The sequence below is a fragment of the Enoplosus armatus genome, chromosome 1 (assembly GCF_043641665.1).
Source record: "Enoplosus armatus isolate fEnoArm2 chromosome 1, fEnoArm2.hap1, whole genome shotgun sequence".
NCBI lineage: Eukaryota > Metazoa > Chordata > Actinopteri > Centrarchiformes > Enoplosidae > Enoplosus > Enoplosus armatus.
The window spans coordinates 5,413,142-5,473,378 of record NC_092180.1 but is presented as its reverse complement, the minus strand read 5'-3'; the positions used below and the strand labels follow the sequence as shown (position 1 = coordinate 5,473,378).

At 41.1% G+C, this 60,237-nt stretch overlaps 4 protein-coding genes across 4 annotated transcripts; 2 read left to right on the top strand and 2 right to left on the bottom strand.

Moving 5' to 3' along the window:
- Nucleotides 1-1,206: 1,206 nt before the first annotated feature.
- On the bottom strand, nt 1,207-1,857 carry cdkn1ca (cyclin dependent kinase inhibitor 1Ca). The gene is made up of 2 exons (XM_070905299.1): nt 1,434-1,857; nt 1,207-1,307 (listed from the first exon to the last, which is right to left on the bottom strand). Exons 1-2 carry the CDS (start codon nt 1,855-1,857, stop codon nt 1,207-1,209), a joined length of 525 nt encoding a protein of 174 aa, XP_070761400.1.
- A 1,522-nt stretch (nt 1,858-3,379) lies between these two features.
- Nucleotides 3,380-22,261, top strand: trpm5 (transient receptor potential cation channel, subfamily M, member 5). The gene is made up of 26 exons (XM_070922222.1): nt 3,380-3,406; nt 5,154-5,221; nt 6,133-6,289; nt 6,394-6,574; nt 6,951-7,117; nt 7,225-7,402; nt 9,967-10,031; nt 10,462-10,647; nt 10,973-11,072; nt 11,240-11,358; nt 11,935-12,282; nt 13,436-13,579; nt 15,127-15,250; nt 15,453-15,598; nt 16,415-16,527; nt 16,620-16,721; nt 16,968-17,226; nt 19,638-19,756; nt 19,969-20,101; nt 20,223-20,397; nt 20,604-20,772; nt 20,918-21,096; nt 21,327-21,459; nt 21,681-21,753; nt 21,900-21,990; nt 22,116-22,261. The coding sequence occupies exons 1-26, from the start codon at nt 3,380-3,382 to the stop codon at nt 22,259-22,261; spliced, it is 3,702 nt and encodes a 1,233-aa protein (XP_070778323.1).
- Nucleotides 22,262-24,455: 2,194 nt separating this feature from the next.
- On the bottom strand, nt 24,456-28,711 carry traf6 (TNF receptor-associated factor 6). The gene is made up of 7 exons (XM_070902865.1): nt 28,386-28,711; nt 28,078-28,228; nt 27,158-27,316; nt 26,962-27,033; nt 26,503-26,580; nt 26,069-26,392; nt 24,456-25,230 (listed from the first exon to the last, which is right to left on the bottom strand). The coding sequence occupies exons 1-7, from the start codon at nt 28,709-28,711 to the stop codon at nt 24,625-24,627; spliced, it is 1,716 nt and encodes a 571-aa protein (XP_070758966.1). The 3' UTR covers nt 24,456-24,624.
- Nucleotides 28,712-30,111: 1,400 nt separating this feature from the next.
- ttc17 (tetratricopeptide repeat domain 17) lies at nt 30,112-46,538 on the top strand. The gene is made up of 25 exons (XM_070903014.1): nt 30,112-30,282; nt 30,893-30,982; nt 31,263-31,432; nt 31,622-31,733; nt 33,199-33,330; nt 33,700-33,809; nt 33,914-34,061; nt 34,708-34,847; nt 35,249-35,409; nt 35,824-35,936; nt 36,184-36,336; nt 36,808-36,923; nt 37,114-37,270; nt 37,486-37,557; nt 38,772-38,996; nt 39,924-40,143; nt 42,203-42,322; nt 42,690-42,985; nt 43,128-43,281; nt 43,401-43,521; nt 43,755-43,914; nt 44,349-44,432; nt 44,857-44,976; nt 45,100-45,243; nt 45,419-46,538. Exons 1-25 carry the CDS (start codon nt 30,112-30,114, stop codon nt 45,548-45,550), a joined length of 3,621 nt encoding a protein of 1,206 aa, XP_070759115.1. The 3' UTR covers nt 45,551-46,538.
- The last annotated feature ends 13,699 nt before the right edge of the window (nt 46,539-60,237 follow it).

Genomic DNA, 60,237 nt, shown 5'->3' with positions numbered 1-60,237 from the left:
ACCAAATATGTGCTTTCTCATAAAACTGCAGTCATATTGAAAATCTAATCATTTTAAATTCTGTTCACAAATGGCTGCAATTACAGAGTTTTTTTATGCCAGTAAGTTAACACCGCAGCTCTTAGAGAAAGTGTTAGTCACTCTCATGATGAGGGCAGTTTTTTAGTGCTTTTAATACCTGAACTTGCAGTTGCCACTATGGACATTTTAGGAAAAAAAACAGTTTCAGTGTTGAACATATAAAGGCAAGGCTGACACGATGTTTGACAGAGTGGGATTAGAAAGCTTAAACTCTGTTCAGTGAAAGGATTTCTTCCAAAGATGTTTGCTTCAGGCAAACTGTGACAATGCAAAAGAGCCATGTTGTCGCACATAAACGTCGATTATTTTGTGTATTACAAAATCAGGGTTTTTGCATCCTCATGTCTACAGCATGTGCTGCAGGGCCCAGTTTACCCAGTTTAGATTTAGACAAGTATTGACTATAGATTTCTGAGGCATTGTTTGGAGAACTGATGACGTTTTACTCAGGGAACATAATTAAGATGATATGAATGTTCTACAGGACTAAATAAACCAGTTTTATGTGGTGGAAGCAAAATCATTTCATTAGCATCAACAAATTAATTTGGACGATGGATTATTGTGTATTTCAATGTGCTATATGTCAAAAGGAAAGATTCATAATCACCCAATCAGAATTACAATCAGTTTCAGTGATAAAATAGTTTATTAAAATTGCAATATTTGTAGGCATTTACAAGCGTTTTATCTGCATCTCAGTTCATTTATGCAAACATGACGACAACAAAATAGTGCTTTTCTATCAAGTTAACAGAAGCAGCTCATTTTACAGAAATACACCAACAAGATTGACAAAGAGATGAAACATACAGAAACAAAAATGCCATTCAGTTGTTTAAATGTTCTTGCTCAATGCTACAATAATACTGACGGAAACGAGAAAAGGCATCTCTAAACAAACATATTTGTGACATATTGCGACAAAAAATGCAAAGAAATTAAATAAAAGTCCATAAATAGAATAAATAAGGCAAAGTGGTAGAATTTCACCAATACTACAATTGACAATAAAATAAAATAAAATAAGATAGAATACAATAAAATCCTTTGGTGCAGAGAATAGGCCTTGGTCCAGTCATAAAAATATGTAGAAATATAAATAGTCCATTTTTAGCAGCACGTTCATCTTATGGTTTTGCAGGGAGCTGCTTCACTGGAACTTGTGTGCAAAGGATTCAGGATGCTCTTTGTTTCTGTGCTCCTCCTTCTCTTTGCGAAAAAATCTGCCAAGGAAAGCAAGAAGAAAGAAGACGTTAACTCACTTAATATTCTGTCATTATAGGTGAATAAGCGCGGGTTACAGGGCGAACAAACACACTCGTTATTTATCTGCGGAACTTGTTCCTCACCTGTGATTCGTGCGTTGTTTCTGGGCTTGGCAGCCGGTTTTGAGAGCGTCCTCTTCCTCCGGACGGGCGTCACTTCAGCGGGACACTTGTGCGTGTTGGAGATGCTGGAGCAGTTCTCCTGGTCGGTCCCTGCGCTTTCTTCCCGGTCGCTCAGCCTGACACCCTCCTCGGTGTCTGACGCACAGACAGCGTCCTTCGGCTGTGCGGACTCCTGGTAGAGAGCAGCGGCGCAGTCTGCGGGTATTTCCTCCCACTGAAACCTGCCTGGCAGCGGCGTCTCCGTCTGGAAGTTAAAGTTCCAGCGGCGGCCGTCCTGCTCTGTGATCTCCTTCAGCTTCAGCTTCAGGTCCCGGCGCAGCTGCTCGTGGTCCACCGGGCCAAACAGACTCCTGCAAACCGACTCTCTGCGCCTGATGGGATCCATCCTTCAAATGTTTCTGGTGGAGTTTTGTTGGGAAAAGTCTTCGTGTAGTTTAAGGGGAAGCTCAGGTTGCTGTCTCCCTCTGGTCTGCTCTGGTCAGCTCAACCCTGCAGGGCGATTTAAAGGCTGCAGGGCGCACGATGTTCTGTTTGTACACAATGAGCAGAGGCTGCTGATTGGCTGCAGCTCTCTGAATTGGCGGATAAGAGGAGGGGTCGGAATTCATTCTTTGTGTGATGAAGACCACCGAGACCATCAATAAACGTCTCCGGTTCCATTTGGGATGCTTTGTATAATAACAAGTAATGATGAATGACTTTAATTAACCATAACAATGATGATTTCTTCTGTCTGACAGCATTCTTGGTACACATGTCCCACTGTACACATTCTGAGGACAAACCTTGTCATTGTGAGTTCATTATTTGTTCATTTTCTGTTTATGTACTTCATGTTTTTCCAAATGAAAGGGCACCGAAGTGCAGCAGTGCAGTTCAGCCTTCAGAAAGCCCTGCAGTGGCTGCTAATCACTGGGGAACAGTGATTTCTGCCTATAGAGGCCAAAGTCTTCTTGCCAAAATGAGATTGAAAGTAAGTTTGTGGTCCAAAACGAAAAGTAGTTCAAACCAGGAGATGAGTTTTAATTTAAGTTACATATAGGTCAGGACTACAGTAATTAAACATTGCTGTCACTGCTTTAATTGCTTTTTTTTTACCCATTGATAGAAAAGGTTGTAGAAAGGTTCTAATTTTTGCATTTGCTGTAGAAACCCAAATCACTGCCAGTAAAACCACAGTCTCATTTGCTGGCCACTGAGCAGCTCCTCTTGAGAAGCTGGGGGTGAAGGGCCTTACACAAGGGCACCTTACTGGAGGTAATGAGGGATGGGCCGTTTACTCTCTCTACATAGATTCTGCTGATCAATCTGGTGACCTTCAAGGCCAATTCTCTCAGCTTTAGGCTACCACTGGCAGCGCTCACACCTTCACAGGGCCCTTTAATGCTAGAAATGCTACTAGTGTGAATACATGGTTGGCATGCTCATCCACAACCCTGACAAACTACTGCTTCTTCTGTGTATTTTGCGATATACGAGTAAAGAATGTGAGCATAACACTTACATAGAGCCACTTACTGTAAACCAACATGTTATGATGGAGCACAGTGCCGATCTGAAAGTCATCGGACAATCATTTTGATGTATATTACATGTTTGTCTCAACTCATATTAAGAATTGCAAAAGGTGTCACACTGACAGAGTGATGATCAATGCTGAAGCTAACAGGGAAAATGATTTCATTAGGCAGCAGCAGTGTGTGGTCCTGATGAGAGCAATGTGCAGTGGCTGACCAACATGCAAAGTCATGGAGCCCAGCTGTGTCTGTGATTGGCCGGAGAGAGAGCCCCACCCCTGTACCACTTCCTGATGGCCCAGGTAGTTCACCTGAGGGCTGGGAAGAGAAAGCCCTCAGCCCTTACAGGTGTGGTTCAGCAGGAGGAGGAGAGGAGCATTCATTTGAGCCATGCAGGAGAGACAAGACACACCTCTGGTGAGTATGTGCAGTGTAGCAGCTGTCTTTTTGTCTGTTTATCACTGTGGGGTCCAAAGATGCTTTCTGGTGAGTTAAAAAGTGTATTGTACACGTTGACCAATGTTTTCACGTAAAGCAGTGAGTCTGGTGATAATTCAGGTTCACTTCTACATTGTGTGTCAAGGGTGAAGTGAAGTAATATGGGGAAATCATCCTATGGTTTTTATGTTGTTGGAGGAAAAAGAGTTTGACTTGAAGATGAAGCCATAAAAACCTAAAGAGATGTACTCACTCTACTCCTACAGTATTACAACATCCTACTAGTATTACAACAGTAGAAACATACTTCATACATTTATTCTCTAAACTAATTCAGCAATCCCTATATGAACCAATTGCCTACTTATATTAGTAACCAACACTTTTCATGTGCAAGATCTTACCTCTCTTGGTTTATAGAAAAGTTTTTCTCTGTGATAAAATGATCAGGGACCCATGAGGCGATTATGCTGAAATTTGAAACCCCAGTTTCTGCAGTATTGGTTTCTTATTATGTGCTTTCATAGGAGGTCTTAGACAGAGTTTCTAGGATTTTCGAGTCTTGTGAAATTCAAAAACAAATATTGATTTTGAAGCCTTATATTGTTATTTTCTCACACATACATCTTTTAGATTTAAAGGAGGTTTCTATATGTACCTAAAGGGGGTCGCTGGGCCCTACAGTTTTAGACATACTCTATATACTGTAGCTGAGTGTTTGCTGTCTGCTAATGTTCACAAATAGATGAAGACATTCCAGATCATCATCTCTTCTGCTTGAAAAAAAGTTCATTATGTTCATTATGCCAGACTTCAATCAAGATGTAAAGTGTGTGGGCGTGTAAGGGTGTCTGTGTCCGGGAAACACACACACACACACACACACATACACACACACAGCTGGGTGTCCTGTCCTCTACCTTTGCATGTAAATCGTCCAGTTTGCATGTCCAATAGTCTTTTCCCTCCCAGACCCAGACCTGTAGTCAAATAAAGGCTTCCACAACAAGCTGCTCACTTACATTAAAACAGATGGCTGAACACAAATTGACCCAGTCTGTGTGTTTACTATTGCACCACATTTCTATTTAAGTACTTTCCTTGATTAAAGGTACCCAGGGCAGCTACTGCTTTTTGTCAAAGAAATGTGCACTGGTGCTGCATTTTTGCTATAATCATCTCTCACAAGCAGCTAAGTGCCCATGTAAATAAGGCTGGCTGATAAAAGTCTGTGTTTACTCAGGCAAGTGGGTAATTTGATCAATAATGAATGAGTTTTCTTTCTGAACTCAGTGTCATTTGTTTCTATGAAAATAATCATTCAGAGACGAACAGACTGTTTTCATTGTAGAACAATAACTACATACAAACCAAGTCATAACGCTGAACGCACATTCCAGACAGCTTAATAAAACTTATATTTATTATTGTCATTTCAAATAATATCAAAGGGGTTTTATGTTCAGAGGTTCTGGTGGGAGCCCCCTTAATTGTACCCCAGTTTTCTTGGTTTTATGTATACGAGTGACCATGTTTTGTGTATTTCCAGTTCAAACATCAGGAAGGAAGCGCTTTGCATATGAAGCGAGGATGAAAATTCTGCTAACTTTGCATTGACCACAAGTACTTCTAAGAACCTTCCCCTGTGTGAAAAGAGTGGTGAGGGAGTCATATAATAGATTTAGAGGAAAATGCACCTAATATCTGTGTATTTGTTTGTTTACAGGGGACACTGCAGCCACAGACACGATGTCTGCGGTGTGGGGACACACTGCAGTGGTCAGAGGAGCACAGGTGTGTGTGTGTAGAGGTCAAAGAGAATACGAACAGATGGGCCTATTCCCTCCCACATGAAGTGATATATACTGTACACTCATGACAACTGAACAAATTACATTGTGGTTTAGTATTCATCAAAGAAATCACCATCAGATCAACTGAAAATCCACATTTGCAGGCAATCAGATCAGCCCAGTGATTAGCAGGCCACAAGTGGAAGAGGTGCCACAGAAAGCAAACATTTGTACTGGACTAACAAGCCTTAACTAATTCCAAGTGCAGTTTTCTATTTAAATTATTCATGAGAGCTGGTCATAATTTCCAAGCTGTAGAATGGATTGCTTTCTCCAGCGTTAAATACTAAGAAAGCAAAGTGCTACAGCCTTGATACAGCAGATTATGGCCAAAATCATCTTTTAATGATAGAGCATGTGATTAGATTTTGAATCTACCTCTGCATCTGGATCTGCTTCAACATAATATGCATCGTGATACTGGAGAAAGCTTCGACCTTGTCTGAAAATATCAGGACTTTGGCCAATTAAGGATGAACGTGAGGGATTTGTGAGTTATGTCCAAATATGTGTCAAATGTATGAATCGTGGTTAAATAAACTTATTTCAGTAGTTTAATTAAGCCCTGAGCTGGGACAGATTATACCTTTGTATTTAGAGAAACTAGAGACTAAAAAGTTGTACATTTTAAGAGGTGAGCCTTTGAAGAGGGCCGGGGATTCCACAGTCCTATCCAGGGGCTTGCTACACTACGGGAGGGCAGGAAGTGAGAATAGTCTTTGTGCATGTTTATGAGGACCTCAGTGAGAGGGATGTTCCAGGTAGATCAGAGATCATGCTACAGCAGAGGTTTTCTTTTACTGTTGGATGTTGGTAGAAAGGACATATCCATTTAATGTGTGTTTCTCTCAGTGTCCTGCTGGGCTGTTCCTGCTGTTCTACCGTGGATGAGACCCTGGAGAACGTAGCCAGAGGCCTGGCCAGCAGAATGCGGAGGGAGAAGAGTCACTGGGCAGCTGGAAGAGTGGGCGACATTGACTTCGTTAGCTCTACTAAGACAAGAGGAAAGGTGAAACTAGATAACAAATACTGAAGGTTATATAACTGCATACGAAGGGTTTGTAGAAATGTTTCAAGCAGAATACTGACATCAACTCGTCTCTTTATATCCAGTTTATGAGGGTGCGCAGCAACACAGACCCAGTGCTCATCTACCAGATGCTGACAGAAGAGTGGGGCCTTGCTCCTCCACACCTGGTGGTGGCGCTGGTGGGAGGAGATGAGGTGGCTCAGATGAAGCCCTGGCTCAGAGACACTCTGAGAAAAGGACTTGTGAAGGCTGCACAGAGCACAGGTTATAATAAAGCTTTTGAAATCAATAGTCAATGATAGAGAATGGGTTCTCTGCCGCCGTCTATTAGCTGGTGCCAGAATTACTAGAAACACATCACCAAGATGAAAGCCTGTCTTTGATTTAGATATAGAATATGAGCCATAAATTATTTATCTTTTCTTCATGGGTTTTTTAATTGCATGATTAGTAAAATCTTTTCAGGAATTTTGATGCATGTAGGGAGGACCACATGAGGCAATAGTCTAATTAGCACGCTCAATAGACCAGCTGTTTATATGGAATCAAGGACACAACCTTCTGGTTATCATACATACACATAGTAGAAACTTTCTATATCACATACACACACATATGCAACTGCTCCTCTGTTCTCTAGGGGCATGGATTTTGACTAATGGCCTTCGCTTTGGCATCACCAAGCACTTGGGCCAGGCGGTGAGAGATCACTCCTTGGCCAGCACCTCCTCTAAAGTTCGTGTAGTGGCCATTGGCATCGCACCCTGGAACATGATCCACAACCGAGAGGCACTACTCACTGCCAAGGTTTCTGAACATACACAGACAACATAGAGCTAATAAAAACAGCAGCCACATCTATGAGCAAATATTTGCATCTTTCACATTATTGTGTTCACGCTGTCCTTCTCAAGGTGGATGAGCCTGCAGTATACAAGCCACAGGACTTGCCTCATGGGTCGGTGTATTCCCTGGACAGCCACCACTCTCACTTTGTGCTGGTGGAGGAGGATCCCAACAGACCAGGAGCCACCAGCGAAATGAGGGTGAAGCTGCTCAAACACATCTCTCTTCAGCGCACTGGTTATGGAGGTAAAGCCCTTTAGGTCACTGCTGGGAACCAGTAATGGGAGGGTTAGGGTTAGGGTTAAACACCAGAATTTAAAATACTTAATTAAATGTTCAAGTCCTGCATTTATTTTTACTGATTTAAAATGTACACCTAAACAGTAAAATGTACTTAAATATTCAAAGTAGGACAAATGGTCCCTTTTGTGGTGTTAAATTATAGATGCATTACGACGCATTAAGCATTATTTCGCTATGGCGCTGTTCGCAGTACAGGTGGCTGCTTTCATATAGCTTTAAAAAAGCCCTGCTTCATATTTTATTACCTTTTTATATGGCTTTCTGTAACATCATATGCCTCAAAATTGTACACAAGTGCCATTATCGAGTATTTGCACATATGCTCAGAACTCTGTTGCAATGGGTGTGGACTCTTCACTGCCCATGGGAAGTAAAATATATACATATAGTTTAAAGATTGAAATACAAACTTTCTCCTAAAAAACAGCAAGTCATCAGACTCACCAGAGTTAGGTGTTTTCTCACTCTCCCTTTAGTATTCTTTGGTTTTAAATCATTAACTAGCTAAGATAGATAACTGGTGCTTCTTTACAACATTTCTGAGCAATCAGACGTACCCTGTGGATTTTCTCTTCTTTGAGGTCCTTGAGGTCTAACAAATGTGTTTAGTGCATTTCCTTCTTCATAAAAAATTTACAAAGCCAATTTTTTGAATAATATAAATAATAAATATATAGCAATGTAAATTGTGCCTTGTTCACATCCATATCGGCTTGCTTGCGTCTTCTTCCTCTCTGCCTTTGTAGGGGCATTGCAATGCTTCTTTGTGCATTACCGTCAGTCAGTAGAGTAGCCTAAAACGAGTGTCAGGAATATATATTGCATCGCACACATGCTCATAAGTGCAATACAAACGAAACAAGGCCAGGTTCCAGCATGCTAAACCTGTCAATTCAATGTTGCCATTCAAGGCCACCGTTGTGCAAAGTTGTATAAGCTTAAATATTTCTTGGAAACCCGAGCACATAGTATGTACCTGCTAATGTACTGGTTCCCAACTTAGGAGTCGGGACCTCCCAAGGGGTCACAAGATAAATATAAAGAGTTTTGAGATGACTAACGGGAAACAATAATAATGTTTAAGATACACTATATTGCCGAAAGTATTGGCTCACCTGCCTTGACTCACATATGAACTTAAGTGACATCCCATTCTTAATCCATAGGGTTTAATATGATGTCGGTCCACCCTTTGCAGCTATAACAGCTTCAACTCTTCTGGGAAGGCTTTCCACAAGGTTTAGGAGTGTGTTTATGGGAATTTGTGACCATTCTTCCAGAAGCGCATTTGTGAGGTCACACACTGATGTTGGACGAGAAGGCCTGGCTCTCAGTCTCCGCTCTAATTCATCCCAAAGGTGTTCTATCGGGTTGAGGTCAGGACTCTGTGCAGGCCAGTCAAATTCATCCACACCAAACTCTCTCATCCATGTCTTTATGGACCTTGCTTTGTGCACTGGTGCACAGTCATGTTGAAACAGGAAGGGGCCATCCCCAAACTGTCCCCACAAAGTTGGGAGCATGGAATTGTCCAAAATCTCTTGGTATGCTGAAGCATTCAGAGTTCCTTTCACTGGAACTAAGGGGCCAGATGGTGAAGCACGATTCGTCACTCCAGAGAACGCGTCTCCGCTGCTCTAGAGTCCAGTGGCGGCGTGCTTTACACCACTGCATCCGACGCTTTGCATTGCACTTAGTGATGTATGGCTTGGATGCAGCTGCTCGGCCATGGAAACCCATTCCATGAAGCTCTCTACGCACTGTTCTTGAGCTAACCTGAAGGCCACATGAAGTTTGGAGGTCTGTAGCGATTGACTCTGCAGAAAGTTGGCGACCTCTGCGCACTATGCGCCTCAGCATCCGCTGACCCCGCTCCGTCTTTTTACGTGGCCTACCACTTCGTGGCTGAGTTGCAGTCGTTCCCAATCGCTTCCACTTTCTTATAATACCACTGACAGTTGACTGTGGAATATTTAGGGGCGAGGAAATTTCATGACTGGACTTGTTGCCCAGGTGCCATCCTATCACAGTCCCACGCTGGAATTCACTGAGCTCCTGAGAGCGACCCATTCTTTCACAAATATTTGTAGAAACAGTCTGCATGCCTTGGTGCATGATTTTATACGCCTGTGGCCATGGAAGTGATTGGAACACCTGATTTCAATTATTTGGATGGGTGAGTGAATATTTTTGGCAATATAGTGTATAAGATAATAAGAAATCATGTTCATTTCCTGATTTTTCTCTACACCATTTTGCTTAATTGTTGAGCTCTGGATAGTTTTAGCTCTTCGCGCCTCCAAAACTGATTTAACATGAGAAAGGAACATCACTCCATGAACCTGTGAAAAAGGTATTTGTGGTAATATGTACGAAAAACACTCAGAGAATGGTTGTTTTGCAGTAGTTCACACAATAGAGGGATGTAATACCAGAGTGGTAATCATTTGAGACAATGAGATATTGAGCAAAAGATATCATATGGACGTCATTTTTGGTGCTTGCAGGCACAGGCAGTTTTGAGATCCCTGTTCTGTGTCTCTTGGTCCATGGGGAACCACGGATTCTAAAGGTAGGTTTCATTTCATTATACTGTGTTACTTACTCAATAACTTAAAAGATGTGACCGCAAAGAGACCTTTTGAAAGTTAGACGTCTGTCTTGTCATATGAATGTGCACAATCTGACTTTGAACAGTAGCTCAGGCTGGAGTCTTAGGCTTCAAATCAAATTTTGGTTGTGCCACCTCCTGAAGTAGAGAGCCAAAGCCAGACTGAGAAACTAATTCTTTCTGTTTTCACAAAACTAAACTCTTTGGCTGGAAAGCCTGTCAAAGCCACCAATTTATTTGCATAAACAGAGCCATAACAAAGATTATGAAATATTGCTAACACTGATCAATATAAATCTCTGTTTATGTTTAGTTGAGAAGTTATTTAGTGAAAATGAGGACATTTGTGAGTTTGCCCGCAAGTCTGAACACTGTATCCCTGTCGCTGCAGAGGATGTGCAAAGGCATTGGCAATTCGACACCATGGCTGATCCTGGCAGGCTCAGGAGGCGTGGCTGACATCCTCGTCACGCTGATGAATAAGGGCTGCTGGGATACGGACAGTGTTCATGAGCTGCTGCTGGACACCTTTCCAAATGCCCACCACAGCACAGACATCAGTAACTGGGTCAAGCTGGTGAGAGCGATGTGCACAGCATGGAGGCAGGCGCATACACAGATATGCACATCACAAGACTTGAGTGTTGCCAGAAAAATGGGGCACACAGGAAAAGATTGTGAGGGAAGCTAATGTGGGATTTTCATGCTTATCTTGAAAATGTGTATGTGTTGACCTAATTGAGGATATGAAGGAGGAGGGAAAGATAAACATATTTTTTCAAGCTGACATACACAGTGAAGGGATTGTAATTTTAGAAAACAATGCATTAGCGATAAAAAATTGCACATTACTTCATTCAAATGAGGTGTTCGTAATAACTGACTGTCAACCTGCCAATCAGATCCAGAAGATACTTGATCATGGGCATCTCCTTACTGTTCACGACCCTGAACAGGAGAGCTCCGAGCTGGATACAGTCATCCTCAAAGCTCTTGTCAAGGGTAAAGTACCTTGTGAACATATGTTATCAAGAAACTTGCAATTTTCTGGTTTTGTGACTTGACATATGCATGGAGAGAGCGCCCTTGACATTTTGAGCACTTCATAGGTTGTGAACCTGTTGACATCTTGTGTGTCGTGTGCACGTTTGTTCCTGTGTGTGTGTCAGCCTGTAAGAGCCAAAGTCAGGAAGCTCAAGATTTCCTGGATGAACTGAAGCTGGCTGTGGCCTGGAACAGGGTGGACATTGCCAAGAGTGACATTTTCAATGGAGATGTGGAGTGGAAGGTGAGACGAATACATAGTAATTTAATTAGAGCTGTGTCACACTCTATAACTGTAAAGTTAAATCTACAATCAAGACAAAGTTTAGCATTTTTAACAGATTAAATTAAAACAAGATGTCTAACACTATACTAGCCATTCATGTTCACTATCTTAGTGTAGCGTGTTAGTCTGCTAACATCTGCTAATTAACCATCAAATAGTTGTTGGGCATTTTACTGAAAACCACAAATGTCAACCTGATGGTGGCACTAGAGGAAAAGTCAGGGGATCACCAAAGTCAGTAGGATTCATCCTTAGGGGACCATAAATCTGTACAAAATTGGCAATCCATCCAATAGTTTTTGAGATATTTCAGTCTGAACCAAAGTGGTGGACCAATGAACCAAGCCAAATGTCTGTCATTTGTAATCTTACTTGTTTACATTTGTATTCCATCAACGTCAGGAGGGATAACAAGAGTCGCAAGCCAGTGTACATTCTGGTGAAGAACCTGACAATTACACAAACCTTTTCACAGGAGGAAGAGAAGCCAGCCGCTTTATGAGCCATTGTAACAAAGACACATGATCTTTACAGGCCTGCGACCTTGAAGAGGTGATGATGGATGCACTGATCAACGACAAACCTGACTTTGTGCGCCTCTTTGTTGACAACGGTGTGAACCTGGGCGAGTTCCTTACCTACGGTCGTCTACAAGAGCTTTACTGGTCTGTGTCGGAAAAGAGCCTCCTTCACAACCTGCTCCTCAAAAAGTACGAGGAGAAGCAGCTTCTGCTCGGAGCTGCCAGGACACCTGGTCCACCTGGGCACCATCCGCCTGAGCAAGGGGACCGGAAACCCCGCTTCACCCTCTACGAGGTCGCCAAAGTGCTGAAAGACTTTCTTCATGACTCCTGCAAAGGCTTTTACCAAAAGATTCCCACAGTGAGTGATATACTCTCAAACGTTCCAGCAAATCATGCCATAAGAAATCCCTTTAACTGATGAATTCCATTGTACCTTATACTGCTTCTTGCAGTGGTTCTCATTCTTTTTTTTGCGCGTGACACCATGAAATGAAGCAATGTCTATATGTGAGACCTTGTCACAGTTTGCATTGAGTGGAGAGTGATTCTTCCTTCTAACCCTCTCAGACTGTTTCATTTGAAATTGTTAAAGGCTTGAAAGGCGCATTGAAATAGACAATATACAGACTTCATGGTAAACTGACTTCCTGGAAAACAGTGAATCTTCAATGGCAACCTCATCCTGCACTAGTACGAATAAAGCCATCCTGATTTTTAGGAAATCCTGCCCTTCTGTCCCTCCTATCAAGTCAGCCTTTCTCTCCTAAACTGTTAATCCATTGGTTTACACTTTGGAAGGATGTCCATCATTATGTCTTACCCCAAGATCCAATTTCAACGGAAACTACATCATGTTAAGTAATTAAAAAGGCGATTTCATGATGCCTTTAAGAAGCAAAACTACACCCCCTTGAAGACTTTGTAGTTTTCTATCCTGTTAGTCAACATGTGACCCCTCAGGTTTTTCTTGTGACCCACTGGAAAGGCCCTGGCCCCCAAATTGAGAACCACTGGGCAGAGGCCTTAAATTTCACCATAATTGCAGAAAGGAAGAGATGGATCGTCATCGCAAACCAAACGTGCTGTTACACCCTAAGAAATCTTGTCTAATTATACCCTCTAGATCTGCAATGTAATTACCCCTCTCTATGTTGTGTAATGTATGTTGTTTATATCATGCTGTACAGCTAAAAAAAGGTGATAATCTCAGGAAATGATTTAGCTATTAGCTAAATAAGCTTATGACCAAAATCAAATTGTTTCTAGGCTGAAGGTCTGTCTGTTCAGCGTATTTCAAAGAAATCATTTCATGCATTTGTGAAATACCTACTTATCCTGTTGACGGACGGACAGACTACGAGGCAAAAATAATCTCCTTGGCAGATAACGACCACAGATTCTGCCATAGATTGCATGAATCATGTAATAATTACATGTTCTGTAAAGTGTGTGCAGCTATCCTGTTTACGATAAATATTTGACACATGTCGTGTGCTGTCTGTGTGCTCCAGGAGAAGCCTGCGAAGGGTCGACTGTTCCACAGCCAGAAGAACCTGGCCGAGTTAGCGGAGCGCTGCGAACACCCTTGGAGGGATCTCTTCCTCTGGGCTGTCCTTCAGAACCGACAGCAGATGGCTAACTACTTTTGGGCCATGGTCAGTCTTGTCAGCTTCTTTAGTCAGCTCAGCTCCAGCTCGTACTATCTCAGCGCTGTGTGGTTCAATCACCAAAAGTCTGAATGTGCCTGGAATTGGCAAAAACTACTCAAACCAAACTGAAGTGAGCTGAATTATACTGTGCTAGTTTGTATTCTGGATTCAGTGTGAACAAGAGTGATGTGGGCCAGCACAGTGCAGGTGCAGGTCAGTCCTGCCATATGAAAATGTCACTCTAGATAAAAGAGCCTAGCGAACAGCATATTTATCAAGAACTGAGGTGAACTAAAAAGCTATCTTATCTCCAAGAACATTATTCAAATGAAGGTCATGCCGCTTCATGGGGCAGTATATGCAACGAGCGGTGAGGTAGTGCAGGCGTTTCTAAAGTCCTGATGAAGTTAATGAGAAATATATCCTCACATGATGCCCCATGAATAGTTTAAATGACACCAATCAATGGTAATAACTCTTTGTTTTCAACATCTTTTCAGGGCACCTTTCATTTTTTTTATTGCCCTTTCCCAAACTAAGGGAAGCAATTATTGTAATCTCACAAGCGGTCACCCTGATGTGCTCCTTTCCTGCATCTTATTTCAAACATTATCTGAAATTATGGTAATTACATTCAGCGTGTGTACATCCCCCACTGCAAATTGTTTTACCACTCAGACTCTGGCCGTGATATCTGCATTCATAATTTGATTGTTTGAAGTATCTCTCATGTTGAAGGCCTCATCACAATTATCCTTGCAGACTGGCTTATGCTAGCAAAATATCTCATATTCAATATGTACATATATATGAACCCAGGAGTAATATCATGCTGCGTAGGAGGTCCACAACACTGAGTGTAACTTCAAATGGAGAGCCCTCTGTTAGTATGTTGCTCTGCATTTACACATTTGTCCTATAATCCTAGAAACGTACAGGGCCATTAAAGGTTGCTATTACCTGTTGATTATAGAAAATGACAATATACAAAATACAATACAACATATACTATAATCCAATAACAGACAATGCCAATCTCTTAAAAGAAATAGGTTTCATAAATAAGTTTAACAGATCCTACTGGAAGGGAATAACATGGAAATCTGAATGTGCAAATTCTTCAAACATAAAAACACCACTTGTCATGTCCGAGGTTTGGATCTTCGATTGTAATAAACTGCAACACCAAAATTCAAAACATGGGGTTGGAACCTCACACCTAAACTGATGTGACAGGTGTTTTAGTAGACAGGCCATGACAACAATTATATCTAAGATATTAATGTTTTCTGATGCTATTAAAGGATTGTTCACGTCAGTACATCACAACACATGTGAGTATAACTTATTTACATGGTCACAAAAATCAGACTGGGGGCCTGTAGAAACAGTAGGTGGACTTGAAGGTAGAAGTGTGTCTGTTGCAGTCTAATGCACACAGTAACGTCCCATTTGGAAGCAAAAAGACGCCGCTCTCTAAAATTCTAAACTAGATTTCTCAGATCCCTCTCTCAGACCCATTTCTTGGATCCAGCTTTCTTTTAATCCTTCAGGGCCCTGAGGCGGTTGCGGCAGCGCTGGCGGGTTGTAAGATTCTGAAAGAGATGGCACGTCTGGAATCTGAGGCTGAGTCTGCACGCAGTATGAAGGAAGCCAAGTATGAGCAGTTTGCCCTTGGTGAGTACATAAACTGTTCAATGACAGCAGCTGGCGGAGTGATGTGAAAAGGGAAAGGTCAAACATAGCAAGAGGTGCATTCACTGATCGCAACAACACAATGAAACAAAGGGATCGCACGGGGAGAAAAATGTGAATCTGAATGTGTGAATTCTTCAGATGAAGCTGATCAGTTGACACCATATTCTTGTTATTGTGGCAGATGTCTTTGGAGAGTGCTACTCCAACAGTGAAGACAGGGCTTACGCTTTGTTGGTGAGAAGAACACACTGCTGGAGCAAATCTACGGTCCTTAACTTGGCAACTGAGGCAGATGCCAAATCCTTCTTTGCCCATGATGGAGTTCAGGTAACAAGGAGACGCATCCATATGCTCATTTGGCTCGAATTTAACTGACTCTTTCAGAGATTGTAAAACATTTAACTTTCATCCAACAGTATTTTGCATTTCATTAAGATAGTTAGGTAATCTATTTAGCTGGCTTCTGTATTCAAATACCGTGTTGCCCTGTAGTTATTAAAAACTTTTCCAGGGCATTTCATGCCATTAGATATTTATTTCAAAGTCATATCTTGCTGCTCACTGGACTTCATTCAGGGCACAATTTTGCCTAAATATCCCTCCAACAGACGTCCTTGTCATTACAAAGTCATCAGTGAGAGTTAATTGGTATTCAATGTCAGCAGGGAAAGGTAACACTCTTGACAGTGAAGTAATATTTTATTTAAAGCACATAGTCGGAGTAATATATCCTTTATAAATGGGAATCTGTTGATTATAATTCAGTACATGTGTTATGTTTCAAGAGAATGTGGATTTTACTGGTCTGTTACAAAGGGAGGACACACCCATGACAAAGCATCAGGTTTCATTTCGTATAAGTGCCATATCATCCCATACTGCAACTAGACAGCTCTGGAGAAGGAAATGATTCACACCTCTTATTGAATATTATTACGTACATACATATTTTCTCTGTTAATCTGCTGGGGTAACTCCCTGCATGATGCTTCCACGCACTGTATGTAGTCACAAGACTGTAAGGCAGAAATATTCTAAGGCCTGTGGTGCCCTCTTGTGGTGAACTTCATCCAGCTGTTAGTTTGTCCCTGTTATGAAATCTGATTTTAACATAAATTATACAAAACTAAACTTTTACTGCAGGCTCTTCTCACAAAGATTTGGTGGGGGGCGATGACGACAGACACAGCCATCTCCAAACTTGTGGTGTCTTTCTTCTGTCCACCACTCATCTGGACAAACCTCATAAAATTCAGGTGACCCTGTTATGCTGCCCCACCATTTGCCACGTGGATGTAATGTTTGTGTTTTTGTGGTGTGCACTGACACTCTCAGATGTGTTTCTCAGTGATGAGGAACTTGATAATCGTAATGGCAACGAGCAGTTTGTGGAGCTGGACAGTCTGGATACAGAAAAGGCCTTACTGCTAACTGACGATGATGACCCTTTGTGAGTATGCAATCAAATAATAGTCAAATTGCTATTAAATTATATGAAAATTATCTTTGTCAAATATGTAAAACCATAAAAAATGTTTTACTGCTATTTTTTATTTCACATACTTACGATCATATAATAAAAATGAGTGAAACACATGCTAAAGCCCACCATACGAGCTCACATAAAAAAAATCAGTGATGGCATAACATAAAACCTGTACATAAAAGAGTGTCTTTACCACTCTTTGTTTTCCAGGGACTCTTCACCTGGAGGTCCAGCAGCTCAGAGCTGTGCCTCTGTCTGGTGGCGTTTCTTACTCCGTCGCTGGCGTCGCTTCTGGAGCGCTCCTGTCACTGTGTTCCTCGGTAATGTCATCATGTACTTCGCCTTCCTCTTCCTCTTCACCTACGTGCTCCTGCTAGACTTCCGCCCGCCGCCGCCCTTTGGCCCTGGAGCCCCAGAGATAATGCTCTACTTCTGGGTCTTCACCTTGGTGCTGGAGGAACTTCGACAGGTGACCGTCAAAGCGTCCAATCTCACTGATTGCTTTATAATCCCATTTCATGTTTTCAAATACATTTTAAGTTCTCAGATCGTTATTTAGTGGATTGCTTTCTGAAGGATCCACATCTATCTATCTATGAAGCACTTATTCATTCTTATTAGATGTGTTTGCAGGACAGGCCTGGCAAGTCACACATATCTGAGTAGGAGGTGATCTGAATCACTACAATGACCTCAATCTCTCGGGGGTTTTAAGGATTCATGAGCCTTTCACCCCTCTGCTCAACTCCCTCCCAGTGAGCCAGGTTAGACAAGCATGATCCCTTATTGCACTGATCCCGTTGAGCCTTCCTCCCTTGGGCACAAAAGCCCCAGATGAGACAGGCCTTCACCGCTGTTCCCTCTGCTCACTTTGCATGCATCTCAGAAGCTGAGCTGAACAGAACTATGGCACAGGTTTCCAAAAAAAGAACCACTCTGCTACAGGCAGCCCTGGCATGCTACCAAGCCCAGGGGTGCATGCCTCAAGACAATGCTACATTTTGTATGTCAGTCTAGGAGAGATTTTAGATAATGAGGGCTGTTTTATTGTTATTCATACAGAATGTATCACTGTCTTGTATTAAGCCAACACCAATACATCTGTGGTTTGTGTGAGGTATTTGATGGGTTTACGCTCAGTCTCTAACTCGACACCTTATGTGTAGTTTACAGAAACTTCCAGCTTTATTTACAAATCATTTAGGCTCTGAAAAGGTCAGACACCATCAGTAGCACGCTGTAAATAAATAGCCAAGGAAGAACAGACTCCCATCCTGCTTTTAATTTTGTCTCTTAAACACACTGAAAGTTGATTGAGCGTTTGTGATATTGCTGATTAAGACAACTACATCTTGCATACTTGAGTACTTTGAGAGGGATATGTGATCTCAAATGGAGGCTGCATGATTTGCATCCTCATCAGTCCACCCTCCTCCCCATTTTTTTGATACTATAGCTGCCATTAGTTAGTTAGTTAGTTAGTTATAGTTTAAAGTATTTGGTCATGATGGCCTTTGTGGTCTGAAACTCAGGGCTTACACACCAGTCTATCACTTCATGAAAGCAGCACACTGCCCTCAGCTTGTTCTCAAAGCAATTGTGCCATCGAGGGACCAAACTCTGGTTCTTGATGCACTTATAGGTTCCCTGTTCAAACCACTGGAGACAACTCAACAATCTCTTACGCTCCAAGTGTGAGAGACATTTTACAGGAATGAGAATGTGGGACACTGCAGGTGCCTGCTAACTCCCTTTTGGCCCTGCAGGTGTGTCTGGCTCCAGTGCGTGACCCAATGCAGAGGGCACATTAACATGAGAACATTTTAACATTTTTGAGAACAAAAACTTGTTTTAGACAAAAAACGCATGGTTTAAAAAAGTTGAACAAGTTTAGTAAAGCTAGAACTATTCAGTGTGTGAATACATATGAAATGACTAATGGCTTTATAATAACACACAGCATAAAGAAAACTGATTTTATATGCTCATGATGTCATTTATATTTCATTCTTTGAGCTAACAGCACAAAAGAGTTCACATATTTTCATATCAAATACAGTACATTTTCATTTCTGTCATAACAAAGCAAAACAGTTACACATATGACTCGCACAACATGTGCCGGACTATGCTGAGGATGTTCTATGAGTCTGTGGTGGCCAGTGCTATCCTCTATGCTGTTTCATGCTGGGGGCAGCAGGCTGAGGGTGGCGGACTCCAACAGACTCAACAAACTGATCCACAAGGCCAGTGACGTTGTTGGGGTGGAGCTGGACTCTCTGACGGTGGTGTCAGAGAGGAGGATGCTGTCCAAGCTGCGGGTCATCTTGGACAACGTCTCACATCCTCTCCATGACGTACTGGTCAGGCACAAGAGCAGCTTCAGTCGGAGACTCATTCCTCCCAAATGCACAACTGAGCGCCACAGGAAATCATTCCTGCCTGTGGCCATCAAACTGTTCAACTCCTCCCTCTGAGTGTCAGACAATAAACAGACTGAACCTGGACCTACTTCACCTGCCATATACCACCTCATTATTTATTCTTTAAACAGTGCAATACATACATATATATATATACACACACATACATATACATTGTTATTGTATATATTTCTTATTTTTCACTTTTTTGTAAATGTGTATATTTTTTATTTCTTATTTTTTTATATCTTATTTTTGTACACACTCTTATTTCTAAATGTATGCTACTTTCTACTCTGAATGGGAGCACCGGTACTGTATAATTTGCCCCCGGGGATCAATAAAGTATTTCTGATTCTGAATATGCTAACAAAACCATGTTTGCAATTACAAATGAAAGTAAAGTTAGATATAATTATGTCTTATAGTAATGCATTAACTATCTTTTATGAGACAGAGCTTCTTCACGGATGAAGAGATGAACATCCTGAAGAAGTTCAAACTCTATGTAGAGGACAATTGGAACAAGTGCGACATGGTTGCCATCTCACTCTTTGTTGTTGGGGTTTCATGCAGGTAATTAACATCACATGACATTGATGACAGTGAAAAAATCTAACATAACACAACAGTGTGGAGGCTCTAGATTTGTTGCGATGATGGTCTAAGCTAGAACACTAAAATAAAGGAGTGAATTAAGTGAATGGATGGATGTAATACTAATTGGGAAGAAGAGCTAGAATTGAGTAAACTGCACAGTAAGTAATATCCGTTTTCTTTGATTGCAGGATGGTGAACGACACCTATGAGGCAGGAAGGACAGTTCTGGCAATAGACTTCATGGTATTCACTCTACGTCTGATCCACATCTTTGCCATTCATAAGCAGCTGGGCCCCAAGATCATCATTGTGGAAAGAATGGTGACCAACACAAACCACTAAACATTCTCATTATGAACATTTTAAGTGTTCAGGGTCTTAGATGAAAGCCTTGTACAGCCCATTAAAAAGAGGAAAACGTGGGTCTGTTTCTCCTTTACAGATGAAGGACGTTTTCTTCTTCCTCTTTTTCCTGAGTGTGTGGCTGATTGCGTACGGCGTTGCCACCCAGGCTCTTCTCCACCCAAACGACCCAAGGATTGACTGGGTGTTTCGCAGAGCCTTGTACCGCCCCTACCTGCACATCTTTGGCCAGATCCCCTTGGAGGAAATAGATGGTAAATTAGAGAGGATGCAGATTTCTACATTTATTCAGTGTAAAGAAATTGAAAGTCCATGAAAAATGTGCAGTGTGACAGTTTATTGATATTTTTAATGTTCTATTTTGATCATTTATGCAGTCAGGGATGGATCTCTGTTTGCCTGAATGTTGTCTTCTAATCTAATTTTCTTGTTCTTTCATTACCGGATTAACGGAGCACAGCTGCTCGCATGCCTGAAATTAACTGCACCAATGACTCAGAGGAGATTATCATGGGCCTACGGCCACCATGTCCCAATATCTATGCCAACTGGCTGGTCATCCTGCTGCTAGTTATATTCCTTCTCGTCACCAATGTCCTGCTGCTCAACCTGCTCATTGCCATGTTCAGGTAAGGGGCAGGGAATCCAGAAAATCAATGTTTGCCTGTCTGATGAAATGAGTTGAGCTAGTGGCTTCTTTGTACATTGTAAAATAAAAAAAACAAAAACACAATTGATTATATTGGCTTTTTGTTCTTTTTTCCCCATTTGCAGCTACACATTCCAGGTAGTGCAGGGCAACACAGACATCTTCTGGAAGTTCCAGAGATACAACCTGATTGTGGAATACCACAGCCGTCCAGCACTGGCCCCACCCTTCATCATCATCAGCCACCTCTCTCAGCTCCTCCTCAGTCTGGTCAAGCAGCCTGAGTCCAAGCAGGAGCATCTTGGTATGAAGATTATACATGCATATTTCCATTAGGAACTACTAAGCCACTGTCCTTTATTTCAAGCAGATATTGAAATACATTCTTGTGGCTTATCTGGCGAAATTAAAATTAAATTAGATACTAGAAAACATACTGTGTGCTTATCTCACTCCTTCACCTGCTCTATCCATGGAAATTGCCTGTTGGTTAATTGCTTATTGGACTGCCTCCTTGTGTGTGTGTTTTGCCAGAGAGGGAGCTGCCCGCAGGGCTAGACCAGAGGCTGATAACATGGGAGACTGTGCAGAAAGAGAACTACCTGGCCAAACAGGAGCGCCAGCATTGGGAGAGCAGTGAGGAGAGACTCAAGAGCACCTCCTCGAAGTAATTATAAATAGTTATTTGTAAAAATTGGTAAACTGTCATATAGTCTGATCATGAGTGGACATAATCTTTTTTGCAAAAAAGCTCAGATAAATCCACTGGACACTGCCTGCACAGCACCAAACTGTAGCTTGTTTTAATGCTCTTCTGCCCCCTAGTGGTAAAACATGGATTATTGCAGCGTTAAATATGGTTTTAACTGATTTCTGTTTGTGACCAAGGGTTCAGAGCTTGCTCAGGATTGTTGGTGGTTTCAAGGACCAAGAGAAACGGCTGGTATCCATGGAGGCTCAGGTAAACCTGGAAAAGTGACCTCAACCGCACAATTTGACACATGATGAGGTTGCATTTTCCTAAGCCTACTTCACATAAAACTCTTTCTCGTAAGTAATCCGACAGACAGTTTGCATAACCCTCAGTCATGTCTGGCTTGTCTCTAGGTCAGATATTGTGGAGAAGTGTTGTCCTGGATGGCAGAGTGCTTTGCTCAAAGCACACTCAAGTGTGGGGAAGAAGCTCCAAGAGCTCCAAGTGAGTCAAAGATCAGGAACAGGAAAGACTATACACACTATTCTATTCAAACACAGTATTGTGATTATACTCTTGCACTAATGTATTTTGATCTAATTTAATATTAATACTGGATGAAATTTCAGCATCTCTAACAGGCTACAAGGCAAGCAGCAGCAAGGACTCACCTCAAAGTCAACCAGAGAGAGAAGCCAAACAAGAAGGGGACCAAGCCAGACCAGGTCACCCAGGATACGGAGCCAACAAAAAATTTCCTTACATTGATGAATAAAAGTGATAATGGTAACTGGTAGCATGCATACAGCTAATTATGATACTATATGTACAATTTTTAGAATATTTTGATGATGGTGTCATTGGGGGGTACGTGGACACTGATTTGGTTTGGACTTAAATTAATAAAAATGATGTTGGATGGATTTACAAACGTCTCGCTGGTTTTTGAGAGGGCAGGAAAGTTTGTTGTATTTATTAAGAAACAAATTCACTAAATTTCTCTCATTCTTTATGTAAATTAAGCTTTCGGGTTATAAAAGATTTACTAAATCAAAACCATCTGAAAAAATGAATAGCTTCTGCATTTCAGGACACATTAATACTTACATAGCTTCTTGTTGTTGTAAGACATACTAAACATGTTTTTTAAGACTACTGTACATATAGGAAATATTTTAAGGTTCCTTCAGTGCAGCAAAAGGTGGCGTACATTGTGAAATCAGTCACTTATGGATGGCATAACATTTTGGTTCCTTGGTTTAAATGAGAAAAATATATACATAAATAAGAAAAAACAAATTCCCTCATAATGTATTAATGTATGGTCCAAGTAAATAGAAGACATTAAATGTTAGACACTACAGTGGCTGTTAGTTTAAGTAAGCTTAGCTTTAATTTAAGGCTATTTTCATCAGTATTGAATCATGGTAAAATTCATGGCAAACAACAACCCATCCAGTTATTAAGAGCAATCAGTCTAATCACTTTGAATGGCATCATAATTCATTGTTTCAGATGGAGAAACAAGAATAAAACACAACATACAATATATTAATTACATCATGTAAAGGCTTAACAGGCAGCAGAATGTTTTAAAGTAAAGACACTGACCCATGATGTTGGATTTCTGTGATTTTGAAACATTTTTCTCGGTCACATTAGGTAGGAACATGTGTGAAAGGCACCATAAACCCTGCCAAAAGAAAAATGAGCAACTTAAACATAAACATAAACTTCTCCATGCTGAAAAAGGTTGTCACTTTTTGCTGATTATGTCACAGTGATGCCCTAAGAACAGTGCAGTCAAAGGTAGTGAAATGCTGAATTTGGAAAGCACATGACTGTGAGTTTTGCTATTCCTATTCCTTATAATGACCTAACTTCAAAAGGTACCCTGTGGAGTTTTGGTGTACACAGTTTACAGTCAGTGTTTCTCATCAAAATACACTCTATGTATCCTTGAGGTCCAACAAATGTGTTGAAAACATTTCCTGCCTCATAAAACATTTGCAAAGAAACTTGCAGTGTGTCCAAACATCCATACATACATCAACAAGTAGTCTTCGTCTTCACCTTTTGCTGGAACATTACCAAGTTGCTTGCCATGTTGCCGCCACCAAATATCCAGTGTAATACCATGAAACCATGTCATATATCTCTCCTTTTGTTTGATGGACATGGCCAGACTGGTTTCTTTGCTCTGACTGCTGCTTCACCTTCTCCAGTTGGCAAAATACCAAGATAGCATCCCATTCATAACAATGAAAGTTGCCCCCATATTTTGGGATCAATTGCACTTGCACATTAGGATCCTTGTCTGGCTGAGTCGGCTGACCGTGCACACATGAATGGCATGAGTGCAATAATAATTTGTGTTTGTAGCACAGCTATTTCTTTTATATGACTTGGTATGGGAAAATGTCAAACTCAAGCAAGTCACAATTCCGTGGCCACACAGCGCAGCACTGTTCCTGGGGGCTTAGTTTTACTGGTTTGTCTTTTCTTCATTTTTTCATGGCTTGTATGCACTACTCATTTTCGCTAGCTCCTTCTGCAGTAGTTGAGAATGTGGATCACGTCACCCACATGCCCTCGTGCATACATGTGGATCCTTGTGTGTGTACTAGTAGAGGCTGAGGTAAAAACTACAATGGGAATCTGCTTGTCAAAACATTGCTCCATAGCGCTACTCCATAGGGTATCTTTAACATTCAGTGCTGTCTCCAACAACCAAAATAAGCCAGCAAACTTGTGTAGTAATATTCAGTCTACACATGTGTGCACATCTTAAACTGGTGACGTTTAGCTGATTAAACATTATTGACTATTTACACAATTTGAACTTATGAAGCTTTCTGAATGCTGGTACAATGTGGGTGAGTAGATACATTGCAAAATTAATTAAAATGATTGTACTGTATATATTTATTAAAACACAAGTCACATTGACATTTAAAAATTGGTGAACAAATAAATACTACCATACTTGTGGTGGCCAAATTTTAAATGGGTGTGAACAGCAATTTTCCTCCTCCTGATGTCCATCAATTGAAATGAACTGAGCAGTATTTGAACACTGGGAGATGTACTGTACTGACATCTCGGCATGGTGATGATCCCATAGAAATGAGTTTGACTTTAGTCCCTTGAAACTGAGGCCTCAGGTCCTCTAGGCTGCACTGTTGGTCCCTCACGATGAGGCATATTGTCAAAACGTGGTGTCACCTCACAGCGAATAAGCAGAGTATCATCTTTAACAAAGGCTCTCTGACTCAGTTGCTGCAGGTGCAGAAAGGTGACGTAGCCGAATCCTTTGGGGTTGCGCTGGATAGTGGGCTTCTGGAAGGCTTGCAGGTCTGGTTTAGTTTCCATCACCTCCATGTGGTGCTGACACTCGGTGCCCTGGTCTAGTATGGTAAGGCGGATGGTGCCCTGGAACGGCCAGGTCAGCTGCCCATCAAAAATGCCTTGCATGGTGTGGACAAAGAGGGAGATATAGTTGGAGCAGCGCGGGGCATTGGGGGTCTGCAGGTGGAGGCGCAAGCACAGCTTGTAGCCTGGACGACCCGTGTAGAAGCCGGGGCTGTGCTCAACCACTGGCTGGCCTGCTTCTTGGTTCCGCAGGAGGGCCGAGAAACCTTTGAGGCGCCAGATGAAGATACCGTGACACTGCTGGGCCTCCAGCTCCTTCACTGAGTCCTCCAGCATTGACACTCTACGCTTGAGTTCTGCAAGCTGGCCACCCTGTGGAAGAGATGGGACAATAGGCTTACAACGTATCTACACAGGGGGTGTAGCGTGAGCAGCAGCTTCACTGCTCCATCTAAGTTTACACAGGATGTGTTCAGGCATAGCATTGAGTGTAGGTCACCTACGTTTTTAGCAGCGTTCCGAGCCCAATACACAATCACTGTAGCTATGAGTGTAAAACTGAAGAAAATAGACTTTATATTATATAGATAGAGTGAGTGGAACGCAAGCTGTTACGCCCATGTAGACAGCTGTAGTGATTAAAATAGAAGCGGATCTGTTTTGTCAGATGTACGTGAGATGCGTCTGAAATGCCTCCTGTGTAGACAGACCGTAGAAGACGGTAATGACAAGATCTGCAATGTCTGTACTCAAAAAGGTAGAGATAATGTGTTGCCAAAACCATCGAACCATCATGAAAAGAAATGGAGACACAACTTTTGCGTTGCAGAAAAATATAGCTCTATGATCTGATGAAGGCATGGCATGGAAGAGCTACATTTTTATACAGAGCAAGTTTTATATTTCCTTTTCTTCTCCTTATTCACACTTTACCCCAAATGACTAGGGTCTAATGAAAAAAATGAAACAAACTAAAAGAATATATGGAGTCATAGAGATATCCCTTTATGCACAACCACTGAGCCACCGAGTGCCACACAAGTGTGAGGCTTGATGAAGTTTGTCAGACTACCTCTGCATTGTCAAGAAAATTACAATCTAATAACTGTAAGTTAAAGTCATTGCTCTGCTGTAACTTCATATTACATTTCTCTCTGATACTGACAACAATTGTGATCACAGATTCTTAAAGCTCAAGAAGATCCTTTACCTGTGTTTCTTTTAAGATGATGAGCTCACGCAGCTGGTGATCCTGCTTTACCAATCGTCCATCCATCTCCCTGAGCCTCTGCATCTCCTCGGTAGGTTGACATGGGGCACAGTTACTGTTGCAGCTTACAGCTCCTCTGGGCCCACTACAGGCTGATACTGATGCTGCAGCTCCTTGATCCTCAGTGGAAACAGAAGGTCCTAGCGTCCACAGAGATTTGGGTGTGGTGCCATTGAGGCTAAGGCCACGCAGGAACTCAGCCATGTACCGCATATGCATCTGTGTGAACTCCTGCATGTGCTGAGCCAAGTTGTGGCGCTGCATCTGCAGAGGCAAACAGTTTTTCTTTGTAACATCTGGTCTGCAGGGTTGATAAGACTGATAGAGCGTGTAGAAGATTTGCAACACAAGATACTTTGCATTTGATCACCTACCCTTTCCTTACATCCAAAGGTGCTAAAGTTACAGGCGATGGGTGCTTTTGGGCAATCTGTATCACAATGAGATTCCATCTGAAAAAAAAAAAATCATCATTAGCTTACCTTCATTCATATCTATTTATTGAAAAATTAGGATTTCAACAAGCATTTCAACAAGTCAGTTACTACTGTATAATTGAGGACAAATGTAATGAGGGAACTTAAAAAAGTCACTTCCCATCTCATACAGAAAACAATTTAAACATTATTGTTTGCACTTGCTACTGCAGAACTGGTGGGTGCCCCACATCAACTGTGACTGTGCTGTGACTGGGTGTGGAATGGTTCCCCATTGTTTAAACAAAACAGAGGTTCTTGTTGACAGAAGTTGACTTAAATGAATAACAATTCACAACTATAAAAACATTTTGATTTACCAGAGGCCTTTTTCATGGCAGACATTATATCACTCACCTGGTCTCTGATGAGATCCATCTCACAGTACTGGCACTTCACATTGGCAAAGGGACACTGCTGTTCATGAAGCTGAAGGAGCAACCAAAACCAGATTGTAAGGAGGCTAATCCTCACTGATACACAATGCAACTTTCCTATGAGAACTATGCGGGAAATAGCAAGAGGAGTAATGACATAAGTGAGTCAACATTACCTCTTTCTCCTCATAAACAAAACATGCCACACAATCTGGACACGACACAGGCCTCCTTTGACACTCAACAGTTGTGTGCTCCTCTAGGCAGCTCTTTTTCACAGACTGTTGGCACTGTGGGCAAGGCACAGTGGCATATTGACACTGTGCCAAATGATTCTGGAAGGAAAACAATACATTGCAACGCAGTTAATGTTATTCTGTAGTTGGACAGGCAGTGGTTCACATATAAAAATGTCATCGTCCACACCAGAGAAAGATGACATTCTTTACTTGACACTATGCCAAAGCAAGACACATAGTGTGACAACCGCCTTTTAATCCCTCATTATTTCTTAGTGTACAGTAGTGAGTTCATGAGATGTTTCACATCTACAAGGATCCTATTGGAGGTATCAGCATTCCAGCCTGTGCATATTTGTCCCTCATAACTAAACTGAAGCCTTCCTTACCGACTGTTGATTTGGAGCCAAGAGTTTGAGGAAATGTTGAAAGAGTCAGAAGGAAGAGTCTTTGCTGACTATGGCAATGTTGACAGGAGAAGAGGCAAGCTAAGCTGCCACTATCTTATTTGTTTCCAGTTTTTTTTTAAAGTAATTCTAATGAGGCAGTTTGTTAAAATACAATCACAGAACTATACTGAGCACTGAAACTATGATACAATCCAAAGATGAACTAGCACACTCCAGCATAAAACAAACACTTGTCCTGCAGGAATCTCAGTAAGGTATTGACGGGTCAACCATATATGATGACAATTACATGTCCTTTGATCATTTAGGGTCTATACAGTATAATAAACATCACACAATGATCTAAATATAATTTAAATATTATTCTGTAACCCAGGGTCATTCTAAATTTTGGATTTTTAACTTTTTCCATGGTCTTGGTTGAGCTGCAACTTTTAAAATTCTCACCTCTAAATGTCTGAGCTCCATTTTCTCAGCACAGCCAGTGTTTGGACAGCGAACAGTTAGAGACAGAATCTCCCGTTTGGCAAAGTTATCAGGAAACAGCTGGTCTTCTGACAGCATTTCATTGTCCACAGGGCACCTCTGTCCTGTATCACTGTTTTGTAAAAGGAAGAATAGCAATTATTTAGGTTGGGCATTAAGATTATCAGGTTCTGCATGCACAGCTCTTTGGAAATACGCCATGAATCTGGTGTTAACAAATGCATTAGTTAGTGTTCAATGTTATCTAGAGAGATGCACAATTAGCTTACCGAATGGACTTCTCAATGCAGCTCTTGCAGAAACGGTGACCACAGGGTGTTTGAATGGCATTCCTCAAAGCCATGAGACAGATAGGGCACTCATATTTACTCTCTAGGGGTGGGTCAAATTCCACGTCATAGCCCTGGAGGGGGGCAGCAGCCTGAAGACTAGATGAGGTGCTGCTGATGAAAGTGCCAGGGCTCTCAGAAGGGCTGAGATGGGATTCACGTTCCTTTTCCAGAATTGCCAACGCACAGCCGGACAGCTCTCCACCAACAGCTCCTTCATAGCTGTCCTCCTCCAAACTCCCCTTATTGCTGTCATAGCAAGCCATCTGTGGAGAGTGAGACAAAAGTGGGCAATCAAAGTGTGAAAGTGGCAAAAAAAAAAAAAGTAAGTAAATATTCATTATTTTTCCAAGTTGGCATCAGCGATGATCTATTCTCTTAAAGTGGGGAGGTCGACACTACTACTACAACAACAGTACTGAAGAAAGCTCAACAAAGACTTTTCCATTTAAGACAGCAGAAAAAGTTTCCCAAATCACATGATGGTATGATGCGACTTCATCGAGCTGGTATCAAAGCATCTTCACTTCTCAATCACTGTGTGGTATGGCAACACCAGTAAGTTCAAGGAAACTGCTGGACAAAGTGATGTGAACTGCATCAAAAATCACAGGGCAGGAGCTACCATCCCTTGTTGAAATTGACCAATAGGCTACAAATTTCACCCTACTAACCATCTTTTCTACTTCCTCCCTTCTTTTAAAACAGTGTACCAGCACTTGTTTAGTGTCTCGGTGAGGCGATGTGACATATTGAGGTTTCAGTTTTGTTTTTGTTTTGTGGGGTCACCAAAGCTTATTCCTATCAACTAAATGGCAATTCAGTATTAGATGTTGAATCCTGAATCTTGAACTTCAGTTGAATAATATTGTTTTCCATGTTACCTCCTTACACCAAGAAATATACTGTGGATTTGAAGCTTAACACACAAAATAATATCAACACAATTACAGTACAGCTATATTAGTAACTGTATAACGTTAGCTGCATCTGTGTACATACAAACCACATCTATTACTCATACTGTTATCCAGTGACTTAAGACTAAAATATAAAGTGAAGGCGTCGAAACACCACTATATCTTTTACTAGATACTCACTGGTGTTGCGAACGTCTAAAATTAGGTTAAGCTACTCCTAGCGGTTACATAGGCAGTAACGTTCATTAGTTTTCATAATTAGCATGACGCAACAGGGTCCAAACTAAAGTGGCACCTTAGCTAACACTGAGTCAATGTCGCAAATTATTTCACAGCAGACACATTTTAGGTAATCCCCTGAAAACAATAAATTGTGTTGACAGTGTTGTCACTTGATGGACCAGTCATGCCCCTGGATGCGGAACTGCAACTTTGCAACCCGACTGTGCTAAAAAGCGATTAAAAGAAAGACACAGACCAAAACAGCAGACAGCAAACACACGTCCTCTTCGGCAACAACGGCATTAAAGTGCTGACTATGTCTGTGAAAGCATGATTATATTATGCCAATATTGTACCCACCTTCGCCTTGAAAACGTCTCGAACTTTTCGTTTCTACAGAACTTCCTGGATTTCTTTTCCCCCCAAACGTCATCAAAGATGATCTGTCGAGGTTTTGCCTGGTGCGAACGTGAGCGCCGCCGCTCGGCCTGGAGGCTAGTTACAGCGCAAATAGAGACATAAAAATGGCGGACCTCAGGAAAATCTATCCTGAGTCTTTGCCCTGTCGTGTCAACTATTCACGAAAAACGTCATTTCAGGGGAAGCTTTTCATCCTTCTTTGCATACTTATAGTGGACTCCGGAGGAGCTACGACCCATTGGGTTGTCACAGAGGATGGGAAAATTCAACAACAAGTATGACAGTTAACGTTAGCTCATTGACCTGCTAAGGCTTACGTTATGTGGCTAGCTTGTAAAGCTATTTTGTTAGCATTAACTGGGACGTTTTGGTATGTGGTTTCTTAACGTTAACGTAATTTCAGTAGTTTATTTGAACTCAACAAGGCTCGTTTACCAGCTTTGGTAACAGTACATACAGCGAAAAAATAACATTAAAATTCGTTTTGTTTGGCGGTTAGCTTTCACTAGCTACCTCAACTGGCGTTATCGTTAACGGTAGGTGTTTGAGGTCAAGATGACCAAAGTATTTCAGGCCCACGTCAACGTCCGCGTTGGAAACCGCTTAATAATGTGCGAGAGATAACGTTAATGTTGGTTGATGCTAACTGCCAGCAAACTGCTACCTCCATTATAGAGGAAGACCGTGTTTATGTTTATCTGATAAGCTGAGTTTGCACATCTGAAATTAGATTTGGAAAGACTATTTCTAACATAACTCAATAGAACTTGAATAGACTGTCATATCCTTCGATTATTCCGCAGGTTGAATCAGTTTCGCACTCACTGTGATTGACATATGTATGCTTACTTTATGTCAGTCCTTATCGCACTGTTTTTGTTTCAGGTTGACTCACCTTTGAATCTGAAGCATCCACATGACGTTGTGATCTTCATGAGGCAAGAGACTCGTGTTAACTACCTTAAGAAGCTGGAGGTGTGTGGGTTTCTCTATGTCGATGCCATGTACAAAGTTGTTGTCAAAGTGTGTTTCTCTTTGGGTTCTCACTATGGTTAATCTCTTGATCAATAGAGTTGATTGCTTTCAGATTAATTTGTGCACCAAAGAGGTACCAGTATCTCAATTCAATTCATTAACATGAATACCTTCTCTCACTACTTTATTCACTGCCTAGCATTACTTATTCTATCAATAAGCAATTTCTTGTGCTTACTAGTCGTCACTGATTAGATTTTTCTTGGTTATTGATGAACAGAAGCAGCTAGTGGCACAGAAGATTCACATTGAGGAGAATGAGGATAGAGACACAGGGCTGGAACAGAGACACTACAAAGAGGATGCAGACTGTGTCATGGCTAAGGTACCCCTGGGAGACCTGGACCTGTATGATGGCACTTACATCTCCTTGGAAAGCAAAGACATCAGGTAAGCTCTCGTCAATAAAACACGTATTGCCAATGTTCATGTCTCATGTTATCTCTACAGTGTTTTCGTTAAGTGGTTAAGGCATCATGTAAATCTTGCACAGCCAGATCATGGTGTATGTCTAGTTTCTTTTTATGATTATGATGAAATTGTAATCTTTTTAGTGATTTTTCTCTTTTTCTCCCAAAGCCCGGATGACTATGTGGATTCCCGGTCAGCTCTGCCTCCAGATCTTGAAAAGCCTGACTGTGTGAAAGTGTTTGAACTACCTTATAGTATCCATGCTTTCCAGCATCTCAGGGTGAGTAGAAGTCAAACTTGCCAATAGTTTGTTCAGAATGTAACAAGATGGGAATGACTCATGATAATGAGTACCACCTTAGGTTGCTTTCATTGCTCAATAAATATTTTATTAGAATTTGTATGCTCACTTAAACCTCTGTGTTTGAGGGGGGGTTCAGTCGAGATATGCTGTAACTCTACGTGTTAATTCATCATATGTTAGCATCCTGTTGGGAATGTATTTAACCTTTAGTTTGGCCGAGCTGACATGTCTTTTTCACATCTGTTTACATTTTCACTAGAAAACTATTTGAATAAAGTAAGAGCAGACACATACAGAAGAGAATAATATACAACCAGAATATGGGCTCACAGTTACAGCAGTCATAGGCAGGTATGGAATTATTAAGAATGGTCTTGAACCATGGATATAGGTGTTTTGATTGGTTGGTGGCTTTGCAGATACTTCCTATTAATTAGTGTACTAACTGCAAATCTTATCTAGATCAGTTCTGGTACAGGGTTACTGAAGCATCAGCTAGTTACTAGAGCAAGTTAAGTATGGACCAGTGTGTAAGAGCACCAAATATGATATATAAGATGGCCATTTTCTGACAAAGAGGAATACCAAAGTTTCTCAGGCAGAGAAGACCAGCCAACCCTATTAAATAAAATGCAGTGGTGAGTATTGTAATTGTCTTCAGTAATGACCCTAAGAGCTTAATGGGAAATGCAATCTAACGGCCTAGACTGGGGACAGCTGCATGTCAATAAATTACTTCCCAATAATCCAGAACTAAAAAGAAAACTGCTTCATCAACCCTCCTCTTACATCTGAGGGAAGCTGGTTTTGTTTCTCTACAAAAAGCCAAGCTTTTGTTGTAGTTTATCAGCGAGATTGTTTGTATGATATTCAGACATAACGTTTCCAATCGAGCTAGATATCAAGTCATTTATATTCTGTGACTGTTTTAGCAATAATAATTGTCTCTGTGGAGATATGCAAATTACTGTAATCTGTGATTCTGGATTTCGAGAACAACTTGATTTTATCTTAAGGTTGCATTCAAGTCCAACAACAATTTTATAAATGAGGCCCCTGGGTAAAGATGAAAGAACAGTGGTGTTTTGTGGGAAAGTAACAATAAATAAAGTTGATATTTTTTTACAGAGTGGAAAATCTGGATCACTCTGCCACATTTCATCAGTCATCCATTTATTATGTGTCTTTACTTTCTTTATCAGGTCAAAAGTCTAGTGGGTGGTCACCAGCACATCATATTTATTTGTATATAGCTGCAGAGGCATTTTAAGTGTGTGCTTTGGAAATTGGTGTGCAACTTATCTCGCACTTTTGGTTGGATTCAGGTCAGATCATTTGTGCACTGCTTATTAATATTAACACAACAGAGATGTAGCCTTTGTGTTTGACAGATCACATGCTAAAATTCCAATTAATGACTCTTTCCTTCTGTCTGTTTCAGGGTGTGCAGGAGAGGGCAAACTTGACCTCCCCACTGCTTTCTAAGGAGGATCCCATTTTTAGTTCATTGTCTCATAAGATGGGCCGCAGTGTTGATGAGGTGGGCCATCGCATCCATCAAGGATTACTGAGGGTAAGGTCTGCCTGTACAACTTTGCCTCACCAAACTTTACAAATATTCAAGACCTTTGTTTTCCCTTTGCAGATATTGGACAAAAGTATGGATTGTGTGTAGAAAAAAACATTAGATTCAGAAGAAGCCTTTTTTATAGAAATGAAGAAGCATGGAAAATACATAATATTTTTATTGTATTTTTGGGATTGTACATGTGTCAAAATCTATGTGGTTTTTAAGTTGGGTTAATGACGACAAGATGTTAAAGCAACAGTCATTGTCAGTACAAGCCCAGACACATTCAGAGTATCAGCAAGTAAGCCCAATTAGGAATGTGACTAAGATCCATTGTCTTGCATTGCATGTCTTCATGATTGTGTGTTCCAGAACTCATCGTCCTGGGTCCTGTACAACATGGCGTCATTTTACTGGCGTATGAAGAATGAGCCTCAGAGGGCAGTGGACTGTGTGGTGCGTGCTCTGCATTTCTCCCCAAGGTACTGTCAGGCTGATCAGAAGCCCACTGCAATAGCATACTGTTTATTGTATTCGACTGCTTGCAGGTGTTCACATTCTCACACTGTGTGTGTTGTACTTGTAGGCAACAGAAGGATGTAGCCCTGGTCAATATGGCCAACATCCTGCACCGCGCCCATTTCTCAGCAGATGCTGCTATTCTTGCCCATGCTGCCCTGGACCTTACCTCAGATCTCTTCACAAGCCACTACACTTTAGGCAACATTTACGCTGTAAGTCAAAGAGAAGCAGTAGAGACTTGTGTATTTAAACCACAGACTTACCGTCTGGTTAACCATTTAGTATGTTGTTAACCGTTTGATTAACAGCATCACAGCCATTGTTTGCTCAATTTGTCAGTACGCTCATGCATAAGCTCAATACTTTCTGAGGTGTGTCATTATATGTGTGCATGTGTAAAAATAAAAGCTAATGAAACACAGTAAGACAAGTAGCTCACAGGAGAGTGATGTGTACCTAAAGTGGTGGGATATTGATTTTTACTACGCCACCATCTATAGTTGAATGTCAGGGTTCCTATAATGCAAATGAGAAGTCAGCTGTCTATATATTTAAGATACTAGTTTCTGAATGTAAAGGTACAGTGTATTGCCATCCAAGACCCATAAATATCAAGATTTTCATATTTGTATAGGGATTTAATTAAATCACCGGCATTTTACTAAACGGATATTTATATAACACTTCTATTTGAGTCCCCAAAGCTATTTACCAATGTGCGGTACTCTGGACATATATTTAGTCTGTTTAGTTCTTTTATTTTTGTTACAGTGTTATTTCTACTTGAAACAAATCAGTGTTTGACCTCTGTTATATCCATGGTGTATCCATGTCTCCTCTTCTATTGCGTCTGACCAGATGCTTGGGGAATACAACCACTCAGTGCTGTGTTACGAGCAGGCACTGCAGGCCCAGCCAGGCTTCGAGCAGGCCCTGAGGAGGAAACATGCTGTGCTTTGTCAGCAAAAGCTGGAGCAGCGCCTGGAAGCCCAGCACAGGTAGGCAAGAACTCGTACATACACACTCTTAAGTACTTTGTTTCCATGGAATTACTACATACTGTAAACAAAATCAAAATATTAAAGATATGTAAGATATTCACTATGATATCAAGACATTTCCAAACATGTCCCAGTGTATGCAACTATGAGGCACCAAGAATAACAGATCATCAGCTTACCAGTATAAGCACAGGGCAGTATGTAAGTAAAAGAAAAGTGCCCGGAGCTGGCAGATAGTCAGTATTTTGCTCTTGAATGCAGAGTGAATTTATTTTCAGATACCAAGCCTTTAAGGTGGGGCTTGTGGTTGTAGGATGATCATGTAATATGCCGTGTCTCTGCTATGCATTTTTACCGACTGCCCTGTATTTCTCTTCCTCGTTTTACTATACTTGCAGATCCCTGCAGCGGACACTGAATGAGCTGAAGGAGTACCAAAAGCAACATGACCACTACCTTCGCCAGCAGGAAGCACTGGACAAACACAAGCTGCTGCAGGAAGAGCAAATCCTGCGCAACATTATCCATGAGACCCAGATGGCCAAGGAAGCCCAACTTGGTAAGATGCCATGCACATTGAACTGAGAACACTTACAACAATTCCGAGGTGTGCAAGGCATGTATTACTTTTTGGATTTTGTATACAATATATAATATTTATCACTTTATCTGGTTGAGACAGAATATGTTGACTTGTGCTGGCTGTGACTTAGCAGATATTGATAATTAGAAAAGTAAAAAGTAAAGTAAGGGTACAGCTGTACCATTGGTTTTACAGAACAGAGGTAGCAATGCTGTGGAGTGGAGATGAATGTGATTGTAACTCATGCGAGGCATGAATAAACAAGCTTACTATGTGGGTTGTATGAAAAGATGTGTTGTCATCTAGCTTTCACGTATATTGCTACACACACATCCCTTGATTCAGCAGTGTAGAGCAGTACCTGAGTATTGCATGTCATATGTGTTCCAGGGAACCATCAGATGTGTCGGCTGGGTCAGCAGCAGCGCAGCCTCTACTGCCCCTTTGACCTGCCTGTGCGTTATCACCGTGGCGATCTGTTTGAACATGTCCACTATGTCCAAGTGAGTTTTATGAGATATTACAATGTACTTGACAATTATTGGCCCTGTTTTTTTTCCTGCATAAATAATTTAAAGGAAAGCTACAATGCACCAATTCCATTTCATCATGAAAAGAACCTGTCTTTTATTGTACAGGTTTCAGTGGATATTTATCAATGGAAGCAAACAAATGGGGGGAAATTACCAGAGAAAAATCTTCCTTCAGTTTCTGTTTCTCAGTTCTTTATGTTTCTCTGTTTGTTCATAGTTTGGGGAGGAGGTGTCAGTGGCATCCAGCGTGGCGCTCGTGTCAGACCGCAACTCAAACCAGACCTCAGCCAGCCTCCAGCTCCATCCGTCTGTGTCTGGAGACCAGGACCCTGTTGCTGCCCTCTGGGGCAACCATCAGGATTACACACAGGCAAGACAGATAACTACATTTGATTGTTTTTGTTTATGTTTGAATTCATTGTTTGCAGGTCAGCTCAGTGACTGTGGAGTCAAATTTAAACCAAAAGGAAAATGATACCTGCATATGAATGTGAGGAGAGTCCAAAAATATTTAAGAAAAAGCTGCAGGGGACTTGAAAATGGGACTGAGTTGAAATTATGTTACTCATTGCAATCCAAAGATTACAAAATTCCTGGAGGGAATGATTAATAGTATGCAATATTCATTTGGCTTACCTGCATACTCTTGATAATTGAAAGGACAAATATAAAGATGTGTGATCAGAATGACATGTTGGGATTAGTATAGATGGGATAGTGTTTTTGTTGTTTGTGTGTTTTACAGATTGTGTGTGTAAATAATTATAGACTGCAATAGATTTCAAATTCATTCAACCATGCAATTGTTAGAGAATGACAACAAAATGTGTTTTCACTTCAGGACACACAGAGGATGTTGTGGCCTCAGAGGAGTGACTGTGCCCATGAGTACCCAAGTGTTCCCCCTGCTCACCTGCTGCCAACCTACTACCTTCCACCTGAAACACAGGGCCTTAGGTCAGTACACATTCCTGGATGGTGGTATTTTGTGGGTACATTATAGCAGCATAGCTACGTTCCAAAGAATTCAGATTTGAAGCTAAGTTAGGATAGAAAGAGAGCTTCCTCCTTGTTCCTCCAGAGTTACACATCAAATTTACCACATACAAATGACTTGAGTGAAATATGTCTAATTGTGTATATTCAGCCCAGTGGCAACTCTCCTCTATGGGAGTAGCAGTCCTCCTCAGACGGTAGTTCTGCCAAACTGTGATCCCGTCCCCCAACCGTATCCAGCCCTCCTGCCTGCCTCACTAGACTGGCCTCTGGAAGAAAAGGAGCTGCCAGATGCCTCTGCCTCTCAGGTATCTGCCTGCCTGTTAATTTATGTGTGTGTGATTTGAATAGGAAAGTAATGGAGATGGATAGATAACCTGTGCAGTACGTTTACATAATTACTCTGCCCTTACTCTGCAGGACATTTACATAATTAATATGCCCATACTCTGTATGTCTGTTTTTATGGTATGTGGAACAGTGCAGAATATCCAGTCATTAATATTACTATGTGTGATTACAGATACTGCAGTCACGCAGCGGAGGATGGACGCTGGAGCAGATTGGCTCCAGAATAAGTCAAACTATGAAACAAGTAAGAGGGCTCCTCACTTCCCTGTTCTCATTGCACAGTAATGTATCTCATTAATGTAAAATGCTTCACAGTCTAAAGCTGCAGAGAGTGGCACATAACATGGTTTCTATCTTTGATGATTGAATACAAATTTACTTTTTTTAGTACAGCTGTCCCAATCAAGTTTTTTTTTTTTTTTTTTTTTTTAAAGGGCTATGATCCCGAGTCCCTTAAGATACAGAGTCTGGGCCGATACTTATATGTACCTAAATGTTGATGAAATATGTATCTGACACATTGAAATAACAGCTATAGGTCTTAAATTTGACACAACTTATTTTTCATGAGCTACTCGATCTAAATACTGAAGGTCCTGGTTCAAAACTATTATGTTGATAAACTCAAATTATATGATATTAAGTTTAACTGGGAGAATGTGGCTCCTGAATTGACATGAAGCAATTCGCTAGAGAGAAGATGTATCACTCTGTTGGAGTTGTTGGGACTACAAAAAACACTCTGTTGTACAGCAGTGTTAGAGTTATGCTTTTTTTGGCAGTGTAGAGACACCAGCTTGCAGAGAGTACACAAACCCGACAACAGCCAAGTTTTAGTTTGGCGTGCCATCAACGTACTCACGGAATTAACATTAATTAGCGGCAGCTGATATGACCTGCCACCGGCAACATTTGTCATTTTAACTGACGAGAGTGACAGTCGGCGCGGGCTAAAAATTGAGGATCTGCTTCCTGGGAGTTTTGTACACCACTCTTTGCTAACGAGAAAGAGAGAGGAGAGATAACAGAATTTTGGCAACCCAGGTGTCAGAACAGAATCATCTATGCAATCAGATCATTTTTCAGATAAACTTTATTTTAACTCGCATATGGTGTGAAATACAATATATAAATCGCACTGTAGAGCCCTGCTGAAGTGCTATACTAGCAGGCTGAGGTGGACAAAACACTGTAGATTTCAGTAAAGAAAGCATCAGGTTTTGATTGGCTTTAGTCGGTGCCAGGATCGGTGCAAATACTGATATCTGCTCGGGACATCTCTACCCCCAAACAATTAATCGATTATCAAAATAGTTGGCAATTAATTTTCTCTTGATCGACTAATTGTTGCAGCTCTACATTAATCACTCTAACCGCTCTAACCGAGAACTGCAGTAGTCTGAACCCATCTTAAGTGATTCATTATCAGAGCTAACAGAAGTTTCTTTGTATATATAGGCCACTGTACCCCGCTGGCAGGTCCTCAATGAGGCAGCTCTATTCTGGCGGGCCAAAGGCAACGGCAGCCGTGCCCTGCAGTGCTTGCGCCAAGTGTTGAGCTCAGCCCCGCCTTCCCATCGCCACTTGTCCCTCACCAACGCTGCTAACCTGCTGCTACACCATGGCTTGACAACCCATGCACAAGTACTGCTGGAGCAAGCATTGGCTCTCAATGCATCAGAGGTAAAGGCACATTGGTACACACCCTTCTGGGTTTTATTAGAGTTGCACACATACACTGTACAAATCATTTGTTTACAAAAACAAGCAGCTCCTTCAAAAAGTAATATGACTACAACGTAGTAAACATTATTCACTGGTACCTGTGTACCAGTGTTAATAAAGACTTAACAATACCAGTGTAGTCATCATCCTCTTGTCAGGTATTTGAGGCTGAAATTAGTACTGCAGTAAGGAGTAAGGAGGGCATTATTGCCTTGGATGTTAATAAAACAGAACCGCATTTGTTTTGGACAGTACAAGGTTGTGTATGTTTACTTTAGCCTTTATATGGCATGTGTCTGGAACAAAGTGTATTTTGTACAAAATCATTACCAGCCAAAGTAGTTGGCACAAAAGATACCCTGCCCTTAGACCAGTTGATCAACATATGAGTGTCATGTCCAAAGTTAGCTGTGTATCCTTTAATAGCCACTCACTGTACCCACATTTCAACCCAAAAAAAGTACCTTGGGAAGATTTAAAGTCTGTGGCCAAAAAATGTGAAAGACCTGCAAGATGTTATTGAGTCAGCATAGACTAAAATCAATAAGAACATTTCCAACATCTTGTTAAATCAAGCCTTGAAAAACACAGGGAGTTACAGAGTTAAAAAGGGGTGTACCCAATAAAATGACCAAAAGTGTATACAGTGCATGTTGATGATATACCAACCCAGAAACCACATGTATGTAAGAACTGGAGCTGGTAAAGTATAGTAGGGAATGGTAATATGTTAGTATGTTGTACATGCAGTTTTAGAAAGAAAGTGCATGTACCTTGTTTTGTCCTTTTTATATCTCTGTAGGATGTACACATGTCTTCTCAAGCTGAGTTTGTCATGTACCCACCTGCTAATGTTCCCTGTTTTGTTTTGCTTTCCTCCCTCAGCCCCACACCCTGCTCAGCCTAGTGAGCATGCAGTTGGCCCAGGGAAATGTGACAGGTGCTCTGGCCTTGTTCCGCCACATCCTGGTGACGGCCCTTTCCTCCTCCTCTTCCTTCTCATCCCTTGCTGGCTGTGAGCAGTGTCGCACCAGCCTGCCTCTGCTGCGTTGTCTGCAGTTCTACCCCTTCCTTTACAATCTTTCACACCGACAGCCCTGCTCTCGTAAGTGAATCAAACACACACATAGACTTATTTTACTCTCTCTGTATAATGGATTTTTTACACTCCCTGATTTTGTTATAGCAGGCAACTAAACTGTGAACTGCAGTAAAGTTTCAAAACATCAGCATTAATCTGGAATAAAGTTGGGGATTTGGAAGCACTGTTAGGAGCTATAACTAAATGAACTGCAGCTTTTAAAGATGTTTTGTGGTTTTTGAAAGCCTAGCGGTTGCATCATTAGATTGTTTAAGCTGAGAAGGAGGCAGAAGCATCTGTACGTTTCTCAACACAAACCTATTTGTTAGTTAATCTTGCCATAATTAAGAAACGGGTAAGGGCAGACCAGTGATGAGGATTGTTTCCTGAAGATTCTTCAAATATCTGAGTTGTAGCATAAAGTTAGCTATGTAACAGACAGATGGACAGATCAGGGAAACGAATCCTTTACATATAATGTACCTCATGTTCTGATTGATTTGAACTAGTTTTGATTGATTTATTGTTTGATTATTTATGGCAGCTTAGGTTCTGCCTAACCTATGATTTCTGAATTTAACTACTTTAATTTTGTCTAAAACATGATTAATACTGTTTAAATCTGATGGCTGTTCTGATTACAAAGATTGTTTTGTAAAAAACATTTCCCAAATAACCAAATATAATATTTTTAACTATGTTGTCCAGCGCTATCAACTGTGTTGAGTTGGAAATTAGTCAGGGCGCTGTGGGCCCAGACAGGTTTTGCACTTGTTTTTTAATCTTAAACCCCCCATGTCCCTTGAAGCTGCAAGAGTAGCTGTGAGAAACAAGTAGTATATTGTGCATCTGATATGAATAGAGACTGCACCTTCTTCTTTATGCATATCAGTGGGAGTGAAGAGAAAAGTGCTTTGAAGTGGAGAAATTTTGCCACTCAATAATTTAGGCTGCAGAAAATAGCTGATGCCAAATTTAGAAGGGTCTATATTTTACTCTCCAAAACTAAATATTGCTCCCATAAAGCACGCTGAGTACATGAGGTCACACAAACACTTATACAACACACACCCACCTTAAGTTAGGTCAAAAAGGTTGAAATATATAGAAAAAACAAACTTTTCTCATGTTAAATTTTATGTTGGCTGCAGTTCCTCCCACATGTTTGATCCTGTATAGCTTTAGTCAAACAAATGGTAATAATTTGGGCTCTCTGTGAAAAAACAACATATCATACATAGACTCAAAACACTGGTTAGTGCTTGAGAAAAAGAGAGCAACAAAGAGAGCCATACAGGGCTGCAAAAACATCAGCATTCATGCAACACTGCGGTGTTGGGAGGTATAATCCACAACAGAGCATGTTCTCATCATTACTATCTTAACTGCCTCATCCTTACCTTAGCGGAGTCAACATTTGCTTATTGTAAAAGCTGTGTCTCACTTGGTGAAATGTTGCAGCATAAGAAATCTATGGTGTCCCATGCACCTATACAGCTGTTTTCATGGGTCTCCCATGGCTTCTCTAACATTGTGACATCCAGTAATGTAGTGCACAGATCTAATGCCTTCCCAGCAATAGCGAGAGTTTCCAAGATGAAAAAATCGAAGCTTTGCCAGAGTAATTTGAGACAGTGAATGGAGTCAGCAGAGTGTAGAGAGAGAGAATCTGAAAGGACTGATTTGTTTGTTCCAATAAAACAAACAAGTTGCTGTTTCTCAAAATATAAAATGCATCACTTTCTGTCCAGGAGAGAATTGTTCCCAGGGAAGAGCTCTTGCAAAAGCTTTCATAATCTGGCTTTGGTTTGAACCACTATATCGGTCAGTGACAGTAATAATAAGAACCATATTTATAGAGAAAAAAATAATTCCCCACAAAAGAGTGGGATCATTGTTCAAGTCTCAGAATATTATATATAATATATCCAAATTTATTGATGCACAAAATGCACATTTCTAAAATATCTACAAACAGTTATACAGAACCGGTATTTGTGAATACGTTTTCACTGCTGCAGGTCTGCTATCATGGTACGGTGTGGATAATAAGTGTACCTAAACTTAACTTGTGTTGATCCAGAGGGTGCTGCCTGCATGGCTGAGGAGGACCTTGGTATACAGCTGGAGGAATGGGAGGGCAGCGAAGAGAAGCAGGACGCACCGGCCATTTCTGCTATGGAGGACTCCCTGCTCTTCGAGAGTAAGAATATGATGTAGTTACATCTTCAGCGGTGATATGACTAGAAAGTCTAGAAAATCTTTGCCGTATACTGTAGCAAAGAGTGTTGGTTACAAAGAAACCACTAGGTCCCTCAGTTCAGTGAATTTATACTGCATCCTACATGAATATACAAGATTTTTAAAGTAACACCTTATTTTCTACGACTTCTACGATTCGATGGTAGAATAGTATTTTCTTGAGTTGACAAAATGTCATTGACGATTAGACCAAGTCAGTCTCACATGTCAGTTGGCTTAATTTGTTAAGTGCTCCTGTTGCTCATCACCACTCTAATTTACATTTCTCATTTCTCCTGTGTTCATACCTGTTACCCTCCACTCTCCAGAGGTTATCTTGGACAGTAATGGGTCAGGTGAGGCGGCTGGACAACAGCGGGCTTCTCCCTCTGCCTCAGGAGCAGCTAAAATGGCCACCCCATTTGGAGGTGGAGGAGTGGAGGGGGAGGAGGAGTGGCAGCTGAAGGAGGACCTGATGGGAGCCTTTGAGGGAGCACTGGATGTTGGAGGCAAACGAGGGGACCTGCGAGGTATCCGGGTGCTAAAGAATGACCGTGTCATGGGTGCACGTGCCGGTGGAGGGCCCTGCTTTGGAAACTGTGAGGATGACGAGGGAGCTGAGTGGGTAAGTGTACATGTCCGTCCTTTTCACAGCATAGAATTATGTTTGAGTTATAATTACCAAACTGTATGATATCTGGGTGGGACTATGTATAGCTAAACTAAATGTGTGAGTGTTTTTCGTTGTTGTTGTTGTTGTTCATCAGATCACCTTCCAGGTAAAGCGGGTCCGGAAGGCTAAGGTGGATGGGTTGGAGGGTGTTGGCAGCTCTGATGACAGCCAGAACAGGGAGCCACTGCCTGGAGGACACTCTGTCTTGGAGATAAGCGGGCCAACGATCCCATCGCCCGGCCCTTCAGGTACCACATACACCTGCATTTTATTTACTTACACCAGCATGAACACAGAAAAAGCACTGAGGTGCTGGACTTCTCCCAACTGAGAGAGATGTCTTTGTGGATTTTGTGTTTTCGGGTAGGTCGCTGGAGGGACTACACAAGTCTTGGCTGGCCAGGGCCGGAGGAGTGCCAGCGGACACGAAGGGTAGACCTCACCACTGTAGCTAGCACCTGGTTGGCTGTTTCTGCCAAGAACATTGAGTAAGACTCTCCTGTCCCCCACATTTTTATGTTATTTTATGTTATATTATAACATGTCAGTTCCAAAGAGTTTTTTAAAGGATTCATGTATCTTATTGAAAACGAAAGACAAAAGAAAACATTTTTGCCTCACTTGGGTTCTTACATCACAGCATATCAACAAATATTCAGTAAATACAATGTTTCGTCTTTTATGTTTAATTTTATATTTTCCCTTCACTGTCTCTTTTCAGCATCACAGAGCACATAGACTTTGCCACTCCACTTCAGGAGCCAGCTGCTGAACCTTTATGCAACGCCAACCTGGCTGCCAGTATGCACACGCTCGACCACCTGGCAGGAGTGGCCAATCGTGCCGCCATCCACTACACTGGAGAGAGCCAACTGCGTGAGGTAGTCTGAGGCAGAAGCCGTACGTTATTATCACTTCCCTTTCTATACCTAAACAGTAGGTGGTTCCATTAACAGTATTTATAGAAAGATGTTGTTATCTCTGTCACAACAGCAATAAACAAACCGAAAAGACAAGGTGATCGATCAAAACTGATGTGAAAATATTGAACATTCTCATCAAAATGAGTTTCAGCTCTACAGGTGTATTTCCTTAACACATATGTTATATGAAGCCTTATACAAACTAAGTTGAAACATTAAGGAGGGGAAGAACTTGTTCTGGGTACCCACGAAAAAGCAGGTCCAACAGGATATACAACTGAAACTCTCAAGTGGAGAATCATTGTTCTCTCATAATTGACAGACTATTTAATAAGCCCCACTTCTTAATAATAGTTAATAGTCTCTCACGTGTCTCTTGTCCTAACCCCCAGGTCCTGCAGAACCTCGGCAAAGATAAGTTCTCCCCTCAGTCCTTTGAGCAGGTGGGCACACGCATCGCTAAAGTACTAGAGAAGGTAAGGGCCAGTACCGCCACAGTTAACTTATATTAAAGTACTAATGTTTATGTGAATTGGAAAGGATCATTATTTGCTATTACCACGGTAGTGGCACATTAGATTGTGTTCTATGTAAAAACACATTCAGTTGCATAAACACATGCTGATTAGCCAACTTTTTACAGCTGTTCAGAATACCCTCAGTGCTTACCTCCACTCAATCTGAATCTGACAAACAGAAGCACTCAATTGTTAAACTCACTTTGTACTGAAACTCACATGTTCTGTTAACTCAATTTGTCTAACTCTTTAGATTTTTTAAGAAACAGCTGAAATGAGTCAAACTTTTAAATGTTTCTGTAATGTAACACTTAACTACAACACTCAACCAATTCGATTTTAATTGTTCACGTATTCCCTTCCTTGATCCTTGAAACTGCAGAATCAGACATCATGGGTATTATCCAGCATGGCTGCACTGTACTGGAGGGTGAAAGGTCAAGGCAAGAGAGCCATTGACTGCCTGCGACAGGCCCTCAACTACGCCCCCCATCACATGAAGGCAAGCTAGACATCAGCTGTTCCCAACAGTTAACCCACCGTGTACTTATGTTAAATAAAGGATTGTTTTAAACATGAAAAAAAATCAATGCTCTTTTTTTTTTTCTCCTGAATCGTGAATCAGGATGTTCCCCTTATCAGCCTGGCCAACATCTTCCAGAACGCTCGGCTATGGGAGGACGCTCTTACAGTCGCCCGTATGGCAGTTGAAATTGCCCCGCACTTTGTCGTGAACCACTTCACCCTCGCCAACGTCTACATAGCAATGGTAATGGCAAATATTCTGTTACTATTTGATCATTTGTTTCCTTGTAGTGACATGACCTACTTCTCAGATTCTCAAGTTTAACCAGTGCTGCAACAGAAAGTCAAGTCATCTATCAAGCAGTGATGCAAGTCATGTGTCCTTATGGTGACCTGGTTGTTGTGTGTCTTGATGACAGGAGGAGTTTGAGAAAGCCATGCGCTGGTACGAGTCTACTTTGAAGCTGCAGCCAGAATTCGCCCCTGCCAAAGATCGACTAAGAACCATTCAGTGTTACCTGCTCACCAAGAGGGAACGCCGTCAGCCCTAAACCACTGAACCAGTTTGATCCCGGGAGTACCCCGCAATCATGCACACACCAGATAAAGAACACTCAGACAGACACATGCACACTCGTACAGACACACACTCATCTGAAGACCACAGATACCTTGTGCAATGTGCAAGAAACCTGAATGTGGTTAAAGGTGAGGTATCAAGACTCATATCCAGTAGAATCTGGGTTCTTTTTCTCTTTGAGATCTAACTCCCCAAAGAATTAGGTTTGAAACATTACAAAGTAAAACTGTAGATAACTTTGCCCCACAACTTATCTGTCAAATGCAGGACCTCTTGTTATCTAACAATCAAGAAGTTACGACTGTCAAACTCCGTTTTTTTTCTAGGTTTGCTTAACTTGCAATAATGGAAGAGGGATACAATTGAATAAGGCTCTCAAGTTCCAGATACTACTTCTGCAATATTTTGGTTTTCAGTCTGTGCTAATTGGAAGAAGAGCTCACATTGTCAATCTTGAAGACATTTTAGCATTTTAGTATGAGGAGGCGGCATCTTGGAGGTTCTTAAGGATAATAACATACTACAGCCTGCAGATGACGCCACATTTTAATGTAACTTAATTGGAACATTTTAAATGAAAAGGATGTTATACAGTGTTTAAGTGCTTAAGTCTTTTGCTGAGATGGTAAAAAATGTGTCTCAACTCGGAGGTTAAAGGAGGTTGAATTGAACAATATATGCCCTCACTCTTTTCGCTTCATAAAATGGATGGGAATTCTCTTTTGCACTTTTTTCTATATCATTCCTATTTATAAGGGACCTACAAACTGTTTGATTTTGCTCCAAGATAATTTAATATACAAGAGAGAAACTGAAATATGCTATTACATTTGCTTCTTAACTTATGGAAATCATAAGGCAGAAAAAGGATTTGCCATTGACCATCTATTAAAAAAAATAAATCTTAAAGTGGAATCTGTATTAAATGTACAGTATTAAAGGCAGTGTGGATTTCATCATTTCATTTTTCTGCGTCAATTCTTTGTCTCTTTGGAAAATATAAAAACTCCTTGGAGCTTAAATTATGCTGTAGAAATTGTAGCATTTCACCAGCAACACTTCACAGCCACACTCTGCATAAACATGACTGCAGCCATTTTCTTGAGAACCTTTTAAAACCAGCCTGAAGGTGGCACTGTCTGACCTTTGTAGACACACTCCTTTTACAGTCGCTCCCTTTCTGTGTGATAGCCCGAAATGCATTCTTCATTCGGTTAAATGTCCATTTTGTAATCAAAAACAAAAAGCAATCCATATAGGTTGCTGTATTTCACCTATTTTAAGGACAGCTAACGACCACATGTCATCAGGTCTGTAATGACTGAGCCGTGATTCAAACATCTTCTCACCCGAACATGTAAATATTTCTATGTTCTTTTCAGTTCATCTGAATCTTTTTTTAATTGAAGGAAGAGTATACAGTTTACTAAGTATGTAAATATTTGTAACGCTTTTCATGATAACCTGAAGTAGACTTGTAATTTTAGTTAAGGTATAATAACTTTACACCCACAAAAATCCAATAATGTTAAACACCTTTCAATACCCTTGATGTACGCATATCACATGGAAAATTAATTACAAGGCTATGTAATCGCAGCCTCTTCTAACTGGAGAATTGAATTACACTCTTACGACTAACATCATGAAAACACAATATTAATTGTATTACAATAATATAATATGTGACAACCATGTTCCACGTTAAATGGCATCAGAATATATTGAACATTCAATGAGGAATTCATTTTACCATTATGTTTCTGGTTTAATCATACCTGTTCTTGTTTCACATACAGTACACCTTACTGTCTGTAAAATACAGTAACATAAGGTCACTTTCTGGGTTGTGAATTGAAATTCATCTTTTCTTTGATTTAGCTGATCAGATTAATGCGTTGGAGTACTAAAAGGCAGGTTTAATTATTGCTGTATGTCACATTTCACACAGTCTGGCCTCTGTAGACCAGTCCAGAGACTGATGAGCATCTTCAGTCCAGCAATGTGCCCTCAGCCTTATAAAGACACTGAAATCAAAATAATTCACATGTTCTACTTTGCACCAGTCACTAAATGCTATACACTAAAGTAATAAATCAGCCTTCAGCCAGTTAATAATTCTGCACTGCACAGGACAGGATACACATTGTATTGACACACAGAGCAACAATTTGTCAGAACAAATATTAAAAGTTGAACAGATGTTTAACACTGCAGGTTGCGCTGGTTATGACTGCAGAGAGGTGGAGCCTACACGCAATGAGAGCACATTACTGAAGCAATCCAGCAGGTTCATTAAAAAACTCATTCACATATTAGTACTCTCTAGTCCAGAAAGGGAAGTGTAATGCACTGATTAAAACTTTTCAGCAAAGATCCTAATCTATAGTATATTTGGGAAACCTGAGGAGTTTGACTTGAAGGTGTGACATACACTTTTAGAGCAATCTGCTTCGACTCAACAGATGCACCTTCAATAGTTCTGAGATGTTGAATTAATGATTTAATGTTGTCAAATTAACTAATGTTTAATAAAAGCCAAGCAGTTGGGAGGGAAAAACATGAATTATGTCACCACATGAACACGTCTGTGGTGCAGTGACAAGATTTTAAAATGGCAGGAATACAATCATAAAGGGAAGTTTTCAGTGTTTCCATCCACAAGACGCTTAGCGAGCCATAACTTCTTTTTTCAACACCCAGTTTTAATTAACCACCGATTTTGTCAACAGTCAACTGTATGTGAATACATGTATGTAAAGCGCATCACATTGCATTCTGTATAGAAGTCGTTTCGTAACTTTTATGGCTACAGCTGTTTATCTGTAGTTGCAGTCAGAAGCAAATTAATAATAACTGAAAACTTAAGAGGCTTTGTAGTTTGGCAACCCAGCAAAGTGATAATAATTATTTAGTGTTTTTAGCACTTTACAAAACAAAATGCTTCACTTACACACACTGTGTAACGCAATAAATATGTAATATAAATAATAAAACCTGGCAAAGCAGTTTATTTGAATATGATGGTGCCGATGCCGTGTGGAGCACCTTAGAACAAAGATGGAACAGAGCGTCCATTCACACACAAAAAGAAAAAATGCATCCACATAGTATCCTTGTGAAACAGCATTTTTTTTTCCCTACTGCCCCCCCCCCCCCCCCTCTTTTAATTGCAAGAACTAAAAATGGAACAAGCACAGACCGGCCTGCTATTTTTAGAATCCTGTAAAGGAACAAGATGGTTGCAGCGGAGCTGGAGTGTATGCACAGACTCTATAAATACAAGCACAACACATGAGAGGGCAAATTTGCAGCTACACATTTTCCCGCCCTTCTCCTTCAGATTCGGTACCACTGAGGACAAAGGGGTTGCTGCATTGCTAATGGACATTATTTATTGTTAGCCCCTTGGCCTATTCCTGTGCAGCCAAACCCACTCCCCTCTCTCTGTTTTGGAATGTTTCTCAATGAATAATTGACTGGAGTGGTATTTTTGACCAGCCCTGTCTTGGGTGCAGTGTATAAATAGCTCATGTGCAGCAAAGCGTGCATGGATTTGTCAGGGGCGTTAGGCCTGGGAGTAGGAGCCCTGTTATGTAATAGGCATGTGAGCTGGCACACCACAGAGACACTGCATTGAATGGGTGTGTGTGTGTGTGTGTGATGCTCTGTACCCATTGAGTGTTTTCAGAGTGATAGTATACTCACTGGGAGTCCTTTGTTAAGTCTGCTGCAGCTGAGGCAGCTAATATTATTATTGCATTAGCTAAACATGAACTTACACATTTAAATAATGCACTTTATTTAATGCATATGTTTATACATATGTAAGTTAGCTTATCTATGTTTAATATTAAATAAACGTTTTCATCTTGGCAAAGCAGTCGTATCCACATTCATTTAAACTTACAGCATCCATGTATTTCACTGTTGTTGTTGAACTCCATGATACTGGTACAGAAAATATCAATTATAATGTAGAGCTTCTATTGTTTAAACTGTATAGTGTGGCACTAAACTATTCTTATGTTCATCAGTTGCATGTTAGTAATAGGTTGATTTTTTTTTTTTAACAGTCAAATAATCTGTTTTTGTGCAACACTCTGGGCCCTAAGATCAGTGGCATAGTTTTCTATCTGTTCATGTGTTAGTCAAAGTTGCTGCTAAGTACTGCAGATGCTGAAAAGTAATTTTAGGTTAAGGAACATTTGTTCTGATGCCAAACTTTTGATGCCCATTTCTATGTTGCAATGTGTTATTACACCTCAGTGTGTAGATATATTTGGCTCACCACGGCTGAATATAGTAAGACTGAATGGATGTTGCTGCAAGATATTACATAATAGTAGTGAATTTCCTACATGGACATGAAAGGAGAGGACTTTTTTTTTTAAAGACACAGAGACTAAGAACGAGATCTCATCACACAAGGACAGAATGTCAGTTTATGTGACGGAGGCTGTCTCTGTCTCATCAGACCTACAAACATTTGCATGTATTGTTGTATTATCACCTGATGTTAGACAGTGAATAATACTGGACTATATGCTGAATTTTCAAGATATCAGAAGAAAATTACGATTTATTGCTTCAACACATAAAAATAGTACATAACCAGAAAGAGAAAACAGACTATAGTGTAATCACACATGAAAATGACCAAAAATAAATCAAAAAAGTGTAATACTAGAAACTAGAACCGTTTTTATGAACAGAGGAAATGGAGGCTGAAGTGCATCTGAAGATCTCTCAGTCCATACTGTGAAGTAGTAGTACTAGTGTGGCAGCATATTTTCTCCACCATTTGCCCTTTATGTTTGGCTAGAATTCATCTAAATACTGCACTAGTTCACTAGACATTCATAGAGCACGCATTATGTTGTGCTAGGCTGTTTCCACGAGGGATTTTCTGGCTGTTTCTTTCATGTTCAGTGTAATAAAGATGTATTGGCCCTGTGGGGCCAATAGGTTTCACTGCCATTAACAGCAAAGTCCCTTCTTCCTGTGTCCCTGTCCTCTTTACTCTTACTTTTCCTGCAGCCTGAAACAGTTTGATTCTGCAGTTGATTGCTGTATTTTAGTCCGCGTTTTACTTAGGGTAGCTAATGCGCTACAGACATTTCCAACGGTTGTCTGAAACCTAATCTGAACTCACTCTTGGCTGTGCTTCACTGTTGCTCTGGTACCATGGACAGCTCCACAGTAATGCCATCACACTCTCTCCTCAGCAAGCTGCTGCACTGAAGTTACAGGCCTGTTCATACAGATGGGAGACAAAAGGAAAAAAAAACAGGTCTTAGAAAGGTGTTTGGCGACCACGAGCTTCCAGAACAGCTTCAATGCACCTTGATGTTGAAGTCTCTGTAGTTCTTCTGAAGAGATGAACACCATTCTTCCAAAAGATATTCTCTCATTTAGGGTTTTGGTGATGCTGATGGAGAGAGCTGTCTAAAACTCAAAGCTCTCCCATACGTGTTCAATTGAGCTGAGACCTGGTGACCAAGAGGGCCATGTAACATGCTTCACATGATTTCAAACCATTCAGTGGCCTGTGGATGGTTTGTCACTGTGGAATACTCTACAATCCCGTCAGGTTTTTTTTTACATAGCACATCTTACATCTGCTCTTACTCTTTCCTATAATTAGGACTATGTGCACAAGTGTAGTGGGTTTGGTCAGCTTGGAAACTGTACTGTGGACATGGACCTTTTTGTAGGTTTGAGCTGGTTGTGGCTTAGTCAACACTGAACCATAGTTTTTGCAAGTCACAATTAAAACTGAAGCATTTACACTCAGCTTCCAAGTTAAGTACCACATCAAAACAAGCAAGTCGCATAATTCCCAAGTCCTAAACCAGTCTTTGTATGTCTAAAGTGTCAAAGTGTAGTATGTCAAATGACTGTGAATGCTTTGTAAAATGTGCATGGATAACCCTGACGATGACATATCGGTGTGCAGAGCAAGTAGTATGGATGGATTTAAGACATAAAGAGATCCTGCCATTGCTTGCGGAGGGTATCAAGTCTTTCATTTCAAAAGGCTCAAGTGTAAGTGAAGTCAGGAGTTATTGGTGGCCTCTTTGTCTCAGAGCAGCTCGCAAGACAGTTTCAGACGACACCGTTGGTTTTGCGTTCTAAATATTTGACTTTTTGTGTGTGCTCTAATGTTGATTTACACAACAGTTCTGATCTTTTTTGGGCTGAAAGCTGTAAAGACAGAATCTCCCTTTGGACCCTCATGCACTGCATTAAGCAGCTGACCTTGCAACCATCTCATCAATTCCTTGTCCGTAAACCATCCATTATCAGCTGTGTGCAAGAGCTGCGAGGTAACCTACGTCAACAACTTCAGGTGTTCATATGGAAGACCCCTGAGTGCCTGGTATCATCCCTCTATGATCACAGACCTTCTCTTCGTTGTGTTGTAGTTTGTCTCTCAGTCCTACAGTGCAGCAGGATCTGTTTGTTGGTCTAAGCTCCTCATTCGGTGCCATAATCCTGGAACGACTCCGGGGAAACTGGTCAAACTAAACATCAGCTCTGAACAGCTGCGGGGGGATACCAAACTTATAAACAGAAGACAGCATGTGTGCCTTGGACAGGTGAAAGGTTAACTACCCCCCAACAACACTTTTAAGTGTTTATTATTATAGACAGCACAACAAGGACCACACTGGTGTTCATGGTGTGTGAGACGTGTCTGTATTATGTATCATAAATAGGCCTGATTATTTCTTTTAAAGGAAATTCATCTTTGACATTTAAATATGAATATAAACATGAACACACTTTTTAGATAGAATGAATGTCTCCATGCATCAGTTGTTAATAAAACATGAAAATAAAACACACAGACACAGAAAATGGTACAAAAGTTGACTCTCTTGTAAATGTAATACCATGAAAATCCTACAGGTTGCAGCTTTAAAGAATGAGACAGGGTCTCATTCTTAAAGAGATACATTGATAAAGAAAAAAAACATCTCTTAATCTGTGGAGGATTATTTTTCTCTCTTTTTGCTCTGAGAAACCAGATCCATTCCTCCTGGAAGCGGTGCTGTGTTTATGTTTTGCCTGTCTTACAGTAGTAGGCTACCCTGAGCAGAGAAACCCGCAGCGCCAGGCATGTTGAGTATGGGAGTTAAAAATAGCATCATCGGTCGGCCAAGCGCCGCTCCGTTACTACGCGTTTCAGCATTCTGCCCTGTGCAGGGGGAGTCTGCAGGACTGAGACCGCGGCAGCCTGTAATGAGCCTTCCACCTTTCTGTGCAGCTCTGCATCATCACACTGAGGGCCACGTTTGGGTCTGCTGGAGGGTAAACCCAACCTGGACTCATGTGGACCACCTTATGATTTGAAATAAGAGCGCTTTTATGAGGGAAAGCCGTAAAATAAGCGCCTTTATCGGACGTTTGGTGTTGGCTTGTCTCATGATGACCACTGGAGCTCCCAGTTTACTAACCGTTTCATTTGTGTGTAGTTGGCTCCTCCTTTGCTCCCAATGACATGAAAGAGAGGGTTGACTACAGCCAGTAAACAATGGCCTTTCCAGTTTGGAGGAGGAGGGGGCTGCGCCTTCTTTAGCCTATCCTCTGCTATTGTGCGTTTTCGGCGGATCTTTCATTGGACCTTCGCTGCTTTTTAGCCACAGTATTGGCAACGGAGGCTCCTGCTTCCACCTTCAAAGTGGGAGATTCTCCACCTGACGTCAATAGTGACTGACGCAGCCCCCAGGAGAAGGAAGTCTATTTTATGCTCCCTTTTCTTTTGGGGTTAAATATAAAACAGGCCGCGTATAAATAATATCCTGTGTGCCAGTGAGCTTCAGAGTTATAGGTTTGTGTGAGCATTTTAGTCACAATTTTCTAATTTGATAGGGTGGGGGCGTCTATGCGCGCGCATGTGTGTGTGTGTGTGTGTGTGTGCTTGAAGCCGCCGTGCTTTCAGCAGCAAATCATGAATTAATAAAAGCCAAATTCTGCACACTTTCATGATTCCGTTGAAATCCGGGCGTGCAGTTTTCCACAGCATCATTATTAGGGAGATGCTGCCGTGCACGCGCATTTATCGTGCAGGGAGGGAGGAAGCTGGAGCTCGCGCCAGTTCTCAAACGCTGCACGCTCGAAATTCCTCCAAGGAACCTCTGCGAGCTTTTCTTTTTTCATCACGCGCGAGCTAAAAATAGAAACGGGGTTGGATCGTGATCCAGAAATAGATAGGGGGCATCACTCCTATAAAAGGCTCACCATTCAAGAGTACAGTGTGTGCACAGTTTGAAGAAGCGAAAAGCCAGAGCATATTTTATGGAGAAACTGGCTTTTTTGTGCCTTTTTTGTGGCAGGCCTACTTTTCGTGTTTTAAAGGAGGCTCCGCTGCTACAATGGTGAGTTGTGTCAACCTTTCTCTGGCTGCACCTGTTTCTTTTCTTTTTTCTTAAGGCTTTGCTATAGGCCTATATGTATGTGGGTTTTTTTTTTTTTTATTCATAGCACTGCAAAAGGCAGGTCAGTAGCAAATGTGATTGTTTGATTAAAGTGGGATGTGTGCGGGGAGAAACGCGATGTCATGAGTGTTTTGTGTGGATTTCTGCTGTTTCTGCACCACGCTGGAAGGGAAATCAGAGCAGTCTGTGTTCGCTCTACACGGGAATCACCCTCAGTTCTGCTTAAAAAGGGTGGATGTGTCTTCTGTCGGCTCACTGGTGGTATCATCACCATTATCCCGGTGTTTGTTAGTTCGCGGTGCTCTCTGTTAGAGCAGTACAAGCCCGAGATGTTTGGATCCTTCTGGAGTTGGAGCTGGCTTCAGAGTGAGTGGGGAGCTGTCCTCTGGCTGCGGTGCTGAAAGTCTTTTAAGACACGGAGCGTCCTCACAATGCCACTGTGGGCATTTCTCACAAGTTTCATGCACCAGAGTCCACATGAAATGCTTTAGGCTTTTAACACATCTTGTTCTCGATGCTTGCTGTCAATTTTTAACCATTTGAAGCGCGCAGAGCTCCATCATCGCCTCAGATTTCGGTGATTTTTCATGCAGAAGCTGAAGGGCGAGGAGCCGGAGCGGCTCGCCGCCACACACACAGCGCTACCGTCACTATTTCATCCTTGTTTGCAGATTTTTTTTTTCTTCTTTTGTGCGCGACGAGTCTCGAGTCGTGACTGCTAAAAGTGAGTAAGGCGCGTGCTGCGTCAGTGGCGTCTGGCTCCGGTGCGCTCGAGACAGATGGGGGGAATCGTGACCGGCTGGGAGACGCGTCCACGAATGAAAGGCTGGGCGGCCCAATGAAAACGGAGCGAGGGTGGGGCCCCTGCTTCGGCAGCTGGAGGTTTAGAGCCAAATTAACCCTTTACAAATAAAGGAAACTTTACTATTAATGAAACCGGAGGCGCTAATCGTTTTCAACCGGTGTTTCTTTCTTTCAGTGTAAGAAGGATCCGCAGAGAGGAAAGCACTCATCAGATCACGATGCTGTCTCGTGTATTTTCCACCGAGAAGACTCTGTTGTTGGTTATTGTTTGGTTCAATGTCGCACTAGTGTCCACAGTGGATGTTGGGGGGAGTAATGAAACTGTCAGGTGCTTTGGCCTCCTGCTTAGGTGCTCTTTTCCTCTGCGTCGCTATTGGTGGACGACGAGTCGTCCTGTCCAATGAAATCGCGGCCATCCCTCTGCTGCGTGTTAAAGTCTATAACGGCAATGAGATGCCGCCTCTCCTCATCGCCGCTCTTTTTAATAACAAGGCTGCGTGTTGCTGCAAAGCAATGCCAAGCCAGTGGGTTTCAGTTCTGGTAGATACATCTTCGTCGGACGATAAACCGAATGACCGAGCCGTTTGTGCACAAACACCCTCATGCACAAGGTGTTTTTATATGAAAACACTTTGAGGATGAAGACCCCGAGGAGTCGTGGACTGGAGTGGATCTGGATTTGGGAGCTGTAACAGTTGTCCGTCACGAATCTTTTTGCGGTCTGGGCTTGCTGTGCATACATGAATCTGGGAAGCCCTTACCCCAAAAAGCATTTGTGGAGGATATGAACGTCGTTCATGTTGGGACTGAGAAGTCACACTGCTGCTGTCAAGACTGGCTCAGTGGTTTGTTGTTAACACCGAGGTCTGGACTCAAAGTGTGACCCATGCTTTCAACACACACACACACACACACACACACACACACACACACACACACACACACACACACGACACAGTGCTCAGTTGTGATGTTACACATTTAAATGGATTTAAATATGAATCACTCGCCTCTCCAGCTGTGATACATCATGAAGAGTGTTGTCTTGCACCTCTGAACACACCACACCATCTCCAACCTCACACAGCACTTATTCAGCAGTCCTTGGGTTGTTTGGCGTTACGCTTGTGATGTGCCTAATTATGCACATTGTTTGTTTCTATTGTGCTATAAATAAACATGTTTGAAAGAGGAACAGATGTGGAGGATGCTTCATCAATGTATGCATTATTATAAACAAAAAAATGTTTTTCTTATTTAATTGTTCTGCATCAGAATTACATCATCATAATTTACTCTCTGGACATGTCGTCTTATCTGAGGTTTATTTTTTAGGGATCTTCAAAATGCAGCAATTTTGCTGTTTACACGAGCAGATGAAAATGCAGACATGTTCTTTAGTAGAAGCTTTTATTTTAGCAACGTGTTGTTTTGATTCTTCTTTTCCTGCTGACTAAACATCTGGGACGTAGACTGAATGTTGGACAGGCAGCTGTCAGAGAGGAGAAGAGGAATCAGCTGTGGGGATTTGCTTTCAGTAATACAGTATATAGAAATCGTTAAAAAAGGCATTTATTCGAAAGCAAATCCTCAACAATGTTACAGATTCAATTATTTTAAAGTTGCTACTTTAAATCAGGATTTCCAGGCTTTTGAGTCTTCTGCATTGATGTCAGACAGAAAATGATGTACTAGAAATCATTTAACCACTGGAGAAACCTGAAGTGCACTTACGTCAGTTCAGAATTTTCCTGCAATTTTATTCAAAGTGTGTTTCGAATACACCTTTTTTTCTTAACAGTCAACAACATGCAAGTTGGAAAGTGCAAGAATCCCTATCCTACATATTGACAGCATGCGATATACGGATGTTCTTAATGTTTTGAGTGTTGTCTGCTGCGTTTCTTCTGATTTGTATTTGGCACATTTTCCCCTGACACTCACTATGTACCAATGTATACAGATTTCAAATCAGTTTTCCCTCTGAAGCAGGAGCAAAAAACAGCTCTCTTTACTGTGATAATATGTTTGCTTCTGCTTTCTCACGTTATTTCTACTTTTTTTGTTTTGTTTATGCCTTTTGAACTCACAGGTTCTCTACATCACACACACACCACGCTGGGAGACGGCAGCAGTGACCAAATCACAGCGAGGTCAGCAGGTGGAAAGCACATAGTGAGTGTGAGTGTGAAAAACTGTAAAAGGGAAGTAAATAATAGCTTTTCATCATCAGTAACAACTGCTGTTAATATGCTCGTGCAGCATGGATGTGACCCTAACCAACACTGCATTTATTTTATGTCTTGTGTGTCACCCTTTTCTTGAAATTAAAACTTACTTCTTCTTCTTTTTCCTCATCTTCGTCTTCATCTTTTAATTTTTATTATTATTACTGATCGCCACATATTACAAGAATGGGAATTCATGTTGTCTACACAAAGTGATCAGCCTATAGTAGACTTGCTTAGCAGTGTTGTCTGCAATAAAAAAGGGCGTCCACTTATCATTACAAGCTAAGAATGAGCCCAAATCACAATAGTTGCCAGCCATGTAAGGAACTTCATTTGTTCCTTGTTCAGCACTAAAACAAGGAGAACGTGTCACAACATGTGTTGTCCATCAAACTGTCATAATATTTCAATGTGCGAACACAACTGGCAGCACTCTCAGCCTCACAGTTGTAAAGTCTTTAGATTACTGCATTATCATTATTAACTTTAATATAGATTATTAGACCTGAACATCCTTCAGAAAACCTGAAGGAATAAATGTTACTTTCTTGTAAGTGAATTTTTAAGCTTTTCCTTCAGTTTTTACAAATGTTCTTTTTGGTAATCTGACACTAAATCTGCACTGTGAAATGTTTTAATGAGAGTCACGTCATGTAGGAGCTCTGACTTAGGGGGCCCAACCCTTGGGTCCTGGGATGAGCAAGTAGTGAGCCCCCCTCAGCTCCAGCGGAGCGGTCCAGCAGCCCACACAGTAGGGAGCTCCTGGTTTAGGAGAGTGAGAATGTGTTTAAGCCTCCTTCTCCCTGCCATTTCCCCTCCAGGTCATCTTTTTAATCGCTCACCTGCTTAAAGGAGAGGCAATAACAAACGCACTGAAGTCAGGATACACACACCGGTCAGAAGACAATCTGTTGTAGTTTTGTGAGGTGTGAGGATGTTATAAAGACAGGAACAGTAGAAAGATTGTGTGACGTCTACAGTGGAGGACAACCAGATCACAAAAGTCTTTAACAAGTCTTTGACAGTACAATTCTTATTTTAGAGAAATCAAAGGAATACTAAAATGATGTATAAATGTGCAGAGTTTAGATTGGTGTGTGTGTGCGTGTGTGTCTTTTTCTTTTTGTGTGCAGATGTGTGTGTACACACTCCTTACCATTATTTGTAAAATTGTCTGAAATTAAATAAGGTGTGCATGCATGCATGTGTCCTCCATGTACAAACTTCATTTACAGCAGCCTACAGTATACATGGCTGTTCAATATGTATCATTAATTTGTTGAAATCACTGTTGAAATCTTACAGAGAGACACCTGCAAGCCACATATACATGTTCTGCTCCTGAAATTGTATTAGGCAGAAATGTTTTCGATAAAATCATCAAGCATTATATAGAAACACTGATTAAATGGAAATCTGCAACCATTTCTTCTCATGCTCGACAGGTCAAGGAAAAATTCAACTATCTTGAACTGGAAAAAAATCTGATAAATGTTAACTGTAAAGGCTCCAAAAGCAAATGTACCTAAATGTGGAACGCCTTTGAATATGCCATAATATAAACTCCCCATTTGCACCTCACTATTTGATTTAGGGTCTTTTTCTCATTTTAACAACAGATGACAAAGAGAGAAGACACGTACAGCAAGTTGTGTGTATGGAGTCAATGCACATGCTTCAGTTGTAGGAGTGTGTGTGTGTGTGTGTGTGTGTGTGTGTGTGTCTGTGTTACCATTTACTTTACACATATATATCCTCACTTCCCGTGTGCTCTCATGTCTCCCTATTTGCTCAAATTCATTTTAAATATTTTTTACTTTTCATCTCATCATTCATTTCTTATTTTCTATATTCATGTCTTTTCTCTTTTTTTTGTTAAAATGTGTCAGAATGTCTGTGGACTAAATGAAGAACTTCAATTGATTTTTAAAAAGAAAATCTCTTAAGCATATCCTCAGAATGACTGAATGTGTTAATGGTAAATTCACCTCATTTGCTCTGATTATGAATGGATTTCCATTTGAATTGCATGCTGTTAACTGTGCGTGTTTTGTTTCAGAAGGTACTACATGTTTCAATATCAATGATGCTTTTAACCATTTTCATACAGCAGCTATATAATAAAAGCACTGTGAAATCTTCCATCATGTGTCCTCATTGATTTTGTATGCGTAGTTTTAGTACACAGCATTTGGAGTGTCATGTTTTTAAAAAACTTGTAATCAGTGTGTACCTTTGTGAGGTTTTGCTGTAAAATTACACGTGGAAATAAATAATAATAAAAGCCTGTGAAGATGGTGTACTGTGTTTTTTTTATTGTTGAATGTGATAGATGTAAAAAAGATACAGAATAAAGTGTATATTGTCCTGTAACATCCACAAAGAATAGAGTTTGATAACAATTACTCTGTGAATGTAGTGTTATTCTTGTGTGTGTGTGTGTTTTCTTCAGACAGATTGCTCTCAATGTGTACAAATGTATTAATCTTGTCTAGAGTCCCTTCTCAAAAATATACAAAAACAATGACATCATAATAAGGAGCTGTCCGTCAACATGTGGTGCTGAATTACTGGCCGTAGTGCACCGTGTTGTGACTGATTAAAGTATATCCAAATACTTTTAATGCATGTGTTTTTTTTGTGTATGTTTCGTCAAAGTCACAAGTCAACTTGTTTCTGGAAAATTTATCAGTGCAACAGTTTCAACTCTCACTCTTCGTCCACCGTGTTCACACTCACTCACACGTGGACATCAGGCCCACTGTACTCGCCCGCAGGCTCTCTTGGTCATTATCCGCAGCTGGTCCATTTATGTCAGAGATTGCCCTTTAATCTAAATTTCATTCAGGTTCCTTTGACAGCTCAGAACCAACAGTTTAGACTCCTGTTTACCATTGCTGCATTTCTATTTTTAGATGCAATGCTCTTATGTAACGCTCACTCTCACATTATGGACCACTGCTGTCTGCTCCACTTGGCTGAATTGTGTACTCCCTGTGTGTGTGTGTGTGTGTGTGTGTGTGTGTGTGTGTGTGTGTAGTTAGATTCAATTACGTCTTGTAACTTCCATGAAGTAAAAATAAATTAAAAAGAAAGAAAAAACAGATCTATCATCATAATCATCATCATCATCATATATCGTCAATGATACATGTAGGTGGGAAAACTATAACATCAAA

What these genes read in the sequence shown, in the direction of transcription:
- traf6 (XM_070902865.1), bottom strand. Translation starts at nt 28,711, where the DNA reads ATGGCTTGCTATGACAGCAATAAGGGGAGTTTGGAGGAGGACAGCTAT. An exon ending in CCTTTGGATGTAAGGAAAGG is followed by an intron (nt 26,393 to 26,502) that starts GTAGGTGATCAA and finishes TTGCCTCTGCAG; the next exon opens with ATGCAGCGCCACAACTTGGC. An exon ending in TCATCTTAAAAGAAACACAG is followed by an intron (nt 25,231 to 26,068) that starts GTAAAGGATCTT and finishes TCTCTTCCACAG; the next exon opens with GGTGGCCAGCTTGCAGAACT.
- cdkn1ca (XM_070905299.1), bottom strand. Translation starts at nt 1,857, where the DNA reads ATGGATCCCATCAGGCGCAGAGAGTCGGTTTGCAGGAGTCTGTTTGGC. An exon ending in AAACAACGCACGAATCACAG is followed by an intron (nt 1,308 to 1,433) that starts GTGAGGAACAAG and finishes TTTCCTTGGCAG; the next exon opens with ATTTTTTCGCAAAGAGAAGG.
- trpm5 (XM_070922222.1), top strand. Translation starts at nt 3,380, where the DNA reads ATGCAGGAGAGACAAGACACACCTCTG. An exon ending in CAGTGGTCAGAGGAGCACAG is followed by an intron (nt 5,222 to 6,132) that starts GTGTGTGTGTGT and finishes TGTTTCTCTCAG; the next exon opens with TGTCCTGCTGGGCTGTTCCT. An exon ending in ACTGACGATGATGACCCTTT is followed by an intron (nt 16,722 to 16,967) that starts GTGAGTATGCAA and finishes TTTGTTTTCCAG; the next exon opens with GGACTCTTCACCTGGAGGTC.
- ttc17 (XM_070903014.1), top strand. Translation starts at nt 30,112, where the DNA reads ATGGCGGACCTCAGGAAAATCTATCCTGAGTCTTTGCCCTGTCGTGTC. An exon ending in GGCCAAGGAAGCCCAACTTG is followed by an intron (nt 35,410 to 35,823) that starts GTAAGATGCCAT and finishes TATGTGTTCCAG; the next exon opens with GGAACCATCAGATGTGTCGG. An exon ending in GGACTCCCTGCTCTTCGAGA is followed by an intron (nt 42,323 to 42,689) that starts GTAAGAATATGA and finishes TCCACTCTCCAG; the next exon opens with AGGTTATCTTGGACAGTAAT.